The sequence below is a fragment of the Triturus cristatus genome, chromosome 11 (assembly GCF_964204655.1).
Source record: "Triturus cristatus chromosome 11, aTriCri1.1, whole genome shotgun sequence".
NCBI classification, from domain to species: Eukaryota; Metazoa; Chordata; class Amphibia; order Caudata; family Salamandridae; genus Triturus; species Triturus cristatus.
Window position 1 is genome coordinate 474,985,544 of NC_140594.1, and position 72,089 is coordinate 475,057,632.

Below are 72,089 nucleotides of genomic sequence, written 5' to 3' on the forward strand. Positions count from 1 at the left end.
GTTAGAAACTCCCCTTTGTCGTTGGCGTTTAGCCAGCAATCTGCTGGTGTTTTTCCCAAAGTCATATATATCAGCCCGACGTTGAGTAAATTTAATAGCAAGTTTCTCTCCATAATGTTGGTGTATCTTAGTTCTTACAGCTGCAATCTGCCGTTGGCATTCCTCTCTTTTCTGCAGATCTCCATTTACCCGGATAAGCTCTTCCTCAGCTTCCTGAAGCTGACCCACCCAACCATTGATCTTCTCTTTTATTGTCCTCTGTCGATGAAGGGAGAAACTAAGGGTCTCACCCCTCACTGCCACTTTAAAGGCATCCCAAACTATTAATTCAGATGCAGTGCCCATATTCCTGCCAAAAAACTCTACAATCCAACTAGCCATAAATAGACAATATTCCTGATCTAGTAATAACTTTCTATCAAATGTCCAGGTTGTCATGGCTTGTACCGAGCTACTAGATGGAAGTTGAATTACTAGCGGATTGTGGTCCAATATTAATCTGGGGAAGAGCTCACAGTTAATCCTTTCTGCAATTAAATTAGATTCAAAGAAGTAATCTAATCTCACAAATTTGAAGTGAGGGGCTGAGAAGTACGTATACCCGGGCTCTGCCTGTCGCTGTCTTTGCCAGATATCAACCAGGCCATGTTCCTGACAGAGCTCCTGTAGAGCCTTAAAATTCTTACCCTTCCTGTCCAAATACGGAATATTACTGTGAAGATTAAAATTGCCATTCAGGTGAATATTAAAATCCCTGTAAAAACAATCGGAGAGGGCCATAAAGCAAGTTCAATATTCAGAAAACCTAGGCTCATAGGATCGTCCAAATTTGAACCATACAAGGAGCAGATGGTGTATGATGTACCCCTAATGATTGCTTCTAAAATTGTCCATTGACCTAAATTGTCTTCCTTAACACGCTTGCTCATTAATATGTTGTGCCTTCCGATTATAGCTACCCCACGGGTGGTCGTAGTTTGTCGAGTGCATGCAAGGTGATCAAGACCCAAATCTTTTAGCCAGCCTCGATTGTTCCAGGAGATATGAGTTTCCTGAAGACATAATACGTCAATCCGCAAATACCTAAAAGGTTTGGCTAGTATACCTCTCTTTTTCCTGTCGTTAAGGCCACAGCAATTTAAAGAGCAAATTTGGACATAGCTGCTTCAATCCGTCATCCCTAAAAGTTTCCGCTAACAGCGCATAGTAGAACAGACAGAAGATACTTCAAAAAAAAGAAAGCTTATCTAGGTACTGATTATTGCCAAAATTGCAATGATTGCCATAACTGCACATGTGAGAAAATACCTGTGTACTCCCCCGCCCTTTGCCCCCTCACCCTGGAGCCCCCCTAGTGCAGCCCTCCCCCTCCAGCCCCAGCCCACGCCCCTCCTACCCCCCACCACATCAGGCATGGGGACCAACAGTCCCTGGTGATGCTAAACTTGCCCACCCACCCCTCCACAATGCTAGACCTTTATCTATATTCAAGCATATATTTTAGAGCAATTAAGAAGACCAACAAAAAGTGAAAAAAGCACAAAAAAGGGGGAGGGGAAACTGGCATTCTCCGGGATAAAAAGACCAGCGGAGACTCACTAACAGTCAGAGAAATCCTTAAAGTCCTTGAAGTTCAAAGCTCAAAGAAAGCAGTTTACACCTGACCGGCAAAAAAGGAGACAGCGTTCTGACAACAGGACTTAAGATGGCTTCAGTGACAATAACAATTCTTTGGCCTGAGCCCCCATTGCCTGAAATTCCGGGATTGATTGGCAGAGAAGCCAGCGCTTTTCAACTGTCCTTTGACAGAAGTCAGGGCGCACAAAGAAATCGCACCCCTACCCAGCCCTTTTCCGATCTGGCCTGGCAAGATCATATGAGGATTCACTGGCCAAAAAATTATTAGGAGAAATCAAAATAGCATGTGGGCGATTATCAAATTGCCCCCCGCTCTGCGCTGATTGAAAGCGAAGCGATTGGCCCTTTGGATTTGAGTCTTCCAGTCCCATTGTTGAAGATCTAGGAAGGCCTCTTCAAAGAGCTCAATCACGAACTGACGAGCATCCGACCCTTCTTTACCCTCAGGAATACCCAAAATTCGCAAATTACTTCACCTAGCCCGATTTTCAAGATCAGCCAGTTTCAACAAGTTATCATCTCTTATAGAATGCATTAGTTCAGTCTTATTCTTCTGCTTGGCCAGATCATCTTCCAGCTGGGAGATCCTGGCATCTGCCTCTCCAATTCTTGCTGCGAAGTCCGAGCATGTCTTAGCTATCCTACAGATGGAGTTCTGCAACTTCCTACAGGCACCTTGTGTCCGAGAGCTCTCGGCCCTTCTTTCCTCCCGGTGGGCCATAATCACTTGATATATTGTGGAGAGTGTAATTTCTTCAGAACCATTAGGCTTAATGCCAGGTTCTACGGGTATTTCTCCATTTCCTTTATTCACTTTTCCTCCCAGATCTGGCGAGTAGGAGTAGTCCCAAGTCATGATGCCAGTGGCCCCCTTGACCGATGCAGGGAAGGTGGGTAGATCTCTCAGTTTCCTTACTGTCCCCGGATTATGCAAGGATCTATCATTCTCTTCTTCCCAATGTAGGCTGCTTGTGTAGCTCCCTTCACAAGCCCAATCTTTATCATGACTGTCGTCTTCAGAGGAATTAGAATGATCTGATAAAGAAAAATATTTGTCAACAACATCTCCCTCCCTGCCGGTAAGTACGTTGCCTTCTCTCTGGTTGGCCATACTAGCTTGGTAAATTATGTCCGAACCCCCTGTTTCCTGACCATTGCATAAATAGACTCCATATCCCATAATGCATTGGGGTTGCTGTGTAAGAATTGTGCAGTCTATTGCCACCAAGGTGAGAGCTTCCGTAATGCCACCAAACTCACCACTTGCATGAGGAAGACTGACCGCCTCCAACTGCTCCCCCCCTGAATCGGCACCCCCCCAGCAGCGACATCACCACCAACGCTGTCATCCTGGGTCAGAGCTACCAGCACCGCCGTTTCCTCTCGCGCCACGGGAGCCGACTCAGCTATTCTTTCGGATGGAGATAAGCCGGCACCACCAGCAGCATGGCCAGCTATTTTACTTCTAACGGTCTGAGCCTTGAACAGCACCGGCACAGTTTGCTTACCGCAAGTAGTGGTTCCATTCCTGCCCGCCTTTGACTGCTCACCGGAGCCTGGCATCTCCACCACAGACTGGGGATTCGCGGCTTCAGAGCTTCCCCCGTCACCAGCACCGACATAAGCTGTCTTCCCAGAGTTATCCGAGCCAGCCGGCATGCTGCACCCCCTGAGACTCCTGCTGCTCGTCTTCGGCGGCATTGCCACAGTATCCTCTGTCAGTGTAGCTGGAGGAGGCAAAACAGTTGCAGGGCTGTACAGACTCTGGGATGCCAGACGACAAGGGAACAGGACTCCCCACAGCCAGAGCCACGATCTCCAGATCATCCACACAGACACAGGGCTGGTAAGAGATATAAGATATATAAGCGGTATCTATTTCCTCATAAAGCCAGTTTTTCCCCTCACGAAGCGATGTTCAGAATCGCAGTAGGGATAGGTCTAGCAGGAGAGAGTAAGAGGTCAGCTCACTCGGCCGCCCAAATGGCCGTCATCTTGCCTTTGCCTCTGTGGAGGAGATCGGATCTGCCATAACCTCATTGGCGGCTGGTAAGGCTGCAGGCCCCGATTCATCACCTTTGGAATTCTTTCGTACATTTAAGCAAACTCTTTATGGCGCGATTGAATCTCTGTTTCTACGAGCTCAGAAGGGTCAGACTCCCTACTCATGGCACACAACTACTATTGTAGACTTCAAAAAAAAGGATAAGCCAGAACTTAGTCCCTCATCCTACCGACCTATTCTTTAATATGTGCTGACAGCAAGATCTATTCGAAAATAATTGCGTTAAGGCTCGGAAAGGTTATTACTCCCCTGGTGTCCATCCGCCAACACGGCTTTGTCCCAGGTCGTGATACATCAGACCACGTTAGGCGGGCAATAGCCTTGTTTGATTGGGCCCAGGCCTCCAAGTTACCCTTGGGGATGATCCTGTTGGACGCAGAGAAGGCGTTCGACAGGGGGTTTCTCTGGTTGATGCTAAAGACAAAAGGGCTCCCGCAGGAATTTATCGCAGCTATACAGGCTTTGTATGTTTCTCCTGAAGCCTGCGTTCGGATCTCTGGACAAGATTCCAATTCATTCTCTATTAGCAGAGGAACCCGCCAAGGGTGCCCCTGCTCCCCGTTATTATTTTCAATATATATTGATCCTTTTCTTAGCAAACTGGTCACTGACTTGAAGATTCAAGCGGCTATGGTCAATGATGTTGCTTATAAAGCACTAGTCTATGCTGACGATATCGCCATATTTACGATCGACATAAGATCTGCTCTTCCTGTAGTGTATGAGCTGGCGAAACAGTTTGGTTCTGTTTCCGGTTATAAGTTAAATGCCGACAAAACCCAGGTCATACACTTGGACACCTTAATGCCGGAAGATATTCCAACTGTATCGGCAGCAACTTACTTGGGTGTGAAGATCACGGCTGTGGTCGAGCAGATACCAGAGATGAATTTACTGCTGATTATAAAAAATACTGATCAGATATTTGCAAGATTAGATCATCTGCATCTTTCGTTGCACTGATGGTGCAACGTCATTAAAATGCTGATTTTCCCCAAATTGTTATATTTGTTTTGGACCATACCCCTAGAATTTCCGGCTTCGTGTATTTCTAGAGCAGAAAGAGTATGTACTAGATTTTTATGGGGATATGGTAAAGCTAGAAGGGCAATTAAATGGCTAATTCTTTCAAGACTCAGGGGGGTCTGGGGACTACCTTCTTTAATGCTATACCACTGGGCAGCACTATTACAACAAATAGGGATATTGCTGGTTGGGTCTAAGGCAGCAGTCCCTGAATCAGCCAGACCTACTATCTATGAAGTATTACTTGGTGAGGATGCTCGACATTGTTTAACTAAAGTTATCGAACCAAGCTATTATAAGAAAACAAAATTCAAAATTATTCAATCTGCTTACGCTATCTGGAAAAAAATGCGGCATCGGCTTGGTATCTCATATATAAATGCCCATACCCCTTTGTTGTCATATGGGCTTTTACCGCCAATCATTCAGGACCAAATAACTATTAGCTGGGGGGCTCTTGGAAATAATGTTTTGGGGATTTTTTTTTTGTGATGGTCAAATCACCTCGTTCTCTAAACTACAAGAAAAATGTGGGCTCCCCATGAGACACTTTTTTAAGTTTATACAGATTAGAAGTTTCTTGGTTAAAACCTTGACACAGGGGAGGGTCAAGTTTGGGAAAATACCCCTGGTGGGTATTATTGAGGCCAGGCCTCGGATTGGGAAAATTTATCAAATGCTAGTATCCGGTCTTCCCGACGACTTGGCTATCCAGAACGATAGATGGGACAAGAAGTTTGGACAGGAGGGCACTGATTTGGAAGCATCTGTGGAATTGGCTAATCAGATTTTAATAACTGGCAGCTTGAGGGCTCAACATTATATGTCGGCCTTCGATTTATAATACATCCCGGGAAAAATCTCTAAGTGGTCTGGGTCACGTGGAAATTCATGTAGCATATGTGGGGCACTGGCTGCTGATACGATCCACATGTTCTTTGCCAGTCCTAAGCTTGCTAAATATCTACAAGACATTGAATTATTCTTGAGCCAGACCCTCGTCAAGGCAATTTCAATAACATCTGACCTAGTGATCCTGGGATAGATCGGACTCAGAACACGGTGGGGTGGACTAGATCGGAAATAGGCTTAGTTTTTATTGCAATGGCCATTTTGAGAGCAGGTATTACATCTCAATGGATTAGTACCGATCCCCCCACGTTTATAAACTGGAGGGCTAGGTTACTTGCTATATATAGCATGGAATCAGCGGTATACAGATTAAAAGGTCGCAGGAGATGCGAAATGGGGAAAAAAATATGGGCACCAGTAACTAGCTGGGTAGGTTGAACAATGTTGGCACTCGACATATCTGCTATTATGTATTTCGATCTTGTTTAGTTAATAGGTAATGCATCTTTTATGGTTTCTGTTTTTTTCTAGCATTGATTTGGCAATTAATACTATGATGTATGTTTTGCCATAACAATTGTGACTGAAAATGAATAAATAAAAACTTTAAAAAATGAAAATAAAAAAAAAGGACTCTCCACACCACTTTACTCCACTCTATGCCACTCCAGGCTATGCCACTCTATTCCACTTCGCTCTAGACCACTCCACTCTACTCTACTCCACTCCACTCTATGCCACCCCACGCCACTGTACCCTACTCTACGCTATGCCACTGTATGCCATTCCACTCTACAACTCTACTTCATGTTACGCTGCTCCACAACACTCCACTCCATGGCAATCTGTGCTACTCCACGCCACTTGATACCACGCTATGACACTTTGCCCCACTCTGCGCCACATCATTCATCTCCACTCTATACCACGCCACTCCACTCTATGCTACTCCACTGTACTCTATGACACTCTAAGACACTCCACTCTACTCTACACTATTCTACACTACTCCACACCACTCTATGCCACTCTATGACACTTTACTGCACTCTACATCACCCCACTCTACTTCACTGTACACCACTCTAATCTAGGACACATTACTCTGCTCTACATCCCTTCACTCTACGCTCATTCCCTCTAAGCCCCTTCCCTCTACGCCACTTCACTTTATGACCCTTCACTCCACTCTACTACACTTCACTCTATGACCCTCCACTCTATGGCACGCTACTGTACGACACTCTACTCCAATCTATGCCACTCTACGACACTCTACTCCACTCCATGTCACTCTACTCTATGACACTCTACTTCACTCAATACAATTCCCTCTATGCCAATTTACTCCACTCTAATCCACTCTATGACACTCCGCTCTATGCCACTTCACTCTAAGACACTCTACTCCACTACCCCACTCTCCACCACTCCACTCTGTGCCTCTCCACTCTAAGACACTCTATGCCACTCCACCCTATGACACTCTACTCCATTCTTTGCCCCTCCACTATACGCCCCCCACTCAACACCACTCCACTCAACACGACTCCACTCTGCACCACTCCAGTCTATCACACACCACTCTATGAGGCTCCACTCTAACAGTCCACTCCACTCTACAACACTCTACACCACTTTATGCCACTAAACTCCACTGCTGCACTCTTTGCCACTCCAGTCTATGCCACTCCACTCTACGGCACTCTATGTCATTTGATTCTGAAATGCTCTGCTCCACTCTATGCCACTCTATGATACTCTACTCCACCCTAAGCAACTCCAGTTACTCCACTCTACAGCATTCTACTCCACTCTATGTAATTCCTCTACACCTCTCCATGCACCATACTCCACTTTATGCCACTCCACTCTACAAAACTCCACTCTATGACACTCCACTCTACGACCCTCCGCTCCACTCCACTGTATAACACTCTACTCCATGCCTCTCTATACCACTTAACTTTATGCCACTCTTTGCCACACCGCTCTGTGACCTTCTGTTGTTCTATGACACTCTACTCCACTTTATGTACCTTCACTCTACACCTGCACTCTACTCCCCTATACTCTACAACACCTGACTCCATTCTACCACTTCACCTTACGCCGTTCCCATTTGCTCTACAACACTTTAGTCCTCTCCACTCTACACCACTCCACTCTACGCCACTTCACTCTATGCCACTTTATTCCATGACACTCCAGTCTATAACACTGCATCATTCTACAACACTCTACTCCACTCTATGCCATTCCATTCCACTCTACGACACTATACTTCACTTCATGCCATTCTACAACACTCTACGCCACTCCATGCCACTCCACTCTGCGACACTTTATGCCACTCAACTCTATGACACTTTGCTCCACTCCACGCCACTCTCCTTTACGCCACTAACTTTTAGCCATGCTGAACAGCAGCCACGCTGGTGTACAATATGGCTAAACCACATTTTTGTTTTGTGCATCAGCAAAACCTATTGGCTTTGCCAATGGTTGTTGCCCTCTATTCTTGTCTGCTCTTTATACAGCCCAAATTCAACATTAATACAGAGGTAAACTTTCATGGGTGCAGTAGGTGCAATGACACCGGTAGCCCAGAGACCTCAGGGGCTCACTGAACTCCTGTTTGTTGATGTATTTTGCAATTCAGCGGGAGGTTTTCTTCTTTACAGTGGGGCCCATGACATTAGCTACGCCGCTGCATTATGTCAAAGTACACGTTATATGTGTGATGAATTAAACCATTCCGGACCGTCACCACACGGAGCGGTGGAAGAAAGGAGGTGCTGAGGCCAGAAGGTGGGGGCTAACATCTCCTGTAGTGAAGAAATACAGAGCCAGTGTTTTTCTGTGTTGCTTTTCGAAGTAGAAATGCATATGTTATATACGGTGTGTAATATTTAATGTTTCTTCCTATTTTATTTTGTCGCTTTTTTAGCAAGAGGTTTTAGCTTGTCTAGGCCTAACAAAAGAACTCGAATGCTGCTTCAGGGAACTAGAATACGCTACACATAAATAATGGAAGCGAGGGACGGATGTAGGTAATACGACGAGTGAATATATGAGGCCCAGAATAGCGGCCTGGCTTGATTTATTACACACCTCCCTGCCCCTGTAGGCCTTTGAGGGCTGAACTTTGGGGTTTATGGACATCTGAGGACTGCATTACACCACAATCTGAAATGCACACAGCGTCTGAAAAGGCAGGCCTCGCTTCTAACTTTTTATTTCGTCGTACTGGGGGTATATATAAATCAGGGTGCATGTCCCCTGTCCAGACATGAGCCTCGGCAAAGCTGTTTTCCAGACCTCCAGCCCCAGATAGTTTTCATTAAGGACAAACCGACCCCGTATATCACAGGCAGAGCTGTTCTCAGGGCGTCAGCTGCACTTTCATAAATACAAACAAATATATAACATATATGGGGAAGGGCACCAGGACCCACTTGAGGCTTCCTCTCTGGTAATCTCATAAATCATGATATATATATTATATATCTATATATATATATATATATAATATATAAACATACATATATGTGTGTGCATATATATATGTATATATGTGTGTGTGTGTGTGTGTGTGTATATATATATATTCACTGAAAAAACCATAGGTTTCAGGCCTGATATAGTTAGGAATTAGCATTTAAAAAACCTTACAAATTCACAGAAAAAAACATAGGTTTTAGGGGTGTTATAGTTAGCTGGACATTTCACTCGTACAAAACCATTGAAATTCCTCCGATATAGTTATGTTATGTTATGTTATTTTAATTTATTCAGCGCACAGCTACTCGGAATTGTCCCGGCGCTAACAACAGAAAGGCGGCCCAAAACCACAAATGACCATTAAAACAGCAGAGTCTTCAAGGAGGTGCTGAACAGACGAGGATCAGAGATGGCCCTCAACGTCAGGGAAAGCAAATTCCACGCAAGGCAGGCCCTACGGGCAAAAGAGTTGCCCCCCAGCCGTTGACGCTTAAATTTGGGCACCTGCATCAGCAGCAGGGAGGACGACCTCAGCTGTCTCCTAGGAATGTAGAAAGTAAATCTGTCCCGCAGATAAGAGGGAACCAAGCCGTAAAGGGCCTGTTGCACAATGGACAGCATTTTAAATTTCAGTCGTGTTTCAACGGGAAGCCAATGAAGTGACCGAAGCAGTGCCTGAGCACTATGCCTGGGGGACAACCCCCCTAGGAGTCCGGCAGCCGAGTTTTGGACCACTTGCAATGTTTTTACAAGGTAGCCCGGGCAGCCCGCCAGGAGGGCATTCGCGTAATCCAGGCGGGAGAGAACCAGTGCATGCACCACCGTCTCTCTGGCCTTAAATGGCACCAAGGGGAGAAATTTCTTCAGACTCCTCATCAGCCCAAAGCATGTGCCTGCCAGTTTTTTTACATGCAAAGCAAAGTTCAGGTTCTCATCGAACCATACGCCGAGATTTTTTACGGCCCCATTAATCACGGGGGGACAAGGAAAGCCCGAGGGCCAGAGTCTTGTTCTAAATTCCGGAGGGAAAGAGCCAAACAACAGGACCTCCGACTTTGCCTCGTTGCATTTCAGCTGTGCATTAGACAACCATTGAAAGACAGCAGACAGACACTGATGCAGACAAGCTACCGAGTCGTCTTCCTTGTTCCAGGTGAACAGCAGCTGGGTGTCATCAGCATAGGCCATCACTTTAGCCCCCAAAGACTCCGCCAGGAAAATCAGCGGAGTCACATAGATGTTGAATAATAGAGGGCTAAGTGACGACCCCTGTAGAACCCCCGTGGTAGCCCTCAAGGGAACCGAGGCACACGGAGGGAGCCAAACCTGCTGCACCCTTCCCTCCAAAAAGGAACTGATCCAAAGCAGCGCCCTCCCAGATACTCCAATATCCAAGAGGCGGTCAAGGAGCATGGCATGGGGCACCGTGTCGAACGCAGCCGAGAGATCTAGCAATATCAGTGCAGCTCTCCCGCCGGCATCCAGACAATCCCGGATCGACTCCGAGACCTCCAACAGAGCATATTCGGTACTGTAAGAGGCCCGGAAACCAGATTGCGCCGGGTGAAGCACACCAGCTCCTTCCACAAAGTTAGTCAGTTGGGACGTGACCGTCTTCTCGCATACTTTGGCCAGACTAGGCAAAAGCGAGATAGGACGATAGTTTTCTGGGAGCAAAGGATCAAGGGATGGCTTTTTAAGGAGCGGCAGAATTAGAGCGTGTTTCCAAGCCATAGGCACATGCGCTTCCCGTAAAGATTGATTGACCAGGAGATTCACCTCTAAGTTGATGGTGTCAGCCACATCGGAGAGAAGTCTAGCCACGCACGGATCGTTAGGCGAGCCAGACTTGAGGGCTTTAAGAATTCTGAAGGAATCTGCCAGTTCAATGGGACTAAACTCAGAGAAACTGGAGATCGGCGGAGCCCTAGGTGGAAACGCCCGCACAGGGCAACCAGAACTCACCGTGGACCGAAAAGTCTCCTGGATGCTGATTATCTTGTCCCTAAAAAAAGATGCCAAGGTGTTACACCAGGCTTCCGAGGGAGGGGCTAATGCCACCTGAGCGCTAGGGGCTAGGAAACTCTGCACGATGGCAAAGATCTCTTTAGAGTTGTTATTAGCGCGTTCAATGCGGGCAGCATAGTACCGGCCCTTAGCCTCTCTAATAGCTCCATAGTAAAGTTTTTGTTTGGATCTAAGAATCTCTTTATCACTGTGCTGATATCCACCGGAACGCCAGGTCCTCTCCGCAACTTTGCAGACATGCTTCAGACTCCGCAAGGTGGGGGTAAACCATGGCTTAGAAGGGGCATCTCTTCTCAGCCGTGGTGGACCTGCTGCTGACATCGAAATGACGGAACCAGTAATCCAATCAGCGAAATGGGTGATATTCTCCTCCAAGCCTGACCCAAAAGTAGGCCGTGAGGCATCAAGCACAAGGCCGAGCTGAATAGGATCTACCTTCCTGGAGATGGGCAGGCGCCTGCCGATGGACTGTCTCAAAGATTTATGTCGAGCCCAAGAGAAAAAAATGGGAAAGTGATCAGACCACGCCATTGGACGCGGCTTCATAACTAATGTTGGAAAATTAGTGCAAATTATGTCTAGAGTGTGACCACCCTGATGTGTTGGAAACATGACCACTTGGGAAAGATTCACCAGATGAAGGGAATCTAAAAAAGCTACGGAGTCCGCCTCCTCGCTACAATCAAGGTGGATATTAACATCCCCCAGGAGTACGAACTTCGAAAACCTCAGGGCCCGCTCCTCTAAGGCCTCTCCGCAGGACGCTAAAAAATTTGCAGCTGAGCCAGGGGGCCGATAAATCAAAGAGCCACCCAGAGTGAATTGGGCCGATAGTTGGAGACTAAAATGCAGAGCTTCACAATCACCCCAAAGAGTTGAAATTTCACTCCTAAAGGTCCAATTGTCCCTATACCAAATGGCCAGGCCTCCACCTCTGCCAGAGCAACGATCAACCCGGTGAATTTTAAATCTGACGGGTGTAGCCATGGCCACTGTTAGATTAGAGAAGGCATCTAGCCAAGTCTCGGTCACGAACAAGATGTCCAGTTTATTGTCCGTAATCAGGTCGAACACATCAACGCAGTGCTTTTTCACAGATCTCGCATTAATAAGGCAGGCGCTGATGGTTCCAGAGCTCGAAGAGACGTCATCTAGACCAATTGGACTAAGCTCTGGGGAAAAGTGAAACGCACAATCACCACAGGAAAAGTCTCTGGAAGGAACATTGGGATAGACCAGATGAGTAGGACACAAAGGGGGTTGCAGGGATTTCAGACACTCTGCCGAGAAGGTAACGGGGGAGAAGGAGTTTAAAGTAAGAGGAACATAGTGATGTGCCCTGGGCCCTGACTGCGCGCTGACGAGCGCAGACGAGCTTGCCTTAAGCACGCCTTCGGCTCGCTGTCGGCGCGCCCGCTGCGCTCGTCCGCTGCGCTTCCTGTCGGGCCTACTACTTAAAGGGCATGGCTGGGTCCGGAACTCAGCGTGCAACATCTAGAGCGCTGACCGCGAAAACTCGCATCGCCCTCAAGATGGCCGCTGCGATACTAATAATCCCCCAAGGAGTAGCCAGAACACAAGGCTCAAGGAACACCCTAATAGCGAAACGCCCGGAGAGTGGCCGTAGACTGCTAGGCAACCAAATTCAAAGCTCACACATAAAAATACAGAGGGTCAAGATTCCCACAGTTAAAATACACCCCCCACAATTCCCTCAATAACACACACAATGAAGAAAATACAATTTTAAAATGGAGATTGGGCTAAACGCAGCCTTTCAGAAGCACCGCGCCGCCGGACTGACCAGCTAAAATAGGATTTACCTGGGTCCGGAACTCAGCGTGCAACATCTAGAGCGCTGACCGCGAAAACGCGCGTCGCCCTCAAGATGGCCGCTGCGATACTAATAATCCCCCAAGGAGTAGCCTAGTACTAACTACATCTCGCGCACACGCAATCCATTGCTGATGATGTCACATAATTCAGGACATGGTCAGTGACATCACTGATGACATCTCAAATGACATCACTGATGACATCACTGATGACATCATCCAGTGAATGTGGTTTGGTCGTTATTTAAATATGTATTATATATATATAGCAATTTGCATTGAAGAATGAGTGGATATATAAATATAAATATCTGGATGGAGGATTTAGTAGCAGTGTGATTGACTGTTTACTTGACTAATTTATAGTGTCTCACTAAATATATTGGATAGTGACTAAACTGTGTGGATATCTGTATCACTTTGTCAGTTGTGTAAACTGCTCCACCAGTTGGTTACTAGCTACGTGAAAGTCTTTATTAGTTATTGATTAGTTAACTGAGTATTTGTATGGGAGAGTGAATGTGTGTGTGGTTCGGTGGGGGGTGTGTGACAGCCCAAAGATGTGTGAATAGTTGATTCAGTAGGTATATGAAGTTAAAACTACATGTTATAACAGTTGTATGGGTGAGTGAATATCTTTATAGGTGTGGTGATGAGCAAATATGAGCAAATATATGTCTCAATGGTACATATCCAGCAAACTAGAAAAATAAAAGCCAGTGTATGTGTCAGTTGTATATAAATAAGTATACATAAGACTCAGTGATTGTATGAGTGACTGTATGGATAACTGTATACTTGTAATAGTGATTTTATAACACACTAAGTATGAGTTACTATCTATGGGCCCGATTCACAGAACAAACTTAAGACAAAATCCTAAACTTACTACCATTTTGGTATTCACAGAAGGCACTTACTCATTTCGGTATTCACAGAAGTTAGGAGTCCTAACTTTAGGACTCCTAAATGCCTTCTGTGAATACCGAAAGTCTTAAAATTGGGATTTTTCTCAGTTTAGTAGTAGTATAGTGAGGACTCCTAACTTTAGGACTCCTAAATGCCTTCTGTGAATACCGAAATTCTTAAAATTAGGATTTTTCTCAATTTAGTAGTCCTAAGTTTAGGACTCCTAACTTTAGGACTCCTAAATGCCTTCTGTGACTACCGAAAGTCTTAAAATTAGGATTTTTCTCAGTTTAGTAGTTGTATAGTTAGGACTCCTAACTTTAGGACTCCTAAATGCCTTCTGTGAATACCGAAATTCTTAAAATTAGGATTTTTCTCAATTTAGTAGTCCTAAATCTAAACTTAGGACTACTAAATTGAGAAAAATCCTAATTTTAAGAATTTCTGTATTCACAGAAGGCATTTAGGAGTCCTAAAGTTAGGAGTCCTAACTATACTACTACTAAACTGCGAAAAATCCTAATTTTAAGACTTTCGGTATTCACAGAAGGCATTTAGGAGTCCTAAAGTTAGGACTCCTAACTTCTGTGAATACCGAAATGAGTAAGTGCCTTCTGTGAATACCAAAATGAGTAAGTTCCTTCTGTGAATACCAAAATGGTAGTAAGTTTAGGATTTTGTCTTAAGTTAGTTCTGTGAATCGGGCCCTATATGAATAGATGAAGTGGTGTTTGTATAAGTGTTTAGCTAAGTAAAAGTAAGTATGATCCATTGTTTGCATAAGTGAGTAGGATGACTTCATAAGTGATTAGGATGTGTGCTGGTGTGTAATGTCGATATAGGTGTATAAGTATATTTGATAGTGTTCTATTGATCATTGACAGCATGTATGAGTGAATCTATAGGTAAGTGATTAGATGTGTGTATAGATCTAGGAATCCCTGAGTGGGTGTTTAAAACTTGTATAGGTGTGTCAATGGTTTCAAATATGCCACTATATACAATATATTACCTACTAGCAGTCGCCAGTAGGTAGTTATAGTTAGGACCTATTTTCCATAGGAAATCTGCAACATTCTATTTGGAATAACGTTGGCGTCGATTGACGAATCTTCGCAAAATTTTCCAAACTTTTGGCCAGCTCGTGTCCGCTCCTATCCCGAAAATTTCCCTGTGATTCGTCAAGCGGGGGCCGAGAAAAAAGGGGGTCCCAAAAAGCGTTTTCCCCATGCATTTTCCCATAGGACCTGTTGACGCAGCTACAGCCCGAAGTGCTGAACGGAATTACACCAAATTTGGCAAAGAGGTAGTCCTCAGTTCAGACTCGTGCCTTTTGATTATATGGTGTAAATCCGTTCAGTAGTTCCTGAGAAAATTAGAGTTAAAGAAATAGATATATCTGGGCGGAGCCTAACCACACATCTCATCGTGAGATCTGATTGGCTGTCAGCACTTCATCCAAGAAGTGTTGGCAGCCATCTTGGGACCAATATACATAATAGCACCTCATTAAAAAGCATTGCAGTTAATAGAAGGTTTTAAGACTTTAGTTACATTATAAATCATTTGTTGATGGTATCATACTCATTTTAGGAATTGTGGTGTGTTCTAAGGTGATTTTACCATGTGAAAAAGCCTTCTGCTGTGATATCATGAATCATGTTTGAGAGAAAACTATTTTCTCAGGCTTTTCCCACAGAGGTTTGGAAGGTGATCTATAAGCTAAACTGAGAGCATTTTTTCTGTAAATTCACATTATCTTTCTCAGTCATGTGAGAATGAAGTCTGACATTCTCAGTAAAACATGTACATCCAACAAGGGCAGAGACTGTCAGTTGATTCCTTTGTGTTCTACTGCAGCTTCCCAGAGTATTCCAAAGAACAACTAGAACGCTAACAGTCCTACTTATGACAAACGTATTGCACACCTGAAGCCATCTGGATTGGAATAAAGTGGTAACTCTTAAAACCTTTAATTTACAAAGGAACAAAATGAGGGGGTTCATTTTGCCATAGAAATTATGATTAGTGCTGCAGAAAGAAAAATTAGGGCACATTTTGACTTCTCAAATCCTCTTCTATTTCATAAAAACATTCTGGCATGCAGACTGAAACATGCACTTTGAATACCAGCAGCAGACTTCCCTGGTGAGCAGTAGCTTTAATACAGTGCTATAATGAGCAACTAGAGTGCTAACATTCTGAATTTATGGCAAATGTGTGACACATCTGAATGCCTTCTTGATGGAACCAAAGTAAAAAACTGAAAGTATTTCCTACTGAGGAGACTGCAGTAAATGAGGAAATTAGGAAACTTCATAACAAATAAATCTCCCAAGATGGCCACCAGAGACAAAAGAGCCCAAATGTAGCCCAAATATCACCCAGATGTAGCCCAAGTATAGCCCAATGACAGAATGTCCCAGAGTGTTCTAACGAACAACTAGAGCGCTAACAGTCTTACTTATGACAAAAGTATGGCACACCTGAAGCCATCTTGATTGGAATAAAGTGGTAACACTTAAAACATTTAATTTACAAAGGAACAAAATGAGCGGGTTCATTTTGCCATAGAAATTATGATTAGTGCTGCAGAAAGAAAAAGTAGGTCACATTTTGACTTCTCAAATCCTCTTCTATTTCATAAAACAATTCTGACATGAAGACTGAAACATGCACTTTGAATACCAGCAGCAGACTTCCCTGGTGAGCAGTAGCTTTACTACAGTGATCTAATGAGCAACTAGAGTGCTATCATTCAGAATTTATGGCAAATGTGTGACACATCTGAATGCCTCCTTGATGGAACCAAAATAACAAACTGAAAGTATTTCCTACTGAGGAGCCTGCAGTAAATGAGGAAATTAGGAAACTTCATAATAAAGAAATCTCCCAAGATGGCCACCAGAGACAAAAGAGCCCAAATGTAGCCCAAATATCACCCAGATGTAGCCCAAGTATAGCCCAATGACAGAATTGTCCCAGAGTGTTCTTAAGAACAACTAGAGTGTTTACTGTCTTACTTATGACAAAAGTATGGCACACCTGAAGCCATCTTGATTGGAGTAAACTGGTAACACTTAAAACATTTAATTTAAAAAGGAACACAATGAGGGGGTTCATTTTGCCATAGAAATTATGATTAGTGCTGAAGAAAGAAAAATTAGGGCACATTTTGAGTGACGTCTCAAATCCTCTTCTATTTCATTAAAAAATTCTGATATGCAGACTAAAACATGCACTTTTAATACCAGCAGCAGACTTCCGTGGTGAGCAGTAGCTTTACTACAGTGATCTAATGAGCAACTAGAGTGCTAACATTCAGAATTTATGGCAAATGTGTGACATATCTGAATACCTTCTTGATGGAATCAAAGTAAAAAACTGAAAGCATTTCCTACTGAGGAGACTGCAATAAATGAGGAAATTAGGAAACTTCATAACAAATAAATCTTCCAAGATGGCCACCAGAGACAAAAGAGCCCAAATGCAGCACAAATATCACCCAGATGTAGCCCACAGGTAGCCCAATGACAAAAGTGTGCAAAACACTTATTTTTTGTGTATTTGCAGTCTTATATAGTGCAGACTTGTCAGGTATTGGAGTGCTTTACATGAGCATTGGTTACATCACACAAGATCAAATTCATTTTGGTTGTAGACATGGGGAGATTAAGTGATTTGACCAGAATCACAGAATGTTGAGCTGAAGCAGAAACTCCAACCTGGTTCCCCAGTTGCAAAGTCTGCAGCTCTGGAAGTAACACCACATCCTCTCCCCTAGGTGCAACATTTAATCAAGTGGTCAACTGGATAAAAAAACATAAAGGTTACAAATAATTTAAAAGTTCTTTGTCGCTATTTGAAAACTCAAAAACTATGTCCTCATTTTAGTTTTTTAGAGCACTAACCATGATTTTGATGCATACAAGACCCTCTCATATATGTAATTTCTAAAGGAAATGCTCTAGGTATTACAGTTTTGATTACATCAAGATGACGTCAGGCGTTCCACACTTTTGTAATAAATATAAAATGTTAGCAATCTAGTTGTTCATTGGGATACTGTTGAGAGGCAGGGGCCAGGGGCACGGACTCTGAAAATTGAAGGCAGGTAGGAGAGTGCAGAAGCAACAATATGACCACACTGGGCAGGCAGGAAGGGCAGTGGCAGCACAACAGACTATGGAGGACAGTGAAAAGGGGGGCAGGGGCAACAAGCCAACAATACAGGACTGTCAAGAGAGGCTGTGGCAATATAATAGACCATTGTGGGCAGAAGGAAGAGGCAGTGGTAGTACAACCATACATGCCCACAGATCCGTTTCAGCCAGAAAAAGTCTAATGTTTTTAAGCTCAAATGGGCTTTATTTGATCCGTCTCCTGTCTACAATCTCCTCTTTTTCAATGTAACTCAAAGGGGAAAATCAATACCCCAGTTTTTTTTCAAAATCTCTCTCGTACCAAGTTCAAAATGTTCGCAAGTATGGTACATTGGATCATGGTAGGCAGGAGGAATTGGGGCAGGGACATGGACTCAGATAACAGAGGACAGGAGGGACATGGAGAGGTGCACCAAACTGACCCTACAGGGCAGGCATCAGGGTTTGCAGCAGCACAATACACCACACAGGGCATGCGGGACGGGAGTGCAGCACAACAATCCATATAAAGCAATAGGGGGGACAGGACCATGCACATGGACAACAGAGAACAGAGGGGAAAGAGGCAATGGTAGCTAGCTGACCATAATGGACAGACAGAAGAGAAAGCTGCAGCATAACAGACCATAAAGGGCAGGAGGGACGGATCAGGGGCATTACAATGGAAAAGACAAGCCAGGAGGGAGGGAATAGGGGTCTGCACATGGAAACAGAGGGCAGGGGGCAATGGGGCAGGTCAGGAGCAGCTAGATGACCATGGAGGTCAGGCAGGATGGGCACTAGAAACAAGACACTCCATGGAGAGCAACAATGAGACTATGATGGCATACACACAGACCATGGAGTGAAGATGGGAGGGGGTCAGGGGCAGTTAGCTGACCACACAGGGATGGTGGGAGGGGCCATGGCAGCACAGAAGACCATGCACAATGGCTATGATGGGCAAGAAGGAGGGTGCAGGGGCATGCACAAAGGACCATGGAGGATAGAAGGGAGGGTCAGGACCTGGGCACAGACAAGAGAGTTCAGGGGAAGGGGCCTCACAACAGACCGCGCGAGGCAGGCAGGAGTAGCAGTTGCAGCACAACAGACCAGGGAGGGCAGAAGGGTGTGGCAGTAAAATGGACCATGGAGGACAGGAGGAAGGGGATAGGGGCATGGCATGTGGACAGGCAGGTTAGAGGTGGCAGGGACAGGTTACAGTCATCTGACAATGCTAGGCAGGTGGGAGGGGAGTGGCAGCTCAACAGAACACTCAGAGTAGATAGGAGTGGCAGGTCCATGGAACATGGTGGGCAAAAAGGATGGAGCAGGGGCATGCACAAAGACATCGGAGGGCAGGGGGAAGGAGAATAGAGGCTGTAAGCTAAGCACAGAGGCTAAGCAGGAGGTCAATGATGGGTTATAGAATTGGGCAATGGAGGGCAGGAGGAGTGGACTGGTACATCATGCTAAATGGAGGGCAATGGCAGCACATCAGACCATGCATGGCAGGAGGGAGGAGGCTAGTCCATGGATTCAGACAACAGAGAATAGGGAGGAGGTGGATGGGGCAGCAAGCTAACTGTTCAGAGAAGGTGGGTATTAGAACTCTATTGTTTTTAAAATGTGTGTCTGTGCGAACTACTTAAAATATGAACAAGTATGCAGCATAATCTCACTTTTATTCAGGAAGAAGAGGACGTTTGTGACTGTGACTCTGGGCTCACTTGGCAGAAACACCCCCTGACCCTCCACCCCCATCGCAAAATGTAATGCCCGTGAAAAGGGTAGGTGAACGCAGTGTTATATAGAACACAGTCAGTCCTGAGAGCACGATTGAAAATGAAAACTAGATATAGTATATGGTATAAACTATGCACAAAAAAGTGTGATATAAGATGAACCGGGCGTGAAATATAATATGCAATACATTGTGCGCAATGACAGATTCATTGGAGAGCGCGAGATAGCACAGGCACTAGCGCGTGCTATGCGATATGCGCTTTGGAGTGTAATATGCACAGGGCAGTGTTGTGTAACCTAACTAGTCTCTAAAGTTGTAATATAAAATATGTGCTGGGGAGTGTAACGTTGCATATGCACTGTGACAAAGATATGGATCCCAGATTGTAATATGTATGGCATAGCGCTGTGCGTTATAACATAGGCATCGAGGAAGGCACGTTAGATGGGGCAATATAACCCGTGCGAAGGCAAGTGTGGCATGACATATTCACGGGGTGGTGTTACAGTGCACATGGGCTAGAGAGTGTCATAGCATACGCACTAGCTGGTGGAATACAACACAGAGGTGTGTGGCACTCGGCGGGCACTGGTCGGTGTAACACAGCCAGGAGCACGCTGTGACTCTCAAGTGAGGTTCGTCTCCTTTCCAGAGAGTAAAATACAAAGTATTACACATCCGGCGGTGGATGTGTGTTTTATTAACTGTGAGGGGGGTTTCTTGCATAGTTTGGTTGAATTTGTGTCGAATCCCCTTTGAATGGCTTGGTGTGCGTGTGTATTAAATGTGCCTATCAATAGCTACCCATGTTTGTATAAATAAACCACAAGGGTGTCTACTTGGAGAGTACCCACTGGCGGGGGCACCGGGATTAGGCACGGTAGGGCGTCAGACACGTCAGAGCTTCACTAGCGGTGTAAATACATTCCACGTGGGTTCATTGTATGCATAGTCGCCTTTTAATGAATATCACGCAAATCGTCATGGTGATAGGTACATACGGTTTGTCCAGCATGTCCTAGGTGTTTCTATAAATATAAATATTTTTTTAAAATAATAAAAAACAAAGGACGGCCCCGGGGGATCGGGTCCCCGGGGCCATTAGTGACCTGAGGAGGGGGGCAACGCAGCCCCCCTCCTAAAGAATAAAAAAAAAAAGGCCATGACCCGGGGGTTGGGGTCCCCGGGCCGATTAAAGCCTTGGGAGGGCCAAATTTATTTTTTTCCACAAAAAAAATTAGGGTGCAGGCCCTGGGGGATGGGGTCCCCAGGGCCAATAAATTAGAAAAAGAAGGGGGGCCACACAGCCCTCCTTCTTAAAAAAACAAAATAAATAAAAGACAGGCATCGCGCCGGAGGCCACGCCCCCTCCTTGCAGCACTCTGCAAATGCGCCCCCTGGCCAGTTGAAAGTTGGGGAATTAATTCCCCTTCAATAGTCCCTGAGGGACAACTAGCCCAACAGGTATCTCCAGTATGCGCCAGGGAGCTGCGTTGCAGACAGGTGTTCTGAGGCCTCGCCCCTTTTTACACCTCTATGCAACGCAGCTCTGTGGCGCTTACTGGAGGTACCTAGCGGGCTAGTTTGACCCTAGGGACACTTAGGATTCAAGGGGACTTAATCTCTCAACTTAGAACAGCCACAGGGCGCGTTTACACAGTGGTGAAGGGAGGGGACGGGGGCCTGAGGTGACGTTTTAAGTTGGGGAAATAATTCCCTTTCAATCCTGAGGGACCCTGGGGGCCAACTAGCCCACCAGGAGCTTCCTGTAAGCGCCACTGCTCTGCGTTGCAGAGAGGTGGTGCAGGCCGTGCCCCTTTTTACACCTCTCTGCAATGGCGCTTACTGGACGTACCTAGTGGGCTATTTTGCCCCTAGGGACCCTCAGGATTCAAGGGGACTTAATCTCCCAACTATAAACGGCCACAGGGCGTGTTTACACAGTGGGAAAGAGAGGGGACGGGGCCTGAGTTAACGTGTGCAAATAAGCCCCGTGGCGCGTTTTAAGTTGGGTAAATAATTCCCCTTCAATCCTGAGGGAACTTGGGGGCCAGCTAGCCCACCAGATGCTTCCAGTAAGCACCACTACGCCGCGTTGCAGAGAGGTGGTCCAGGCTGTGCCCCTTTTCACATCTCTCTGCAATGCAGCTCTGTGGCGCTTACTGGAGGTACCTAGTGGTCTAGTTGAACCCTAGGGACCCTCAGGATTCAAGGGGACTTAATCTCCCAACTTAAAACGGCCACAGGGCGTGTTTACACAGTGGGGAAGGGAGGGGACGGGGCCTGAGGTGACGTCTGCAAACACGCCCTGTGGCGCGTTTTAAGAGGTAGTTTTAATCCCCTGCCCTATTATATACTAGGGGCTTACAGAGGAGGTCATGCTAATCACAGGGGGACCCCAACGCATAGTGTTCCCTAGTGTATGTAGGTGTTTTCACTGTATTCTGAGTGTCTTTTAACATAGCACTGGCTCTAGGACTGGTTAGTCAGACTCAGTTACCACCAGTATCCGTCTGAAAAAGTTGAGGGTACAGGATGATTTTGCAACAAGGCTTGTTTCTGCTCTTCTGTTTGTTCTTTCTGCACGTTACCCTTCTTTCTGCACTTTTCTTCGTCTTTGAGGACTTCTGTTGCTTCTTTCTGCATTTCTTTTTTTTCTTTCTGTGCGTTTTTTCTTCTTTCTTCACATGTCCTATCTCTGTAGGCATAGTTAGAAATTAGCATTTAAAAAACCTTTGAAATTCACTGAAAAAACCATAGGTTTCAGACACGTTATAGTTAGGAATTAGCATTTAAAAAACCTTAGAAATTCACTGAAAAAATCATAGGTTTCAGGGGCGCTATAGTTAGCTGGACTTTTCACTCGTACAAAACTATTGAAATTCTCCCGTTATAGTTAGTTCAGCTAACTATAACTCACGCGCCCGCAATGCACTGCTGATGACGTCACATATTGGTCAGTGACATCACTCATGACATCACTGATGACATCTCAAATGACATCACTGATGACATCTCAAATGACATCACTGATGACATCACTGATGACATCATCCTTGTGATAGAGTGGCAGACCTCCTCTCCCCCTAATACAACCTTTGATACACACATTCAAAAATAGAATCTAAAATTTTCAAAACAATGGACATACCAATACCAGTTACAACAACCTATTCAGTAATTCTAAGATTCACATACACATCCACTCATTCACCAACAGTCCTATACAGTCACTCATACATGTACTCACTCATCATATGTACTCATACACCTATATATCCTGTTACACAACACCACTGATCCATAGAGTTACTCACACACATAGTCACTCATGCTAGTAAAGAATCAAACATCCATTTACTTGCATATACAGTTATACACACACACCACCACACTTACTTCTACAGAAACTTACACATACTTAGTCTTTTAAACAATCACTTATAGAAATACATACTTATTCATACAGTGAAGTACTGGGTATTTTAGACCCAGCGGTGCAGGGGCACACACCCTATGACTTCTGGGTTCACCCTGTTCCAGACCTACAGAAACACAGAGTCTTCTGGGTGAAGTCAAAGATTCGTTTATTGGCTGCAGACCAATTACAGGTATCCTAGAAGTACAACAGCGTGTATGTTCTCAGGAGACTGCTGAAAATCATAGGAATGGACTTCATCTTAAATACCCTTTTTCTTGCCTCAAGCATACATTCCTAGGTTTATGATATGGCCATTACATGTATACATTTCAAACGAAAAAAGCAGAGTCATGATGACCATCCCACATTCCAGTTCGGCCAGCCCACAATGATTTACACAGTAAGGTTCAGATCCCACATTTGATATCAATAGGCCCCCCAATAAACATGAGCATCTCCTGTTTTGGGAAACAAGTCATAAAGCCGGAACAAGCAGGTGTGAAAGAGATTAGCCGGAGGATTGTGTAGAATGAAAGGGTTTTATGATGGGTCAAGCCCTGATGCTAATCACAGGTGGACGGAGGAAGGGGAGCTCGTGAGACCGGTTTGACCCGGGGCAGCAGGGCCAGCTGCCCAGGTCACAGAGAAGTCAGAGGAGAAGCCCATGTACTGTGGGGTCCGTATTTACTCCATTATAGCCTATGTGAGGGCAATGACAAGATGGCCACTGCTTCCAAAATGGAACCCGCGTAGTGAAGCAGAATAGAGTGTACACAGTGCATTCATAGCTAGAACGATATATAAAGCACTCGTACATACCGCATTAACCATTTGCGGTTTGCTAATACCAAGATAGACAGGGGTAGGGCCCTGTTCCCTACGCGGTCCCAGAGATTAAAGTACGACAGACCCTCCTTTTGCCCTTACATAGGCAATCACTATACTCATCTTAATCCGAGTCTAGGTCAATGTTCGCAAAGTCATGGAGATGTTGCTGTAGCATCATCCTATTACTTAGTTCGTCCCTCGATACAGGTTTCCTTATACATAAGGTAGCACAGAGACCACATATCGCAGGAGCACACTGTATACACAGACAGAACAGGAAAAGAATGGCTAAGATCATTCCAATGACCATCAGAACTTTCCAACCCCAGGCAGATATCAATTCCCAGAACCACCCCACCAGTGACCAATCTCCTTTATCCACGTGTATGGATTCAGATATTTTATGGAGTTTGGAGATGGCTTGATATACTGTTGGAGCGTTATCTGGTATGAAAATGCAACAACTAGATTGAATAACCTTACATACCTCACCGCGGTCTGCGAGAATAACGTCTAGAACCATGCAGTTCTGCAAAGTCATAAGGCGATCCGCTTGGAGCTCAGCTGTCAGATTACCAAGGGCACCAGCCGTTACATTGACAGTGGATTCAACCACACGTGTCAGCTGTCTCAGGTTCCTACTATTGACCATAGGTCCCCAAAACGGCAGGAAACCCAAGAAGAAGTCTCCCGCTTCCTGACCGGCAGTATCCTCCTTACTAATCACACCTCTCACAACTCTGGTCTTGTGATAATCAGAGGCAGCAGTAAATGTCGGCGGTAACAAGTTCGCAATATAACATGTGCCCGAGAAATCAGGGGGCAGCCATGTATATGCTCGGTCATTACAGATGAAATATGTGCCTTCGGCAGCCAAAAACGCAGGGGAAAACTGTGACGGGAAGGTGTACGTTTCAGTACAGTCACTTCTTCCCAGTTGAGCTCTAGGATTCTGACCATTACCCTGTAAGCAGAACCGACCCATGTGGGGTACGACCCAGATTGGAGATGAGATTTTTCGCTGTCTTTCACCCAGACTAATACTATACCCCGTCGCGTTCCATCCTACATAAGGTCTCAGCTCTTCTTTGGGAATGGATGAGTATGCATCGATATCCCTACTCATATCGGCAACTCCTTTTATCAAAGCCTTATTATTGGTGATAGGTCTAATGGAACGCGGTTGGCGAGGGGAGTACGTATCTAGAGCATAGAGAAACATGGTTTGGAATGCCCATGACGATCCATTGTAACTATACGGCAGCACCAAATAAGGAATACCCTTGTTAATGGTATGTGGCATTAACCCGCACACTCAGCAATTAGTCGTATTCATTACCAGTTGGTGCTGGTGCAAGAGCTGGATAAACGAGTTATTTACAAACTCTGATCGTCTGGTCTGTTCGTGCTCAGGCAAAGGGTGAAAAGAGTGAGAGGAGGCAGTAGAAAGAGGTATAGGCTGTTCAGTAGGTTCAAGGGGCTTTTGAGCGGAGAAGAACACAAATCCTACAATAAACATCATGATACTACACAGTGTAAAAAGGCACAAAAATACAAAACATTTAGTTTTTACAATTCTACACATCCTTGCTTTGAAGTTCATTTCCTCAACGGGTCTCTCCATCTTAAAAAACTCCATCCTCTAATCGGGCCGCTCGCGGCGGATGAGTTTCTTCTGCTAAGGAGTATGCCTGTCAGTCCAGGGAAACGCCCTAGACCAACCAGAACCGTTGACCTAACGTCTTCGGCCTGTACCCCAAAGTCTTGGCACCGCGACCCTGCGGCAGAACCCGGATGGTGGTTCGAAAAACAAAAATCAAGAAAGTCCTTCAGATGGGAGAGCAAAAAATGTCAAAAAGGAAATAGTAAGGAAATCTTTATTTGTCCATGGGTCTTGGTCTCAAATTATAGCGGAGACGGCCAGGTGCTGTTTGGTCTTGAAACAAAAGTTCAGGCTCAGTGGTGTCCAGTCGATTTAATGGTGGCACAGCTTCTTGCAGAATATTGTCACTCTCTTGGTTTGAAACTGTGTCTTTTAGGCGTGCGTCACTGAATGGTACAAAACGAGGTACAGTGTCTGTCTCAGAGTCGGCGATACCCTCCTTGACCCACTGGTCATATGGCAGAGGCAAGGGGACTACTTTGCAGTGGGTACCATGGATCCAGTGCTTCTTCCCTTTTACTCGCACCGCTGACCTTGTCGACAGAAGTACAAGGTGAGGGCCGATCCAGCGAGGCTCGTCGTTGCTCTTACGCTGGAACTTTTGGACCAGGACCCACGAGCCAGGGTTGATAGGGTGTCCGGGAGGTTCAGAAGCTTGGGGAAGAGTATCATGTACCTGTTGGTGCAAAACACGCAGTTTAACAGTCAAATCATACAGGTAATCGAGTAGTACTGGATGCTCAATCTCACTAAACTTCGTAGGCCTCGGTACACCCCATACGTTGGCCGGGCGGCCAAAGACGACCTCGTAAGGGCTAAGTCCCACTCGTGAGTGTATGGTCATTCTGGTGGACAGGAGTGCTAAAGGCAGAGCGTCAGGCCATTTAAGACCGGTGCTCGCCTGGATTTTGGCCAGCTTGAGCTTTAAGGCTCCATTGTAGCGTTCTACTAATCCAGCTGATTGGGGGTGATTTGCAGCATGGAACTTCTGCTTTATCCCTAGCCCTTCACATACATTCTTCATCACTTTACCCACAAACTCACTTCCATTATCACACCACACCATTATTGGCATCCCAAACCTAGGGAAAAATTCCTTCACAAGGGCTTTGGCTGTGGATAGGGCAGTGTTATCTTTCAGAGGATAAGCCTCTATCCATTTTGAGAAAGCACAAACAACCACCAGTACATATTTCAGGTTGTTGCATCTTTCCATGTGAATAAAGTCCAGCTGCAAAACTTCGAATGGACATGATGGGGGTGCAAAGTGACCAGCTGGAGTTGGGGTTCCCCTACCAGGGTTGTACTTCAAGCATACCATGCAATTCTTGACCACATTCTCTGCACACTTGGGAATCCCAGCATTCTGCCATACTGGAGCCAACAACTTACAAATTCCTTTCGTACTGATATGTGCCATTCCATGTGCCATAGTAACCACTGGAAGCACATATGCATCAGGCAATAACCATCGCTTATGTTCTGTCAGATCAATCCAACAACCATTCTCATCCAACTTACCCATACTTTCTCTCCACTTGCTTAACTCTTCCTCTGTGGCTTCAGCTTGAAGCGACTTCACGCTCTCTATTGTGTTCTCACACATCCCAACATCGTCAACCCATCTTGCGGGGCCTGCAACATACATTCTAGTCTTCACATTCTGTGCTGTTTCTTTCGCGGTCTCATCAGCAAACGCATTCCCACGTCCAACATCATCTGTGACTTTCCTGTGCGCACTGCATTTCATGATCGCAACTTGCAACGGTAGGGTCAGTGACTCAAGGAGATCATTCACCAACTTGCCATTCTGAATTTTAGCTCCATGCGAAGTCAGGAACCCACGCTCTTTCCACAAACGCCCAAAATTATGAGCCACGCCAAAGGCGTACTGGCTATCTGTGTATATATTCACTCTCATTCCTTCAGATAACACACACGCTCTCGTGAGGGCGATTAATTCCGCTGCTTGGGCCGAATTATGTGGCACTCGTGCAGTTTCCACGACCGTGTGTAAAGTCGTGATAGCATATGCAGCAGTCGTGTCACCATTAGGGAGTTTGAAACACGAACCATCCACCCATAAAGTACCATCACACTCAGTCAGGGGAGTATCTTTTAGATCTACTCTCCCTTTCGTCTCTTCTTCTGTTCTGAACAGACAGTCATGTTGCTCAATCTCATCTGAGTCTGCTGGAATTGGCAACAATGTAGCTGGATTCAGCGTATTGCATCTCTTTATGTGTATGTGATTTGCTAACAGTGTAAGCTCATAGCCTGATAATCGCGCACTAGTCAAGTGTTGTGTCTTGGTTCTATTTAATAATGTGTCTACTGCGTGTGGAACCATAACAATCAATGTATTGTCCATTACCAAACCAGCAGATTGTCGGATAGACATTGCTGCAGCAGCTGTCGCTCTCAGACAGCTTGGCAATGCCCTCGCTACAGGGTCCAAGGTTGATGAAAAATATGCGCATGGGCGCGGTCTGTCGCCAAAAGGCTGTGTTAACACTGACAACGCACATCCATCTTTCTCGTGAACATACAATGTAAAAGGCTTACTGTAGTCAGGGGTACCCAACACAGGAGCCGAACACAATGCATTACGCAATTCCACAAAACTTCTCTGGCACTCTTCAGACCATGGGATAGGATTCGGTGTGTCTTTGCATGTTAAGGCTACTAAAGGTTTTGCCAACAAAGAAAAACTAGGGATCCAATGCCTACAGTATGAAGTGATGCCCAAGAAAGCACGCACTTCTCTCTGTGTTTTCGGCACACTCAACTGTGCAATGGCTTGAATTCTTTCTGGGGTCAGTTTCCTTCCCTCCTTCGATAAGAGATGACCTAAGTAGGTCACTTCTTGTCGACAATATTGCAGCTTAGAGAGAGACACTTTGTGATGGAAAGCAGATAAATGGCGCAACAATGATAATGTGGCTTCTTTACAAATCTTTTCAGTATCCGCAGCAATTAGTAAATCGTCCACGTACTGAATCAGGATAGCGCCACTAGGTAAAACAAGTGCATCAAGCTGCGCTTTCAAAGCTTGACTGTATATTGATGGACTTTCACAGTAGCCCTGGGGAGCGCGTTTGAAGCGGAAGCTTCGGCCTCCCAGACTAAAGCCAAAAATGTCTCTGCTCTCTTCTGCAATTGGGATACTAAAGAAAGCATTCTTTAAATCAATCACTGAAAACCATGCAGCAGAGGCTGGAATCATCGTTAACAAGGCAGTTATATCAGGGACAACCGGAAACTGTGGCACAACAATCTTATTAACCTCTCTAAGATCAATCACAAATCTGTAAACAGGTGGCTGTGAAGGGTCCGTTCGTTTTAAGACAGGTAAAATCGGACTATTGCAAACGTTGCCTCTTGTCTCCTCAATCACTCCTTTATTAATCAAGTCGCTGACAATGTCTAACAATGCTTCCTGGCCTTCATTAGAGATTTTGTACTGGGGAATACGTGGCAGTCTGACATTAGCCTTTAAAGTCACCACGTATGGCGGTATCTTCAAGAGGCCCACATCATTGGGACCAGTAGCCCAAAGGGCATCCGGAAGGGATGACAATTCAGGCGGCATTGTGTTTTTAGACAAGTACATTGGGGAAATTACTTTCTTACCTAATGTAAGTTGTACTCCTGAAGGAGAACAATACAGTGTAGCGTGCAATCTTTTCAACAAATCTAATCCCAATAAATTCTCACCACAACCTGTTGTCAGAATCAGGGGTGCTTTCAGCTCGCAAGGTCCAACAGAAAGTGACATGGGACTAGAAATCGGGTTCCTAACTGGGGCGCCAGAAAAACCTACTGAAACATTTATATCGCCAGACAAAGGTGCGCCAGGGAGTTTTGAATGCATGATTGAACTCTTTGCAGCACCAGTGTCTAGCAGAAAATGCTCCGTTACATTTGCTGTAGTCACCTCAACATACGGTCCACTCTGATCCACTGGCACTGAAACAACTCCCTCTCTCTGTCTATGGCTGTCCTAATAATCATTACTTTCTGCATCACCGTCTTCTGCATAATAATCATTATTATAATGCTGCGCTGTATTACTAGTCGCGTTAACTTGCTGATCAAAGCTATTAATGGCGCTTTGGGGCGGAAGAGGACGCGCGTTCTGGGGAACACTTCCACGCCCTCTGCCTCTAGGAGCTTGCTGACCACCCCTACCTCTTGCGCCATACGCATTACCGTTCCGCTGCATTAATTTAGGGCAACTATATTTATAATGACCTTCCTCTTTGCAGTATGAACATTGGTTGGGACCTACAGGGACACGTGGTTGATAATACCCATTCATTTGCTGGTTGTTCTGAAACTGTTGGGGTTGGTGATAGACACCTTGGGGTTGTCTATAATTGTTCTGACCTCCTCGTGGTGGGTAAGCCTGCTGTAAAAGGACTTTTGTCTTTAATTCCTTCGTTTTCTTCTCTGTTCTATCTTTCTCGTCTTTATCTCTGTTTTCATAATACTGTGCAGTAGCCAGTATTTGCGCTGAAGAAGAAACAGCCCAAGAACTCTCTGAGTCTTTCAACTTTTTACACAGGTCAGCAAGTAAATTCTGCACAAACTTATCCACAAATAACCGTTGGCCACCCTCAGTACTCATATCCTGCCCACTGTGGTCAATAAATGTTTCTTCAAACCTAGTAAAGAAGTCTGACACTGTCTCATCTTTCTTCTGCTTGCATGTAGATAACTTGTCCCAATTTACGCGCATCGCGGGCATTATTGTCTTCATATACGTGATGATTCTACCAGGCAGTTCAGCTACTAAAGGTTCTGGTTTCGCGCCACCAGTTTGTCTAGCATCAGCAGCAATAATGTTAGCCCATGTATCCCCTAGTTCTGCATCGTGATCTACATTACGAATTGACCCCCATAGAGGCTGTGGAACAACATTACCAAACAACATGTCTATGTCGGCCAGATTCATAACGCATGACCCTGCCGTCTGTGACAACTCTTTATAATAACCTGCTGGGTTTTTACGGGGATCAGGTAAGGACTGCTTAAGTGCCAACACCTCTGAGCGCTTCCATGGAACATGCACCCAAACACGCTGGAAATGCGCTGGCACAGCGGCGATACCGGCATTGGCATCAGCTGCAACTGCTTCCTTCCATACCGGGGGAACTTCTCTCATGGGGTATTGTCGCGCTTTTACCTTTTTCCCCACAAGGACATCTTGTTCAAACAATGACTGTTGACAATCATCATTCCTGAAGGACAATACAACCGCAACTGCTTTATCTACTTCGCGGTCCACAATTATACCAGTTCCAAAATCAAACCTCACTCTACACAATTCCTGCGGGCTCGGATTTTTACCACTATCCTCCAATTCTTCACAGAGAATTTCGCACATTTTCTCAAACACATATCTCTGTTTTGGGGCATCCCATTGATGGAAAACGTTGACAACTGATTCCACATCATACAGTGAAGGGAAAACAATCCATCTACGCGCCATGCTATCTATTACCTTTTTCTCATCGGGGTTAGGCAATTGACTGCGTAGTTGCTTACGCTGTAAACCAGGAGTCGCACCAGATGACTCAAAGAGAGGCGACATTAATGTAGTAACCACATTAGCTAAGCGCTGTCGCGCTGAAGGAGAAGTTGAGGCGGAAACAGGGGGAAAAACAGAGGGAAGAAAAGAGGATGTAGAAACAGGTACTGGAGTGGTGCAAGGAAAAGTGTCAGAAGAGGCAGCTGCTGTATTAGGCAAAGTCGCAGGAAGTGCGGGGGCAGTTGGAAGCACAACTGGCGGCCCTTGAGAGGGCTGCGCTACATGGATAAGAACCGGCTGCAAAGCAGCTGGCGGTTGCGGCAAGGCTTGCAGTATATTCACTGGAGGTGGCATATTCACAAGCTGGGGAGGTGCCGTGGCATTTTGAGCATACGGGGGTGGCGAACTCAACAAATGTGACATCAGGGGATCTTTCTCCTTTTCTTCTAACTCATTCTGCTTAGAATGTGGTAAAGCTGGGTAACATTTGTCAATCCCTAACTTGCGCTGCCTGTGCAATTGCTCACTCATCTGCTCCTCCTCATTGTCTTTAAATTGTACAGCTGCTTGCATTACTGTCATACCTCTCTCTCTTTTATTCTTTTTCGCTAGCTTAATTTCCTTCTGTTTGGCTTCCTTTCGCCATAAGCGGAAAGAGTCAAACATCGCCGGCCGGGCTTTCTTCTTAAACAATTTAATTTCCAAATTATCTAAAATATCGGTATCGAAACTACCATTTTGGGGCCATTTTAAAACACCGTCTTTCCTGGTGTAGTGGATCCATACTTCGTTATATGCAATGGGGCCTACGCCATGTTTTACATAGAGCTCATAAGTTGGAGTTCCAACCGGAGGAACCGGACATGATTCCTCCAGCTGGAAATCTTTTCCACAACCCAAACAGAATAATCTACCAAATAGTCCAGAACCAGGCATCTTTGCTCACTAGTCTAGATCCAAACGTCAAAGGATTATCGATTACGATATTCTCGTGAATACACGAGTCCTCTGGCTTTGGCGTTTGCAAACTCCAAATTACCAAATTACCAAATCAAACGATCCCGAAGGATACCAAAAACAAATGGGAGACGCTCCACTTATACTTAACTGAATATTGCCGATCGATGACGTCACCAGAAGACTCTCTCGATTGTTTTGCTCTCTCAAACTCGTCAAGGGTCCAAAACAGGTCGATTAATCAGGGCAGCAGTCCTTCGTAGCCGTCGGGACGCGGAGAACCTCACAGAAAAGACTTTCGGACCACGTCGACATGCAGGGGTCGATGAAGTGGCGGCCTTCCTCCGGAATTTCCACACGAAGCTCCTCACGAACCTCTGGCTTGGACTGGTACCGCTGAAATCGCCCCACGTTGGGCGCCAAACTGAAGTACTGGGTATTTTAGACCCAGCGGTGCAGGGGCACACACCCTATGACTTCTGGGTTCACCCTGTTCCAGACCTACAGAAACACAGAGTCTTCTGGGTGAAGTCAAAGATTCGTTTATTGGCTGCAGACCAATTACAGGTATCCTAGAAGTACAACAGCGTGTATGTTCTCAGGAGACTGCTGAAAATCATAGGAATGGACTTCATCTTAAATACCCTTTTTCTTGCCTCAAGCATACATTCCTAGGTTTATGATATGGCCATTACATGTATACATTTCAAACGAAAAAGCAGAGTCATGATGACCATCCCACATTCCAGTTCGGCCAGCCCACAATGATTTACACAGTAAGGTTCAGATCCCACATTTGATATCAATAGGCCCCCCAATAAACATGAGCATCTCCTGTTTTGGGAAACAAGTCATAAAGCCGGAACAAGCAGGTGTGAAAGAGATTAGCCGGAGGATTGTGTAGAATGAAAGGGTTTTATGATGGGTCAAGCCCTGATGCTAATCACAGGTGGACGGAGGAAGGGGAGCTCGTGAGACCGGTTTGACCCGGGGCAGCAGGGCCAGCAGCCCAGGTCACAGAGAAGTCAGAGGAGAAGCCCATGTACTGTGGGGCCCGTATTTACTCCATTATAGCCTATGTGAGGGCAATGACAAGATGGCCACTGCTTCCAAAATGGAACCCGCGTAGTGAAGCAGAATAGAGTGTACACAGTGCATTCATAGCTAGAACGATATATAAAGCACTCGTACATACCGCATTAACCATTTGCGGTTTGCTAATACCAAGATAGACAGGGGTAGGGCCCTGTTCCCTACGCGGTCCCAGAGATTAAAGTACGACAACAGGAACTCTTTCAATCTCTCACTCTCACATATACTCACTTATACACACCAATAGTCACATATACTAGTTTAAAACATATGTACTTACTCATAAAGACACTATTGAGACAGTCATTCACTCACTAACACACCCATGCACACACTCATCCACCCATACAGTCCTGCACACATGCTGTCTTCAACACATACAAACAGTGAGTCACTCATTCATGCACCTATGCACTATGTAATACCCCCCACCGAACCATACAGACACTCAGACACTCATACTGATACTCAAAAAACCAACTAATAACCTATATAGACACTCATGTAGCTACTCACCAACCCATGCAGCCACTTATACACAAAGTGAGAGACTGATACAGATATTTACATATTTAAACATTACTCACTAAGCCATGTGTTCACTAAGATACACTTAATCAGTCAGTTATACAATCAATTTTTCAAAAACAAATCATCCATTTAGACACTTATACACCCATTTATTCTTCCATCGTCCTTGAGATATACATATATAAAACATATGTAATTTTCAGAAAAACACACATTCACTGGATGATGTCATCAGTGATGTCATCAGTGATGTCATTTGAGATGTCATCAGTGATGTCATGAGTGATGTCACTGACCATGTCATGAGTGATGTAATATGTGATGTCATCAGCAGTGCATTGCGGGTGCGCGAGTTATAGTTATCTGAACTAACTATAACGGGGGAATTTCAATGGTTTGGACGAGTGAAAAGTCCAGCTACCTATAGCGCCCCTGAAACCTATGGTTTTTTCAGTAAATTTCTAAGGTTTTTTAAATGCTAATTCCTAACTATAACATGCCTGAAACCTATGTTTTTTTCAGTGAATATATATATATGTGTATATATATATATATATATTATCTACTGGCGGTCGCCAGTAGATAGTTATAGTTAGGACTGTGTTTCCATAGGAAATCCGCAACATTCTATTTGGAATAACTTTGGCGCCGGTTGACGAATCCTCGCAAAATTTTCAAACTAGGTGGGGCACTCCGCTCCACTCCTACCCTGAAAGTCTCGGGGGGATTCGTCAAGCGGGGGCTGAGAAAAAAGGGGGGTCCCAAAACGCGTTTTCCCCATGCAATTTTCCATAGGGACCTTTAGTCCAAGGTACAGCCCGAACGGCTGAACAGAATTACTTGAAATTTGGCAGAGAGGTACTCCTCAGGTCAGGGATGTGCCTTTTGCAGGTCTGGTGTCAATCTGTTCAGTAGTTCCTGAGAAAATCAAAAGTAAAATCATATATATATGTGGGCGGAGCCTAACCACACATCTCATCCTGAGATCTGATTGGCTGTCAGCACTTCATCCAAGAAGTGTTGGCAGCCATCTTGGGACCAATATACATGATAGCACCTCATTAAAAAGCATTGCAGTTAATAGAAGGTTTTAAGACTTTAGTTACATTATAAATCATTTGTTGATGGTACCATACTCATTTTAGGAATTGTGGTATGTTCTAAGGTGATTTCACCATGTGAAAAAGCCTTCTGCTGGGATATCATGATTGAGAGAAAAATATTTTCTCATGCTTTTCCCACAGAGGTTTGGAAGGTGATCTATAAGCTAAACTGAGAGCTTATTTTCTGTAAATTCACATTATCTTTCTCAGTCATATGAGAATGAAGTCTGACATTCTCAGTAAAACATGTACATCCAACAAGGGCAGAGACTGTCAGTTGATTCCTTTGTGTTCTACTGCAGCTTCCCAGAGTGTTCCAAAGAACAACTAGAGCGCTAACAGTCCTACTTATGATAAACGTATGGCACACCTGAAGCCATCTTGCTTGGATTAAAGTGGTAACTCTTAAAACATTTAATTTAAAAAGGAACAAAATGAGGGGGTTCATTTTTCCATAAAAAGTATGATTAGTGCTGCAGAAAGAAAAATTAGGGCACATTTTGAGTGACTTCGCAAATCCTCTTCTATTTCATTAAAAAATTCTGACATGCAGACTGAAACATGCACTTTCCATACCAGCAGCAGTTTTCCCTGGTGAGCAGTAGCTTTACTACAGTGATCTAATGAGCAAAAAGAGTGCTAACATTCTGAATTTATGGCAAATGTGTGACACATCTGAATGCCTTTGGAATCAAAGTAAAAAACTGAAAGTATTTCCTACTGAGGAGACTGCAGTAAATGAGGAAATTAGGAAACTTCATAACAAATAAGTCTGCCAAGATGGCCACCAGAGACAAAAGAGCCCAAATGTAGCCCAAATATCACCCAGATGTAGCCCAAGTATAGCCCAATGACAGAATGTCCCAAAGTGTTCTTAAAAACAACTAGAGCGCTTACTGTCTTCATTATGACAAAAGTATGGCACACCTGAAGCCATCTTGATTGGAATAAACTGGTAACACTTAAAACATTTAATTTAAAAAGGAACACAATGAGGGGGTTCATTTTGCCATAGAAATTATGATTAATGCTGAAGAAAGAAAATGAGGGCACATTTTGAGTGACTTCTCAAATCCTCTTCTATTTCATTAAAAAATTCTGACATGCAGACTGAAACATGCACTTTTAATACCAGGAGCAGACTTCCATGGTGAACAGTAGTTTTACTACAGCGATCTAATGAGCAACTAGAGTGCTAACATTCAGAATTTATGTCAAATGTGTGACATATCTGAATACCTTCAAAGTAAAAAACTGAAAGCATTTCCTACTGAGGAGACTGCAGTACATGAGGAAATTAGGAAACTTCATAACAAATAAATCTCCCAAGATGGCCACCGGAGACAAAAGAGCCCAAATGTAGCCCAAAATCACCCAGATGTAACCCAAATATAGCCCAATGACAGAAGTGTGCAAAACACTTATTATTTTGTGTTTTTGCAGTGTTATATAGTGCAGACTTGTCAGGTATTGGAGTGCTTTACATGAGCATTGGTTACATCACACAAGAACAAATTCATTTTGGTTGTAGACATGGGGAGACTAAGTGATTTGACCAGAATCACAGAATGTCGAGCTGAAGCAGAAACTCCAACCTGGTTCCCCAGTTGCAAAGTCTGCAGTTCTGGAAGTAACACCACATCCTCTCCCCTAAGTGCGACATTTAATCAAGTGGTCAACTGGATAAAAAAACATAAAGGTAACAAATAATTTAAAAGTGCTTTCTCGCTATTTGAAAACTCAGAAAATATGTCCTTATTTTAGTCTTTTAGAGCACTAACCATACTTTTGATGCCAATAAGACCCTCTCATATATGTAATTTCTAAAGGAAATGCTCTAGGTATTACAGTTTTGATTACATCAAGATGACGTCTGGCGTTCCACACTTTTGTAATAAATATAGAATGTTAGCAATCTAGTTGTTCATTAGGATACTGTTGAGAGGCAGAGGCCAGGGGCACGGACTCTGAAAATTGAAGGCAGGTAGGAGGGTGCAAAGGCAACAATTTAACCACACTGAGCAGGCAGGAAGGGCCGTGGCAGCACAACAGACTATGGAGGGCAGTGGAAAGGGGGGCAGGGGCAACAAACCAACAATACAGGACTTGCAAGAGAGGCTGTGGCAATGTAATAGACCATTGTGGGCAGAAGGAAGAGGCAATGGTAGTACAACCATACATGCCAACAGACCCGATTCAGCCAGGAAATGTCCAATGTTTTTAAGCTCAAATGGGCTTTATTTTTTCTGTCTCCTGTCTACAATCTCCTCTTTTTCAATGTAACTCAAAGGGGAAAATCAATACCCCAGTTTTTTTTCAAAATCTCCCTCTTACCAAGTTCAAAATGTTCGCAAGTATGGTACATTGGATCATGGAAGGAAATGGGGTAGGGACATGGACTTGGATAACAGAGGACAGGAGGGACATGGAGAGGTGCACCAAACTGACCCTGCAGGGCAGGCATCAGGGTTTGCAGCAGCACAATACACCACACAGGGCATGCGGGACGGGAGTGCAGCACAACAATCCATAGAAAGCAAGAGGGAGGGGACAGGACCATGCACATGGACAACAGAGAACAGAGGGGCAAGAGGCAGGACCATAATGGACAGACAGGAGAGAAAGCTGCAGCATAACAGACCATAAAGGGCAGGAGGGATGGATCAGGGGCATTACAATGGAAGAGACAAGCCAGGAGGGAGGGAGTAGGGGTCTGCACATGTAAACAGAGGGCTGGGGGCAAGGGGGCAGGGCAGGAGCAGCAAGATAGCCATGGAGGTCAGGAAGGATGGGCACTAGAAGCAAGACACACCATGAAGAGCAACAGTGAGACTGTGATAGCATACACACAGACCATGGAGGGAAGGTGGGAGGGGTTCAGGGGCAGCTAACTGACCACACAGGGAAGGTGGGAGGGCCATGGCAGCACAGAAGACCATGCATGGCAAGTGGGAGGGTTAGTGGTAGCACAATGGCTATGATGGGCAAGAAGGAGGGTGCAGGGGCATGCACAAAGGACGATGGAGGATAGAAGGGAGGGTCAGGACCTGTGCACAGACAAGAAAGTTCAGGGGAAGGGGCCTCACAACAGACCGCACGGGGCAGGCAGGAGGAGCAGTTGCAGCACAACAGACCAGGGAGGGCAGAAGGGTGTGGCAGTACAATAGACCATGTAGGACAGGAGGAAGAGGATAGGGGCATGGCATGTGGACAGGCAGGGTGGAGGTGGCAGGGACAGGTTACAGTCATCTGACAATGCTAGGCAGGTGGGAGGGGAGTGGCAGCTCAACAGAACACTCAGAGTAGATAGGAGTGGCAGGTCCATGGAACATGGTGGGCAAAAAGGATGGAGCAGAGGCATACACAAAGACATCGGAGGGCAGGGGGAAGGAGAATAGGGGCAGCAAGCTAAGCACAGAGTTTAAGCAGGAGGTCAATGATGGGGCATAGAATTGGGCAATGGAGGGCAGGAGGAGTGGACTGGTACATCATACTAAATTGAGGGCAGTGGCAGCACATCAGACCATGCATGGCAGGAGGGAGGAGGCTAGTCCATGGATTCACACAACAGAGGATAGGGAGGAGGGGGATGGGGCAGCAAGCTAACTGTTCAGAGAAGGCGGGTATTAGGAACTTTATTGTTTTTAAAACGTGTGTCTGTGCGAACTACTTAAAATATGAACTGGCATGCAGAATAATCTCACTTTTATTCAGGAAGAAGAGGACGTTTGTGACTGTGACTCCGGGCTCACTTGGCAGAAACACCCCCTGACCCTCCACCCCTATCGCAAAATGTAATGCCCGTGAAAAGGGTAGGTGAACACAGTGTTATATAGAACATAGTCCTGAGAGCACGATTGAAAATGAAAACTAGATATAGTGTATGGTATAAACTATGCACCAAAAAGTGTGATATAAGATGAACCGGGCGTGAAATATAATATGCAATACATTGTGCGCAATGACAGATTCATTGGAGAGCGCGAGATAGCACAGGCACTAGCGCGTGCTATGCGATATGCGCCTTGGAGTGTAATATGCACAGGGCAGTGTTGTGTAACCTAACTAGTCTCTAAAGTTGTAATATAAAATATGTGCTGGGGAGTGTAACGTTGCATATGCACTGTGACAAAGATATGGATCCCAGATTGTAATATGTATGGCATAGCGCTGTGCGTTATAACATAGGCATCGAGGAAGGCACGTTAGATGGGGCAATATAACCCGTGCGAAGGCAAGTGTGGCATGACATATTCACGGGGTGGTGTTACAGTGCACATGGGCTAGAGAGTGTCATAGCATACGCACTAGCTGGTGGAATACAACACAGAGGTGTGTGGCGCTCGGCGGGCACTGGTGGGTGTAACACAGCATTGGGCTCAGCCAGGAGCCCGCTGTGACTCTCAAGTGAGGTTCGTCTCCTTTCCAGAGAGTAAAATACAAAGTATTACACATCCGGCGGTGGATGTGTGTTTTATTAACTGTGAGGGGGGTTTATTGCATAGTTTTGGTCGAATTTTTGTCGAATCCCCTTTGAATGGCTTGGTGTGCATGTGTATTAAATGTGCCCGTCAATAGCTACCCATGTTTGTATAAATAAACAACAAGGGTGTCTACCGGGATTAGGCACGGTAGGGCATCAGACATGTCAGAGCTTCACTAGTGGTGTAAATACATTCCACGTTGATTCATTGTATGCATAGACGCCTTTTAATGAATATCACGCAAATCGTCATGGTGATAGGTACGTACGGTTTGTCCAGCATGTCCTAGGTGTGTCTATAAATATATATTTTTTAAAAATAATAAAAAACAGTGGCTGGCCCTCGGGATTGGGGTCAAAAAAATATAATTAGGAGACAGGCCCTGGGGGATGGGGTCATCAGGGTCAATAAATTAGAATACGAAGGGGAACCACACAGCCCCCCTTCTTAAAAAATTTAAATAAATAAAAGACTGGCATCGTGCCGGAGGCCACGCCCCCTCCTTGCAGCACTCTGCAAACGCGCCCCCTGGCGAGTTGTAAGTTGGGGAATTAATTCCTCTTCAATACTGAGGGTCCCTGAGGGCCAAGTAGCCCAACAGGCATCTCCAGTATGCACCAGGGAGCTGCGCTGCAGACAGGTGTTCTGAGGCCAAGCCCCTTTTTACACCTCTCTGCAACGCAGCTCTGTGGCGCTTACTGGAGGTACCTAGTGGTCTAGTTTGACCCTAGGGACCCTTAGGATTCAAGGGGACTTAATCTCTCAACTTAGAACAGCCAGAGGGCGCAGCCTACATCCTGGACATGTGATGAATGGCTAAGTCACACCTCTGCTCAAATAAAAGGGAGCTGATCAGGAGGAACTAAACAGCTTCAGACCTGTATCCAATCTCCTGTTCTTAGTCATAATGCTTGAGAGCTGGTCCGGTAAGTATCATGCATACCTATTGCTCCATTGCAGGGGCCCATATTTGATTGTTGGTTCACCCTATTCTCCCCAGTACAGACCAATATTTTCCAATATATGATGCTAGGCTGTGATTGATAATACTGAGGGATAAGAGTAATGGGATGAAAAATGCATAAGTCGGATATAGAAGAGCTTTGTCTGGTCTATCTCAGCTAACTTGCCTGGGGTTTTGAAGTGCTGCTCTTTTGTGAAAGATCTTGTCAGGAGAGAACACATCAAGTGTGACATACACACCAGATACCATGTACAATCAAAACAGTCAGCAGATAATTATGGCCCATTGATGGAACACCCTCTTTCTAGGCCTTATTTCTAGTGTTTACTAAACCTTGAACTCATCATCTTGGTGCTCACTTATTTGAGCCCCGACTGAGTGTTCTATCTACAGATTATATTCTAGGTTATGACCCTGCAACAACAAGACATGTAAGTATCAATACTAAGGTCTCACATTGTGCTCTGATGTTTCTTCTCTCTATCCACTACTTCCCTACTTGGTTTGCCAAAGTTGAGGTGATGCTTTTTAGTCAGGATCAAGACGGTACTAACAACTGCTTCGGTGCATTTTTTTGTTACAGCACAGGACTCACCCTGCAAGTTGTCTTTTCTTTGACATAATTGACTGTGAAGGTCTTCCCTATTTCTGCACAGAACTCTGCTCCTGCATAACAGTCACTGACAAACTAATATAAAAAGAATGTATGGCTGAAGGTAGCTTTGCAGTAGTTGCATCAACAAGTTCTAAAGTCTATAGTATGCACAAAAGTAGTTGTGAGATATTCACACCAACAGGTTCTGAAGGCTACCATCTGCACAAAAGTAGTGTAGGTGCACCAATAGTTGTGCAAAAAACCATGTCGTACTGCAACAAAAGGATATGATACTTCACACATTGCTGGTCTAATATGATGTTCTGACAAAATTGAGTAGAAAAAAATATTGCAAGGCACAAAGATTCTATCTTAAATGGTGTGATATCAAAACATTTTGTGCCTCAGAAATCGCAGGTAAGATTATTGTTTTTTTTAAATATCTTTTTTAATATTCTATGTGATATCAGAATTAATTTCATTTTAAGTGTATTTTGTGTTTTTTGTTTTTATATATTATATTTGTTTTTTAATTGTATTTTTTTTTGGTATTATCATCTTACGATCAGTTTGTTATGTTTATAGGGGAATAGAGTGGGGAGTAATTTAATACTTTTAATTTTAAAAGTTTGTTATATTTAAAATTGTTGTGGTCATTTTTTTTAAAAACGTAATATTTTTATCATAAATTATTTCAATTAACTTATATATATTTGTGTTTTAATTATATACAATTCAGGTTATTTATATGTAACATTTAAACAAATGGTTTTGATAGTGTGAGTTTATTTTAATTTTCAATGTTTTTAATTGTGGCTTATACATTTATGAAAAAATGCTTGCCCATTGATAATTTTATCACATGTTTATATTGATTTAAGTAATTCAATTTAAATTAGTTCTAATACATTTAATAGTTTTAAATTAGGGTGTCTTCATAATTATGTTTTACATTGGAAGTTTTAAATTTGTGTTATTTAATTTTATATTTAAAAAATTGTTTACTTTAAAAAAAAAAATTGAATATTATAAATATTCATTTTATACTTATAGTAAATCATTGATATTTATGTCATTGCTTGATTGGTATCTCAATTTATTAATATATTCTGTGTGTGTTTTTTGGGATGAGAAAAACATGTCTTTATTTAATGTATTTTTTTAAGTGTAATTATTATGTTTTAATTTAAAAGTATTTTATTTTCCTTAATGTCTTTAAGTTTGAATCCTCCAAAGACCAATACTTTCCTCAATGTGAGTACGTTTGAGTGGGCAGGAGAAGCCCAGTGAGGAGGGTGGGCAAGGTTCGACAAGGCACCTGCTGAGTTAAAAACTCAGGTGATGTATCCCAGTATACAATCCTAAACATAAGGACAATCCTATAGAGACAATGTGTTCTGGACAGCACACAGTCTCTATGAATGCTGGTTAATGGCATTCTGCATATTTGATGGCGCTCCACGCGGAGAGACCAGAGGACATTTGGGCAGCTCCTGCTAGCGCTACGATCAAGGTAATGGATAGAGGTCTTGTGACAATGTGCAGTGCCCAGTAACTGGGGAATTTCGTCTCTGGCATGAGTCAGTTGGCTCTGGAAGAAGAGGGTGTAGTGTTTGGGGCCATGGCAGCTCAACTTGCTCATGAAAGCGCCATGTCAATGTCTTGGATTCCAGACCTGGGTGTCGGAGTGGCGGTGCTGGCTATATAGACTTTGACATCATGAAGGAAGATTGTATGCTAATGTTAGACTGTTACAGATATGGAGTCATTGAATAAAGACTTACCCATGGCATCCTGGTTAATTTGGAAAGAGAAGTAGAAATATCACCAAAAACATTGCAAATAGAATTTAGACTGTGCTGTTCGGGGATATATTATGCCCTGAATTCACTGGAAGTCAAAACATCACCTGCCTGTTATTTGTACAACTGCAAAGTTAAAAGATGACATTCAGTTATTTATCAGTGAGTTTACTTAGTATTCATAGAGTTTGCATTATTATATGTCTTCTATTAAGAGATATTCCTTGTTTTCCACTAATTGTGCGGGTTTTTAGTTTGGGAACATTTTGGTTTGTAATTCTTGAGTATTGACATGCACAGTATACATCTTTTGTAATACATGTGTCGAGCCAGTAAGATTCTTAGTAAGTTGACTTCTTTTGTTTGGGAATTGCAGTTTATGATCATGCTTGTGGCATGCTGAATGCTTAGTTCTACAAGATAGGTTGGGAAATTTAAACTATCCACCTTTAGGTTGTTTTGGGAATACAGTGAGAACATTAATTTTATCCCATGTGAAGACTAGATAGCAGTTTGGGGACCAAGGTGAGTCAGAACCCTGTTCAGAGGGCCACGGGTGAAGCAGAAGCTATTGGGCCCAACTGTGGGGGGTGAGACCTTTTACTCCTGTCCCAAGGTCCGACCTACTACGGATCCTGAGCAACTTGGCCGGGTACCCCTTCAGACTCTCATTGGTAGCCTGGGTCGAGCAGTCCAAGGCTTCTCGGGGGTGGGGAAGTAGACACTAAGGGACAGATTCCGATCCGGGTCGGAAGGGCACCGAACGTGATCTGGCCGGAAAAAACTAAGAGCCGTACGCGTGTTTTCTGCCCGACTCGTACAGCTGTATGAGCGAGCAAGTACGATACGAGCTACGTGACATTCACTGACTGAGTCGTTTCTGGGTCCGAACCGCTCCGTATGTCTCGGCCGTAAGTTAACCGTGGCGTGCAATGGATGCGATTTACGACCAAGCCAGTACGATGCAGGCGTCGTACAGCCTGTGCGAGCCGGAGTGTCCGGCTCGCAAAACGTCCAGGTGGTTGCCTATGGAGGTCCGCGTCGGACCCCCTATCACCCGCAGCCCTCCGACTCGGACACAGGGGGATACCCAAAGGTCCCCCCAACACAGACATGTACGGTGCAGATGGCACTGATGCATACCCACTGTAGGGGGCGCCCTTGTGCGAGACGTACCCATTCAGTCAATGCGAGCCCATGTACGCGTCGTATGACCGCCTCCCATTTACTTCTATGGGAGTCTGACCGAACCGAGTCCGGCAGCATACGGCTGCATCATACTTGCTCGGTCGGACTGCAGGACTCCGGCTCGGTCCGAAAACACTCCGGATCTGGCACAGTCGGAGAGCTTTCCGACCCGGATCGTAATCGGCCCCAGAGAGTGAACAAAGGCACACAACTCAAAATATGTGCAATAGCAGCAATAAATGATTGTCGGGTCAAATACTTTCTTTTATGACAAAAGGAATGTTTATATATGATCACAAAGTGAAGTATGGCACACACAAACAATACAGAGAGTCCCCTGTAAAGTCAGGGCTCTAGTATTTTATGGCAGTTCTCTGAGTTCCACTTCCCTTCCACTAGTGGCAGTGGTTATTCCTCATTCACTTTAAGTACATTCAGGTTAGGGCCCACTAGCAGTCTGAGTCTGAGTAATTCCCCTCCATTTCTTGTTAGAAAAGTCAAAAGTGTTCAGGGGCTTTTCTGGCAGGCAAGGTCCCCCACGGCTTTCTGGCCCTTTGCTCAGCCTTTTCTGCATCAGCAGGGATTGTTTGAACAGACTCTCTGTCGGGCTGCCAAACAACAAGGTGCCACTAACCTTTGAGTGCCATCCAGCGGGGACGATGGTTTGAAGCAAGCGCCCCTACTCCCCTGAGCGCAACCTCCCACAGAGCGCTTATACACTTCTCTGAAAGGGAGCCCCCTGGGGAAAAGGGAAGTGGATAAAACAACAAACGAGGCTGCTCAAGCTGGTGCCTTCTTGTATCTAGTCCTGGCCAAATAACTCGGTACGTCTTCAGAAGCCAACCCTCATGAAAGCACTGTGTGCAGAAAAAGAAGAGAGGTATATGAGTGCAGTAGGGGGTACAGTATGCATTGCAATTAACTAGAGGGTACCATACAAATACACATACTCACAAACATGTATGCAGCCATGCACTCTGGATAAATGAAATATTAATCCTTGGACCAGAGAGAAACACTTGTGGAATCCTGTAAGTAGGTAAGTCTATGATAACGTGATGGAACAAGAGCAGAAAGTCATGTGTCAGCTCACATACTGTTAGCGGCCAAAACATACGAATTCCAGTACATATATGCTGCTAACCTCACAGCGACCTGCTGTATGCACCAGTGAAAGCACGCTGTTAACCTCACAACAACCTGCTGTATGACACATTGAAAGCAAGCTGTTAACCTCACAGTGACCTGCTGAATGCTTCCGCCGTCACACTGGCAAGCTCAGCGTAACAAATACAGCCTTACGCCCACACACTTCGCTGAAACTTACAATGGTGTAGGGCATCAAGAATGAGTCACGATTCAGGAGGAGCGCGAACTCCAAACCAAACACAACCTTAGTAACAAAAAGTCTCGGCTGCGGGAGGAGCGCTCCAGCGCGTTGCTCCCGGCTTCAACAAAACAATACCTCTGGTCTTCGTGAGAGAGCGGCTCTCCGGTGCGGCTGGTTCACCCAACAGGAATCTGAGCGGGGAAACACAAAGCAGAAATTACGGAAGCCTCAACGGTAATAAGGGAGCAACCCTGCCACGGACGAAGTCTTCAACCAGGAAACGTTTAGATTGTCAAGCCCCGACCCCAGGAAGGGGAGGGGCTTCCCAGTACAGCAAAAACCCTGGCCGTGCCGGGTCTTCCTTTACTCCATTAGCCCCAGGGCATCCTGGGACCTGTAGTACTTGGAAGCGCCAAGTGCCTAACGAGGGCAGCATACCCTCGTACCAGTCACTGCATCATACACAAATGGGAAGGAAACCCTCCCAGGAGACGTACCTAACCCCTTCGGCCCCAGACTCCGGTGGATGACCATGACAGTACCCCCTCTCAAGGACCGACAACTCGGCGGACTCCCAGGTTTCCCAGGATATGGTGTGTGGAAACGTTCCAACAGCAGGGGACAGTGGATTGTGCACAGGCTCCCAGGTTCTATCCTCGACACCAAACCCCTTCCAGTCCACCAAATACTGCACCCTCCGTCGCACTAGCCTGGAGTCCAGAATATCCTGGACTTCATACTCGTCATGACCATCTAACTCAACAGGAAGAGGCCTCACCTGCAGTCTTGTTTCAACGGGACAAGGACGGAGTAGGGATACATGAAATGCCAGGAATGGGGCAATGACAATTTCATGGCTACGGGATTAACCACCCTCTCTATACTGTAGGGGCCTACATATATTGGCTTCAACTTATCCACCCCTTTGAGGTGGAGGTTCTTGGTAGCCAACCACACCATGTCACCCACCTGATAAGCGGGTTCCTGAGCTCGCTTCCTATCGGCGAAGTGCTTGTGAGCCTCCTGTGCTGTAACCAATTGATTTCTAGCATCTAGTAACACTGCTCTAAGATGTGCATGGTGTTCATGTATAGAAGGGTGACTAGAAACAATAGGCCATTCAAAAGGAAGCATGTTGGGATGATACCCATAGAGCCAGAAGAAAGAAGAGCAACCCAAGGTGGTATGTTCTGCGTTATTGTAAGCAAATTCAGCCATTCAGAGTAAGGTATACAAATCCATGGCATTTTGTACAGTAAAGCAGCGTAAGTACTGTTCCAATGTTTGGTTGAGGCGTTCAGTCTTTCCATCCATTTGAGGATGGTAACTGGTGGACAATCTTGCCTCCACCTTCATGGTGTCGCAAAGCTCTCTCCAAAAGTGTGAGGTAAACTGAGTCCCTCTGTCTATGATGAGAACATAGGCTATTCAATGAGCACGCACTACGTGCTGGAGGAAGATGACTGCCAGTTCTGAGGAGGTTGGCAGGCGTTTCAAGGGAATAAAGTGTCCCATCTTTGTAAGGTGATCTATCACAACCAGGATGGTGGTATATCCTTCGCTGGGTGGCATTTCCACAATGAAATCAACTGATACAGTATGTCACAGATGAGGAGGAACAGGCAACGGACGTAACAGCCCGGCCGGTTTCGAATGGCTGGACTTTCCTTGTGCGCAGTTGGCGCATTTCTTGTGGTACTCCCTAACATCCTTCCATAGCGTGGGCCACCAGAAGGAGCGTTCTATACATGCAATGGTTTTGTATTCTCCAAAGTGTCCACCTAACACAGAGTCATGGGCCCAGGCCAATACTTGCAGTTGCAAGGCATCTTCTGGTATATACAATGCATGATAATGATACAACAGTTCATCTTTCTCCACTCGATGTTCGGGGTCTTCTTGTATCCAGCTCTGTCTGTCAACATCGGCCAAAGACACCTTCAGATCCTCTAAGAAGTTTTGAGACGTGACCAACGCTATGTCTTTGCGTGAGAGCGCAGTCATGGGGAGTATAGATGGTGGCTCAGGAGTATCTGTATCTTCCTGAGGCCTTCCTTGGGTTCCTCGGTACGGGAGTGAGCATCCGCCTTTCCATTTTGTGGACCATGGCGATACTTGATCGGAGAGAAAAAGAGTGACCATCTTAGTTGACGTGGTGTCAGTGCTTGGGCAGTCCTCAAAAACAACAAATTGCGGTGATCCTTATATATCTCCACGGTGTGATGTGCACCCAACAGGTAATGCCTCCACTCTTCTCATGCTCTCCTGATGGCTAACAGTTCCTTGTCTGTGATGGTGTAGTTCTCCTCACAGGGAGTGAGATTTTTGGAGAAGTAGGCCACGGGATGCAGTTGACCAGTGTTTGGATTCCGCTGTGACAAAACGCCCCCTAAAGCATATTGTGAGGCGTCTGTTTCCATCACAAATGGTAGCTGTACATCAGGGTGTCGTAGGATGGGTGCATGGGTGAAACGTTCTTTCAGGGTACGGAAGGCCTGGTCTGCTTCTTCGGTCCACATGAAAGGAGTGTTTTTTCTTAACAAGCGGGTTATGGGATGTAGGTTTTTGGAAAAGTCCTTGATAAAACAGTGGTAGAAGTTAGCAAATCACAGGAAGCTCTGTACTGACTTAACATTGTTTGGGGCCTTCCAATGAGTGATTGCTTCGACCTTTCCACCGTCCATCTGGAACCCTTTTGCGTTTATCACATAGCCCAGGAAGTTGACCTCTTCAGAATGGAATAGACACTTCTCCAACTTGGCATACAAGGCATGTTGTTGAAGCCTATCCAATACTGCTTTAACGTGTGTAGCATGTTCTTGTGGGTTTGATGAATAGATGAGGATATCATCGATATAGACGATGCAGATCTTCTCCAGATATCCACGTAACACCTTATCCATGAAATACTGGAAAGCAGCAGGCACGTTGCACAGTCTGAAGGGCATGACTTGATATTCATATGAGCCAAACTTTGTCTAAAAAGCCGTTTTCCATTTGTCGCCTGTCTTTACTCTCTAGATGATATGCCCCCCTCAGGTCCAATTTGGTGAAGAGTCTAGCCCCCTTGAGTTGGTCCAATAGCACTGGTATAAGGGGCAAGGGGTAGCGGTTCTTTATGGTGACCCTATTGATGGATCTGTAGTCAATACAGGTCCTCAGATCCCCCTCCTTCTTGGCGATGAAGAAGAGAGGGGAAGAGGCTGGTGACGAGGAATGCCTGATGAAGCCAGATGCCAGATTTTCTTCTAAGTACTCCTTCAAATGCTGTGTCTCTGGTTCGGTGAGGGCATAAACCGGCAATAAGGGACCAACCCAGCCACAGATGAAGTCTTCAACCAGGAAACGTTTAGATTGTCAAGCCCGACTCCAGGAAGGGGAGGGGCTTTATAGTACAGCAAAACCCTGACTGTGCCTGGACTTCCTTCACTCCATATGCCCCAGTGCTTCCTGGGACCTGTAGTACTTGGAAGCTCCAGGTGCCTAATGAGGGCAGCGTACCCTCGTACCAGTCACTGCATCATACACACATGGGAAGGAAACCCTCCCAGGAGATGTACCTAACCTCTACGGCCCTAGACTCCGGTGGATGACCATGACACTCTCCGAGAGCGGCTCTCTCGCAGGCATGTTGGCCACAGAAGCTGCCTCGGGTGAGTATCACATAAATGACTCTGCAGGGACCATGTTGCAGAGTGTCCATGGCACTCTTCAGATGCAACTGTAAGTTTCCTTTGGTGTGCCCCAGGAAGGGGTGGGGGATTTCACCAGCTTCTGGGTCAGATCCTCAGTCAGGTTTGGGCCCATATGGGTCACCACAGCAGCCTCTCCTCATGACGATTGCATCCCCCAGGCTGATAACCTTATCTTCTTCTTGTAGCCTTCTCTGGCATATAGGGTCACCACACCTGCTCTTCATTTGGGCGATGGCCTGATTGGCACAGCAGCAGAGCCCTGTTCACCGCATTCTCCTCTAGCATATGAGGACTTACACATCACACACAGGCAACAGCCCTTCAGCACAGCAATCTTCACGGTGGCCCCCTCTGGCATACAGGTTTGTCAGCTTACACACCACACAGGGGCGATGGCCTGATTGACGCAGCAAACTTCTTGGCTAACTTCACGGTCCTCTCTGGCATACATGGTCACCGACTTAAACTTGCACATGAGCAACAGCCCGATTGGTACAGAAGCCGTCTCCTCACACCTCCCTGCAGGGATCCACTTGACAGGATCCCCCACTAGACCTCACTCTCACCAGTGCTCTGCCCTTCCTCACAGGGATCACTTGGCAGGCACTGGTACTCCAGGGGCAGGTAGTAGTGGTCGGCAGAGTTTGTGGAGTTGCACTACGCCGAATTCCGCTGAGTTTCGCTCCACCCTAACGTAGACACTAAAGAGTTATGGGATGGGGCGTGTGCAAGAAGAACTCAGGCTGAGGAAATGACTGCAGAGGGAGCAAGGGGCTGGTGGTGAGGTTGCATTTCACAGGCAGTATGGGCGATGACGGGTGATCCATTGCTCTCCTTTCAGACTCCTGCTTTAAATCTTTGATGGCAGGTGCCACTACAGACAGCTTCAGAAGCCTGAATGTAGGTAGCGAATGTCTCCCAATACAGCGACCAATGTTCCCGTTTCAGGGCTAAACGAGTACCTAGTGCACCTGTGTAGTACACAGGATCTTCACGACATTAGCTGATTTGGCTGCTGACGGAATCACTGTGTTGCGCATGTGCGTGAGCACCAGAAAGAAAAGCAGTGGACCATCGTATTTACGGTAGAGAAGAGAACCACAGCTTGTGGGACACCAGGGTACTCAAAACCAATATGTTGTGTTATGTCAAAGGACTTTTATATAGCGCAGATTCACCAACTGGTCTCTTCACGCTTTGGAGAGGAAGATAGCGACCTAGTACCGTGCAATAACATAAGAAAAAGTGAGGTGTTATTCTAATGACTCTCTAAACAGGGTAGTTTTAAGACGTTTCCTGAATTTCAAAAGAACGGGCTCCTTGCACAGGTGTTCCGGCAGGTTATTCCAGAGATGTGGAAGAAGAGTCGAACAATCCCTGCCCCCCTTGGAGGTGAGTTTAAACCGAGGGGGGACTAAAAGACCCGCCTCCGAGGACCGCAGAATACGTCTCGGGGTATATATTTGAAAGCGCTCCTTAATGTATGCAGGTGCCTGGCCGTATAGGGCTTTATGAGTGATGCAGAGGCCTTTGAAGATGGCTCTTTGCTTCATCGGCAGCCAGTGCAGTTTGGTAAGGAGGTCAGAGGCATGCACCCTTCTGGGCAGGCCAAAAATCAGACGGGCTGCATCATTCTGCACCTCCTGCAATTTCCTGATCAAGTTTAATGGCAGGCCAATGTACAAGGCGTTGCCATAATCCAGCCTTGAAATAATGGTAGCAGACACAATCATCTGCAATGAGGTCGTAGACAGGAGGGGCACAAGTTTACGTAATTGCCTCAGGAGGCCAATGCATGTCCCCACAACTGATGTAACTTGCCTAGCCATGGTGAGATCAGAGTCTATTTTAATACCTAAACTATACTATAAGAAGAAACATATTGGATTGCGTGCGTACCTTGTATTGGTTGAGGAACGCCTTATCATATGATCGGAGAAGGAGTTCTTGTTGGTCATTCATTGGACACAAGGCCTCTGAGACTCACCAGTAGCACTTCGCGAAGCTACGCAAAGTGCAGTTCGCCCTACGCGAGCTACATGTAGCACTCCGCGAACTGCGTAGTACCTTGTTCGCACTGTGCCAGATGTCGTTTTCATTGATTGCACAGTGCGGACAAGCAACCGGCACTGTGCAATCATTGAAAATGGCATCTTGCACAGTGCGAGCTGTAGTTTTCTGCTGCTCGAGTAGATTTTTACTCGAGCGGCAGCTTTCTCAATGCGAACTGGTAGTTTCTCATCGCGAGCGGTCGCGAGCCTACGTAACCACTCGCAATGAGAAACCTGACCTCCTCGCGTTGGGAATCTCGCCGGGAGGTTTATTTTCCATGCTCGCGATCGCCAACTTGATGTTGCTGATCGCGAACAAGGAAAAAGTCTCGCCAGGATGTCATTTTGCTTGCTCGCGGTCGCCAACTTGACGTTGAGGACCGCGAGCAAGCAGCAAAAAATTACCGCAGCACTACGCAAAACTACACTACGCGTGTTCGCACTGTGCTACGTGCAGTTCGCATAGTGCGAAGTAGCGCGAACTTCGCAAGCTACGCGAGCGTAGCGTAGTGCTTTGCCCAGGCTTACTCACCACAGGCCTAATAAACGCATGTCAGTTGCTCATTGGCTGAGGTTTGTGAATGTCTATGTACCCTGCTGCAGAAATGTCCTCTCACTTTGCCCTTTCTCACTCAGTGATACTGTTCCACTCACTTCCAAGCATTTGGCACACCTTACACATGTATATTCTAATGCTACCCTAAATGCTTCTCATGGAAAGTGCCAGCCTCTAACCTGTTACGATGTTGTCATTTCACTTCTTTACTGTCGCATTACTGCCACTGTCCCATTTTAGACGAAATGCCCCCTCATATATGAATCACTGACAGAATATCGACGACAAGAATATCGACGACTAAAATATCGAAGTCCTCTCTACATAAAGGTAAGTACAAAAATATTGGAAAAAAATATTGTTAACAAAAATATCGTTAAAAATATATATTTTTTTATGTTTTAAAAATAATGTAAAATATTTAAAATATTTAAAACTATAATAAATACATTTAGGGGTCGATTCCGATCTGGGTCAGAAGGGCACCGAACGCGATCCGGCCGGAAAAACTATGAGCCGTACGCGTGTTTTACACCCGACTCGTACAGCTGTACGAGCGAGCAAGTACAATGCGAGCTACGTAAAATTCACCGACCGAGTCGTTTCCGGGTCCAAACCGCTCCGTACGTCTCGGTCGGAAGCTACCCGTGGCGTGCAATGGATGCAATTTACGACCGAGCCAGTACAATGCAGCCTTCGTACAGCCTGTGCGAGCAGGAGTGTCCGACTCGCAAAATGTCTGGGTGGTTGCCTTTGGGGGTCCGCATCGGACCCCCTATCACCTGCAGCCCTCCGACTCGGATACAGGGGGAGTCCCAAGGGTCCCCCAACACAGGCATGTACGGTGCGGATGGCACCAATGCGTACCCACTGTAGGGGGCGCCCTAGCATGAGATGTACCCATTCAGTCAATGGGAGCCCATGTATGCGTCGTACGACCGGCTCCCTTTGACTTCTATGGGAGTCCGACCGAACCGAGTCTGGCAGCATACGGCCGCATCGTACTCGCTCGGTCGGACTGCAGGACTCCGGATCGGTCGGAGTGCTTTAATAATAAAAGAATGTTAATATCATAAAAGATCAACCTTAGAACAACGTCTAAGAGTAGTACTGCCCAAGTGGGCTTGTACTCCGCTTCAAAAAATTGTAAGGTGCATAATTGGGTGCAAAGTGCTAAAATGTGTTGAAAGTGTTTGATTTGCATATTCCTATGCTTCTAAGAGCATTTTGCTGTAAATAAAGGGGCCTATTACGATGGCGGGCGGACTATGTCCGCCCGCCACCGTATCGGGAAACGGGACTGCGGCGGTCCCACAAGTGGCATTATGATGCGCCCGCCAGACTGACGGGCGCATCCCGCATTTTAAACAGTGCGGCGGGCGGTGCTGCAAGCAGCACCTGCCACAATGTGTAAAATGCATGTTGTGCATTGAAATGCACAACGTGACAGGCACCGCGCGGTGCCTGCCACCTTGTGCATGCAAATGCAGGGGGGTACCATAGGTGCCCCCCATGTGAAACCTCCACCCCCGAACACCCTGGGGGCCCGCAATGGGCCCCCAAAGAAAAAAACGCATGCCTTTCCATGGCGCAGTCTCCGCCATGGAAAGGCCATTCTCCGCCATGATGATAATATGGATGGCCGTGCCTGCAAGGCACCGCCATCATATTCCTGGGCTTTTCCACCCGGTAGGCAATCGGGTGGATTGCCTACTGGCGGAAAACCGGGGGCGGTCTTCCTGTCCGCCGTGATCCCCCCCGCCATCGTAATGTGGTGGGGAAAAGTAATGTGGGCAGTAGATTTTGGCAAGCGGATCGCCACCGCCATATGGGCGGTGGCGATCCGCCCGCTATAATGATGACCCCCAAAGTGTCTAGTGCAGAAAACAATGCTAAATAACTTTTATAGAATCTATTTTTTTATAAATCGGAAGGTTTTATATAGGGATTGATAAGGTAGAGCATGTTATAACTTTATATGCCTTAATGCATGTAAGTTAAATCAGATTTGTTACTGGTCATCATAATCAAATCTTAGAGCTGGGATTTTACTAGAGCCAAGTGTACAGGTCCTCGGTGGTATTGAGTCCCTTTGGGTTTTTACAATCAAATTCCAGGATATACCTGGTTTCAAGCTTCCTTAGAATTGCCTCCCTATCGCCACCTCATCTTAATGGAGGAACTGAGTTCACGACATAGAATTTTAGATGTTCCAAAATATTGCCGTGGACTTCTTTGAAGTGGCGGGCAACTGGGTAAGTTGAGTCCGAATTTGTTATGGCCCTTAGGTTCTGAAGAATCCTCTTGTGGACCTGCAGTTTTGTGCTTCCCACGTACCACAGTCCACACGAGCACTACAGCACATAGATATCAAATTCCTTTTTACACATAAGTAGCTTGTTGATTTTGGTGGGCTTATCAGAAAATGGCGTCCAGTATGATGTTTTACTAGTTCCAAACTTTTGCGCCCTACAGGAGGAGCATCTAACAAAACCTTTCCGGCCTGTCAACCAGCCGGCACCTGATCTTACCTCACGGCTTCTGCTAACCAGAAAGTCACTAGTAGATGGTGCCTTTCTGAATGTTATTGTCGTGTCTGAAGAAGTTTATCCCCCACTACTAGATCACTTAGCACTAACCTATATATATATATATTTCAACAAATAGTCCCACAAGTAACCAGTTGGAGCACTCACAGACTGTAATCTTGAATTATTTGTTGAAAAATATGTGTGTGTCCATGAGTGCTCCGTCTGGTTCCTTGGGGGACTATTTGTTGAAAAGTATTTGCGTGTGTCCACATCTCATGATGGAGGCCCCCGTTGAAGAGTTCGGCAGTGTTTATGTGGCTTTGGTGTAAAGATTGTATTGAAGCTTCCAGAACCACCGCAAGCACTGGTACGTGATCCGCCTGCACAGATTTGGGACATTACTATAATGGATAGGTGTCTGTCACCAGACTGGCACCTACAGACACCATACAGAGAGGCTATGAATTGCGGCAAAGCGCGGATGAAATACTTGAATTGATACTTTGAAAATGTTGCACTTACCAGAGGACAATAATGACTTATCTGATATGGCTTCACAATCAGTGAGAGCTGACATGCCTACTAGGGTGCAAAGAAAGATGCGGGCACTATTATGTTGAAAGGTACCTGCTGTATTGGCGGAAAAACAAGCACTTTTAAGGGAGAGCTGTGAGTCCTTTGTTGTTGTTTATGAAATATCATCATGTGAGATCAATTAACTGATATCTAATAGGGTGCTTTTTGACATTTTTCAAAGGATCTGACATGAATAAGGCTGATTGCCGAAACGTGTCGTCAGAGTAATAAATTCAAGATTACAGTCCTAGAGTGCTCCAACTGGTTCCTTGGGGGACTATTTGTTGAAAATTATTTGTGTGAGTCCACATGTCATGACGGAGGCACCCGTTGAAGATTTCATATATATATATGTAGCGCCATCCCCCGCTGAGGAACTGAATTTTTTAGTGGAGGAGCGGAGATTAACTCCAAGATCCCAAAAGAAACCAACAGGCAGAGGAGAAACTACCGGCTGAGGCAGAGGCGAAATGTCAGAAAACAGGCCAGCCTCACTGTCAAGAATTCCTGTCATACAAGGGAAACACGCCCTTATGTAAACAGGAGAGCTGTTACATAACTCAAGGGAAACACGCCCTTATGTAAACAGGAGAGCTGTTACATGACTCAAAGGAAACACGCCCTTATGTAAACAGGAGAGCTGTTACATAACTCAAGGGAAACATGCCCTTATGTAAACAGGAGAGCTGTTACATAACTCAAGGAAAACACGCCCTATAAAGGGAGGAACCGGGAGGTACAAGGCTGTCGGATATTGTGTTTACACCGACGTACCTGCTTCGTGAAGAGCAGTGTTCCGGAGTGGTGCTCCAGTAAGGCAAGAACGGAGGTAGGTCGAGTCGTTACTCCCTGGGCCGTGTCTTGCCCCATCGTCACCTGTGAAGGACCCGGAAGCTCTACCGGTCAACCATTGAGCTTCGCTTTTTGACTCGGCTGAGTCCAAGCGCAGTGGCGCTTTTGCTGGTTGGAGTCGTAACTCCCAGCCCGACCAGAGACACAGGGACTGCCAGCTGTAACGCACACCAGGAGGTGTTTGCCGCGTTACAGACTCGGAAGTCCACAGGATCGATCGAGCGGCTGCTCTCGGTTCAGTCTTCTTTGCTTGTGATTGGGGTATCGGTGACGCATCACCAGGAGGTGACTCCGCGTCCCGGTGCAGTCTGAGGAAGAGGTTGAGCGGCTGCTCCCTTCAGGTAGAGACCCCGGCTGGGTGTTTCCCTGACTCCTCGATTCTCCCCAACACTCTTCGTGCCCCTCACAGCCTACCGATTGGCATTGTCGGCCATTTCATTTCTGCCCTCTGTTGGCATACGCCGGGATCGGCGTATATGCAGAGGACGGTTAGGACCATCCGTGCTGTGGGCTGGTAACGTACTTAGCCTGGAGGATTCCAGTGACTATAACTTTTGTTTGTTCTTTGTATTTTATTTGCCTTCATTAAAAGAACTAACCCTTCACAAGTGGTTGCGTCCTCATTGTCGTATCTGTTAAACGATCCTGAGACGTTCAGGGCGTTACACTCACACAGCAACAACAAAAAACGTGGGAGGGGCTGGTGGAACAGCAGATAAATCTAAATGAAGAAATTGAAAGGATTGTAATTAACCTGTCAGATGTAGTCCTCAACAGAGCGGAAAAACAAATCTTGGCTCTTGGACAATCTTACTATCCTGAATCAAATTTTGACTATGCCAACACCAGAATAGATATCTATAAATTTGTGCGCAAACTAAAGCTCCAGAAATATCATGCTTTACAGAAAACAAAATTGAAAGCAAATACCAGTACACAGAATGATTCATAGATAGAGGGACCCTCAGAACCTACCTCCACGGCTAGACAATCTCTCTTGGAAACTCTGGGGGAGTTTCAACAGGAAAACCAAGACACAGATAGCCAGGAATTGTCGCCCACACTTATTCCGGATATATGGCCTACATTAGAAACATCTATGAAAAGTACTTCATTCAAAAAGAAATCTAAATTTACCCCCAAATCGGCGAGAGATGGCCTTGATATTTTTAGTGACAATGTGATTAATGAAATTAAAAAATTGAATCGCAAAACTTTAAACATCAAGAGGAAATCAAACAACAAAAATAAGCAATACCACTCGCTCATTAATAAACCACAAAAAGACAAAAATGTAATTGTCAGAAACTCAGACAAAGGAGGGAATGTGGTATTGTGGGCGCGAAAAGACTACATGGAGGAAGCCATGTCCCAGTTGAACGATAGAACTTGTTACAGGATCAGCAATGCAGTGGCATTAAGGGAGACATCAAATGACTTTTATGGAAAACTGGTGGCTTGGAAAAGTGTGGGACTTTTAACCATGGACGAATATCAGTTCATTAGAAAAGATCATCCAACTGTCCCCAATGGTAAACAACGTTTACCGCGAAACTTTTTGGCCGCAGGGAATCACAACGCGGTCGTTGCAACGACCGTGTTGCGATTCCGCATACCATTACTCCGCAATTCGGGACAACGACTTGCGGAGGGGGTGATGAAGGTCTTGGATTTAAAATCCAACACCTTCCCTAGTGTCCACACAGACTGGAGTTGGAATAGTAAATTATACTATTCCAACATCCAGCGCCCCCCTCCGCAAGTCGTTGTTATGACTTGCGGAGTAATGGTATGCAGAATCACAATGCGATCATTATAACGACCGCATTGTGATTCATTGCGGACAAAAAGACTGCGGGATTACGGCACATATTCGTCCCCAATATATATTTCATTCCAAAAAATTCATAAAAACTCTTCGAAGCCTCCAGGAAGGCCAATAATATCGGCACGTTCAAGCTTACTAGAAAATGCATCCAAATATATCGATTTTTTCCTTCAGGAATGGGTCCAAGGATTACCCTCATATATAAGGGATACAAGCGATTTTATCTCCAAATTGAAGGATTTTAGATGGAACAGTAATTGCTTTCTTTTACCTTTGGACGTTGTCTCCCTATATACTTGTATTAATCACAAAGACGAATGCATGCTGTTGAGTACTTTCTGGGCAAAAATAAGGCAACCTTGCCTCAACACAATGTTATGTTATTGAACATGATAAGTTTTTGTTTAAATCATAACATTTTTTTGTTTGATAAAACATACTATCAACAAATGCGAGGAGTCACTATGGGAGCTAGCTTCTCCCCCAGCTATGCCTGTTTATTTATGGGCTGGTGGGAGGAGCTGGTTCTTATGGACACACACAGACGATATATGAATGATCATTTTAAAATGTTTTATAGATATATCGATGACTTATTCATTGTGTGGGAAAGTACACAAGGGGAGGCCATGAATTTTGTTTCAGAAATCCAAAACAAAGTGTTAATCTTAGCTTTACAGATACAATCAGCAATTCCAACATCAACTTTTTAGATGTGGAGATATACCCTAATAGGAACAAATTAGAAACCAGGGTATACAGAAAAGAAACTGCTGCTAGTTTGGTTCTTCGTTTTTCTAGCTTCCATCCTAGACACTTAATTCAAAGCATTCCCTATGGGGAAATGCTGCACCTTAAAAGAATTTGCAGCAACCCCAGTGACTTGATGAAAGCTCAACAAGATAGTAAGAGGAGATTTTTATCCAGAAGGTACTCGAACAAAACTATACAAGAGGCAATCAGCAAAAATCAAAATCTAGTTAGAGAACAACTGTTGATTCCTAAAAGAAATAGAATTATGATTGACAGTACTAAACAAAACTCCAATGAATTGAGACTTATCATTGCGTACAGTGCTCAAGAAAGGTCCATAAAAAAATCATACAGAGAAATTGGCCAATTGTTAAAAATGACCCTATAATCGGTATGGACCTATCGTCCAAATCTAATATAACGTATAAAAGAGCTCCTTCTATGAATAACAGCCTAGTCACCAGCAGCCCAGAATCATCCAACACAACTAATTGGTTGGCTCAACCCAATGGATTTACCTAATGCAGGGCATGCAAAGCATGCCAGTATGGCATAAATAAAAAAAACATATGTCACTACATTCTGCAATAAGGAAGTTAAAATCAATAAATCACTCCATTGCAAACAGAATGTGCGATCTATGAGTTGGAATGTGCGTGCAAACTCAAATACGTGGGCAGTACTAAGTTGCCAGTTAATAAGAGGATCTTGCAGCATATCAGGGCGATTAACAATTGTGACCCTACTTACCATGTTGCCAGGCATTTTCACGAAGTTCATGACATAATCTGAAAGATTTTTCATACTACGTCATTGATGCCATAACTAAAATTAAAAGAGGAGGCAACAGGGACGGTCAACTTAGAAAACTGGAGACACGCTACATTATCAATATGGACAGTAATTCCCCAGGGGGGTTGAACAATACAGAACATTTATATACATGCTTATGATGATGTCCTACCCATCCTGATTCACCTTGCATTCTTTCCTAGTTTACATCGTCTTTTTAACCTCATAATTTTACAACAACTTATTTAATCTAATATTTATTCTAGTTATCGTCCTAGCCTATTTGCATTTTATAGATAGAATTAGAATATGCAGAAACATAGCTTATTGTTTAACGATTTATCCGTTAGTGAGGCTGCCAACTCACCCTAACCAGTAAACATCATGGTTTTTTAGCTACATACACATGCACTTTATGTTTAGCACTGAAGCTTCAGCACTGTACACACTGGAGAGAGAGGAGTGATCAGGTAGTTTATATCCTGTAATTAGGAAGCACATAGCACTTTAATGTCACACAAAACAAGTTTCATAGAATTCAAGGAGAACATATTTAGCTACAGGCAACTGATTATAAGGAAGCATTAATGTCATAATAATTAATGAAATACAAACAAGGGATTAATCCCAATGATACTTCAAAGGAATATAATAATGTGATGTATTTTAAATGCCTTTTAAATTCATATATATTTATATATTTTATGCTTTTCAAAAAAATCATTATTTAAAAAAAAAAATGAGATGTATTTATGAGCCTAAAATAATATTATTAACAAATGGAGAATTTTATTGTTAACTGCATTTTATTCCTAAAAGAAATTAATATTATTTGTTTGTTTCTGGATTTCAAACACAAAGTTTGTCAAGCTGACTTATGCATCAAATGTTTCTTCTATGTCTATGCTTCATCACCAATCACTTGTCAGCATGTAGCACTTTAAATAGTCTGTTACCGCATAGCAGCGTTGTCATGTGATCAAGGTCCGTCAGGACTGAAATGCGTTATGGCCGACATTAAACCAGCACTTTAAGCAGGCATTTGATGGTCTGCGTCTGCTCTGCTTTGCTTGAGAAATACTGTGGGAAGCGAGGAGCAGTATTTTAGATATATATATATTCACTGTAAAAACCAAAGGTTTCAGAGGCGTTATAGTTAGGAATTGGCATTTAAAAAACCTTAGAAATTCACTGAACAAACCATAGGTTTCAGGGGTGTTATAGTTAGCTGGACATTTCCCTCGTACAAAACCCTAGAAATTCCCCTGTTATAGTTAGTTCAGCTAACTATAGCTCGCGTCCCCGCAATGCACTGCTGATGACGTCACATATTACATCACTCATGACATGGTCAGTGACATCACTGATGACATCACTGACGACATCTCAAATGACATCACTGATGACATCACTGATGACATCATCCATTGAGTATGTGTTTCTGAACAGTTTTATTATGTTTCATATATATAGGGAAAGGCCTGTTGAAAAATAAGTGGGTGAACAAGTGTGTGAATGGATGATTTTCTAGGTGCGTACTGAGTCTATAAGTGAGTCATTAAATGTATCTTACTGCAGACTAGTGACTAAACTGTGTGAATTTCTGTATGTGTCTGTGTGTTGGTGTATAAGTGGCTGCATTGTTTTGTGAATAGCTATATGAGTGTCTATATGGGTTATTGATTGGTTGTCTGAGTATCTGTATGGGTGCCTGAGTGTTTGTGTGGGTAGGGTGTGTGTGACTAGATGTGTGAGTGGGTGATTCAGTGGGTGCATGTTTTTAAGAGTGCATCTGTGATGGACTGTATGGTTGTGTTAATGATTGAATGTATATCTCAGTTGTACATGTGTCAGTAACTACATATGTGAAACACAGCGTATATGTGTGTAAGAGTATATAACTATCTATATGTGAGAGTGTGTGATTTTGGGAGTGGCTGTATGCGCCATAGTGCAAGGATATCTGTGTCATGTGCTGTTTGTTTTTCTGCAGGAAGACACAGAATTTGTTAATATTTTTATGAGTAAGTGAACTTGAGTGTTTTTAACTGTATAGGTGAGTAACTTTTACTGTGATTAATTATTTGCATGACTGACTAGATGTGTCAGTACCTCAATGGATGATTGGCGGTGTGTGAGTGTCTATATAGGTGTATAAATGCAGAGAGTGACTGTAAGTATGAGTGACTGTACAGGTGAGTGAGTGGAGATGTATGTAGACCTCAAAGTCAATGAGTGGGTGAGTAGTTATTGGTATTGGAGTATCTATGGTTGTCAAAACCGCCAATATATATATATATATATATATATATATATATATATATATATATATATATATATATATATATATATATATATGTATATTCTCACTTAAAAAACCATAGGTTTCACACAAGTTATAGTTAGCTGTACATTTCACTCGTAAAAAACCAATGAAATTCCACGTTATAGTTAGATCAGGTAACTATAACTTGCGCGCCCACAATAAACTGCTGATGACGTCACATATTACATCACTTATGACATGGTCAGTGACATCACTCATGACATCAATGACGACATCTGAAATGACACATTGTGCATTGCGGTCGCGCAAGTTATAGTTACCTGATCTAACTATAACGTGGAATTTCATTGGTTTTTTACGAGTGAAATGTACAGCTAACTATAACTTGTGTGAAACCTATGGTTTTTTAAGTGAATTTGCAAGGTTTTTTAAATGCTAATTCCTAACTATAACGTGTGTGAAACCTATGGTTTTTTCAGTGAATTTGTACGGTTTTTTAAATGCTAAGTTATGTATTTATTTTTAATTTTTGCGCGCACGGTACGCTTCGCGCACCGTGCGCGCGCTGTGGGCACTAGGTGCGCTTCGCGCACCGAGTGCCCACGTTGCGCATTTCGTACCGTGCACGCCTCGCCATTTTTTACAAAATATCAATTGTTTTTTTCTCCCTTGGGGGTCCTTAGATTTAGATATTAAATGTGATTGTTAATTCTTTTATTTTTTAAATTTTTTTTTACCGTACGCGTACGGTAAGCTTACCGTACGCGCACTCCGCGATTTTTTTTTAAAATTATTACATTTATTTTTCATACTTTTTGGTCCTTCGTGAACCCCCTGACGAACGCTAGGGGGTCTGCAACTCTCTTCGTTGCCCCCTTTTCATGTTATCAACCTTTGTTTTTCAGTGCGAGAGACAGAAAATGGCGGCCGATACTTTCTGATTTCGACCGATTCGAATGTTTACAGTCATGTAACCACCAATCAGAATTGAGCTCGCGCACGGCACCGTACGCGTACGGTAAGCTTACCGTAAGCGCACAGAGTGCGCTTACAGATATATATATTGATTTAAATGCTATTTTCTCAGGACCTACTGAACAGATTTACACCAGACCTGCAAAAGGCACATCCCTGACCTGAGGACTACCTCTCTGCCCAATTTCAAGTAATTCTGTTCAGCTGTTCGGGCTGTAGCTCGGACTAAAGGTCCTATGGGAAAATGCATGGGGAAAACGCGTTTTGGGACTCCCCTTTTTTCTCAGCCCCCGCTTGACGAATCCCCCCGAGACTTTCAGGGTAGGAGCGGAGCGTAGCGCCCCATTAGTTTTGAAAAATTCGCGAGGATTCGTCAACCGGCGCCAAAGTTATTCCAAATAGAATGTTGCGGATTTCCTATGGAAACACGGTCCTAACTATAACTATCTACTGGCGACCGCCAGTAGATAATATATACATATATATATATATATATATATATATATATATATATTACCTACTGGCGGTCGCCAGTAGGTAGTTATAGTTAGGACCACGTTTCCATAGGAAAACCTCAACATTCTATTTTGAATAACTTTGGCGCCGGTCGACGAATCCTCGCGAACTTCTCAAAATAGGTGGGGCGCTACGCTCCGCTCCTACCCTGAAAGTCTCGGGGGGATCCGTCAAGCGGGGGCTGAGATAAAAGGGGGGTCCCAAAACGCGTTTTTCCCATGCATTTTTCCATAGGACCTTTAGAACGAGCTACAGCCCGAACGGCTGAACAGAATTACTCAAAATTTGGCAGAGAGGTAGTCCCTAGGTCAAGGAAGTGCCTTTTGTAGGTTTGGTGTAAATCTGTTCAGTAGATTCTGAGAAAATAGCCTTTAAATCAATATATATATCTGAGCCCGCTTACGGTACGCTTACCGTACGCTTACGGTAAGCGTACGGTGGCGTGCGCGAGCGCGATTCTGATTGGCTCTTAGATCTTAGTAAACATTCGAATCGGCCGAAACCAGGAAGCGGCGGACGCCATTTTCTGTGTTTCACTCTGAAAAAAAAAGAGTGAAAACAAGAAAAGGGGGCAATGAGGAGAGTTACAGACCCCCTTACATTTGTGAGGGGGTCAAAGAAGGACTGTAAAGTACAAAACAAACATTTATTGATTTTAAAAAAAATCACGGGGTACGCGTACGGTAAGCTTACGGTAAGCGTACGGAAGAAACATGGCGTGCGCGAAGGAGATTCTGATTGGCCCATAGATCTTAGTAAACATTCGAATCGGCCGAAACCAGGAAGCGGCGGCCGCCATTTTGTGTGTTTCACTCAGAAAAAAAACAGAGAAAACAAGGAAAGGGGGCAATGAGGAGAGTTACAGACCCCCTAACATTTGTAAGGGGGTCAAAGAAGGACAGAAAAGTACAAAAAAAACATTTATTGATTTAAAAAAAAATCACGGGGTACGCGTACCGTAAGCTTACGGTAAGCGTACGGTAAAAAAAATAAAAATCAATAAATGAAAAGCAGATTTAAGAGTTTGCTCATCATATGTCCTCCATGTGCGCACGGTGCGCGAAGCGCATCGTGCGTTCATGGCCCATCTAGCGTAATGTGGGCACGCGGTGCGCGAAGCGCACCGTTTGCGCATGGAACGAACTGCGTTAAGTGGGCGCGCACGCCACAAATGGCGTAAAGTAACTTAGCATTTAAAAAACCGTACAAATTCACTGAAAAAACCATAGGTTTCACACATGTTATAGTTAGCTGGACATTTTACTGATAAAAAACCAATGAAATTCCCCCGTTATAGTTACTGTAGGCAACTATAACTCACGCGACCGTAATCCTCTGCTGATGACATATGTGTCTTTATGAAAAAAAAATATTTGTAATATATGTATAGCTAAAATTTAATGGAAGAAGACATGGGCAAATAAGTGTCTAAATACAGTATTAGCATCAGCAGAGGATTACGGTCGCGTGAGTTATAGTTGCCTACAGTAACTATAACGGGGGAATTTCATTGGTTTTTTATCAGTAAAATGTCCAGCTAACTATAACATGTGTGAAACCTATGGTTTTTTCAGTGAATATATATATATATATATATATATATATATATATATATATATATATATATATATATATATATATATATATATATATATATATATATATATATATATATATATATATATATATATATATATCCACAAAAAAGCACACCACAGTTGAGGCGCCACACACGGTATGTTTATTCACCTTTTTATTGGCAGGGTGGCGGGGAAACAACAGCACCATCTTTGCAGTGAAAGTTCATGGCCAAACGCGTTTCGGGATAGTCACCCTTGTTCACTGGCATCCGGTAGGGAGAGAGAGCAGCAAAGGTCTTTCCGCCGCACTTGCAGCGATTTGAAGTAAGTCCAGCCTCAGTGGGCGTGTCTCACAGTTGAATTCTGGTCTTTGTATTTTCAATCCGTAGTGGTTTGCTGCTGTACCCACAAGTGGCTTAAAACCTATAGTAGGTCACTGGTCCAGCTGGGGCTGGGTCCCCGCTTATGTTGGCCCCACCAACATGGTCATACCGTTCCTCTGTAGCTCGTCATCATCGACGCGCTGGAGCCGCACATCCGCAGCGGGGCGTCTCGCGATCTGAAGCCGACCACTATAAATCCACAAAAAAGCACACCACAGTTGAGGCGCCACACACGGTATGTTTATTCACCTTTTTATTGGCAGGGTGGCGGGGAAACAACAGCACCATCTTTGCAGTGAAAGTTCATGGCCAAACGCGTTTTGGGATAGTCACCCTTGTTCACTGGCATCCGGTAGGGTGAGGAAATATGAATTTTGTGATCAGTTATGTCCCCTATCGTAGACCCCAACGGCTCCATGTACATGCTATAAGTACATGTATGTTCCCTCCTGCTCCAGTTCTGAAGACGCAAATATATGTGCGTCCACCGTCAACATGTCCTCTTTCAGATCCGCCATGAATGAGTCAGATATTCCATTCCTAAGTATGAAAGGCCACCGACTTTATGTGGTTCACTTTCCACATTTTACAGATTCAGGCGAGTAGGCCCGAATTCTGTCATCAAGCCTTTTCTGCCTTCTGCCTCTGAAAGCTCCAGTCTGAACCTGCATCTGTGACCATGAACTTTGTCTTACTCCCTGCGCGGCTAACGGTGCCTGATCCAGCCCGTCGCCTGCCAAAAAACTGTATTTCACCTTCAAGATTATCTCCCTCGTTCCTCATCCGATGCATTCCTGTCTAGTAGTTTAGGTAAACATTCCTCCAGCTACCGTGCACAGGGCCAGGCCTCGCTGCCCTCATGCAAGTAATTCATAGCCCCGTTACCATGGAATATTCCTACCCCCTCGCATCTAGTGTAGACACTTAGACGCTTGTACACGCACTAACAGTCAGTATAGTCAGTATAGAATAAGATTCTATCCTAAGAGACCTCTCTTTTTTTGGATAACACTGTTCTTTAAACATAGGATATTTAGATATGATTTGGGATTAGGTTGACATAACCCCAGACTTCTGTCTCCACATATAGAGCTAAATGTCAAGTCCCCTTCACCCTCTAGTTGCACGTCAATCACACGTCATGCGGCTGCGCGCGCATCTCTGCCAACTATTTCTGCTGACATTGCAGGATTCTTTTATGGATCCACCCACTTGTGACATCATGCTTAATGACGTATTTCAGTTACACCCATGTTTACGCCTCTATTAGTTACGTATATACAGTTTTTCTGTATTATCAGCTGTCACGCCTCTTGCATCTGTTTCACTGTAATGTATTTTCTATAAAACTGCCTATCTGTCAATAATATATGTCCCTTCCTTCCTGAACTTTCGTGGTGATGGAATAGAAGGCCCACAATTCGAATTGTATTCCTTTGTATAGGAATAAAGCCTTTTTAAACCCTCTAATACCACGGATTCTGCCTCTCATTTTACTGAGTTATTCTTAATAGACTTTACCGCATAAAAAATAGTACCGGTAACGAAATATTTACCACATAAATTGCCGCCCGAACAGGGACACTTTCTCATCTCACGCGCCGGCGGTGCGTTGCAGGCCCGGTCTCCTGCCACAGCTGAACGGACAAAAACGCGTACCTGCAGGATTTCCTGTATCTCCCTCCGGCCAAGCGGGGACGACTGAGGCTGCGATCAACACCCAGACGAGGCGGTGAGAAGTGCGAAGTATCCCGACCAGAGCCTAGCTGAGAGAGCAAGATCCGAGGTATACAGAGACCCGCCAGGTTCCGAAGTTCCGAGTCCAGTCGAGTCGAATCCAGTCCGGTCCAGTTTCAGTTCCGTTCCGAGGCCTTCCGTTCCGAGCTACCCGGTGAGTACCATTACCGGGGAGGCATTTAACGTGCACATAGTCTGTGCCGGTCAAGACGGGTTTGGGTACACAAATCCGGTCTGCACTGTTTTAGCAGTGTATCTGTACTGTTTAGCAGTATATATAGTATGTTTTGCATATAAATAAGTATTATCTAGTGTCAGTATGATGTCAGTAACTAGTTTTCTATTGGTTATCATTGTTCGTAAAACTGTTAAGTGTTAAATGTTTTGAAATACGTTCTATATACTGTGGTGTGAATGACTGTTCATTATTGTGTTTTTATAAAGTGTGTCCCAGTAATAAGGTCTAAAAATGCCGCTCTTTTCGAAACTAAGACAGATCAAAACTAGAAAAGGGGTACTCGAAGAAGCTGTTCCCATCCCACCGAGGGACACTCCAGGGTACTTTATGTATCATAAGCATGGCCTAGATGCCGTATTATTTCTTGATTTATGGGTGGACTACACCAAAGAATTACCAGAGAGTCAGAGATGGCCCACAGCGGGGACCTGGGATGCAGATTGCATCATGCGAGTAGAAGAAGAATTATGGAAAAAGAAGGCCAGACAGTCATAGAAAGATGCCATTGAATTATGGCGTAAAGAATCGTATAGACGTACGGAAAAAGCACTTAGACAGGAAGATAAGGGTAAGGAGAATTCAAATAAAATCCGAGAAAATCTGTTAATTGAGGAAGGTACCCGAGTAAAATCAGAACAAATAGATAGACAAAGAAACGCCCTTATGAATGGTATGTATCCACTTTTGGCCGAAGGGTTACCTAAGGCTACTCCGGAAATACCAAAAGACTTGCCACCCCCATTGTTTCCGATAAAAGCACATCCCAAGGGGCATCCCAGAACCGCAGAAGATGTTTTCCTTTCCTCTTATTTAGATGACGCAGCTCCCGAGTATGCTAATACCGCACCACATAGACCGCTTGCCGATGATGCTCATCGCCAAGATCTTCCGTCTGTACCTCCGCAACAACAAGCTCTGACACACATTCCGACAAGCACATCTGTTTCTACAGTTTTTCCCGCAAAGACGGTTGCTGTCTCACCTTCAACAAATCCTTTCACGTCCAGCACCCCAGACGGTGCTACAGGAGGTACGACAGACATTTTTTCTACGCCACCCAGAGGAAATACATTTTCCCTTAGAGAATTAGCACACCAACGTACGCCCAAACTAGCAACCCCCGACATGCTTAAGGAACTTCTAGTAGATTGTAGATATGATCCTGTGCCCGGTAAACGGGACGAAATGCTGCTGTCATCATTACGTATTAGACGAGCTGCAATATATTTAACGAAGCTACCAGGAATGGCTACACATTTAGAAAATATATATCACTTTGTCCAGTCAGGACGAGGTCCTGAAAGTATTAGCAGAGCCATGGAGTACCAGAAAGCGGAGGTACAGGGACAACTGTTACGTTTCCTCATAAACTGTGTAATCAGAAATCAAGACCGGCCTGGGGTAAATACGGAAGAAATGCAAAAACTTGTCACTTGGGGCCAGAATATATCAGACGGAAGACATGATAAACAGTTATGTATAGTAGCTATGTACCGAAAGATCCGCAAAGAAGTAGAAAGAATACACGAAGAAAGATTAGAGGTAGACGCCACTGACTTAAACAGAGAGGAGGGGGAGCAAGAATCAGACCAAGTAGATACAATAGCTTATGTAGGTAGAGGAAGATCCCATAATAATACCAGAGGTTTTAACGACCCAATACGTCCAATACGTCCAGAATATAATAGACATTTTCCAAACCCTATGCTAAATACAAAATCCCCTGAACACTTATTCCAAGCCGCTGATAAATTACTCCGAGATCGAAGGGGGTACCACGTGCTCGATTCCATGGACGAACAAGAATTAGCCAGGTCAGCAGTACAATGGGCTGACAGTCCCGGCGAATACAATGACGATGTACTTGCACACACGTTTCTGAATCTAGACCCATATGAACAGCGTTTAGCTAGTATATACATGATTCAACACCTCCTTATATTATATAAAAGCCAACACTCCGATCCAGGACCCTTACCTGACATATTGACAGAACTACTCACGAATATATGGAGAGGGTCAGGTACTGATTTGATTAAGGAAATTCTAGAATCCCGAAACCAATATTTAAATTTCATATGCCCGGAACACGTTCCAGTTCCCATCATGGGAAGAAAAATGTATCACATAGATAGACAGAATCCGTTACGCGAAGTACACCCAATTAGAGGTGCCGGTGATAACTTTACACGCGTGTTTGTGTACACGCCTATAACTAAACTGGAATTATTAGAAATGAAGAAAGTAGTACCCAGCCATGACAAGGACCCAGCAGGTTTCCACCGTGAGATAAAAGACATGTTACTCATGGGAGAGTATACTTACCCCGATATTATGAAAATACTAAAAGTCCTGTTACCCGCCGGTGTTTATGAGAAACTCAAAGAAAAAGAATGGGAGGTGGGAGACCAAAAGATAGATTGGACAGCATTAGAAAACGAAGAAAAGGCCCGAGCTGCAGGAGCAGGGCTTGGGGAAAAGACTACAGCACTGGCAGGATTACTAATACAGGTACTGCCACGTTTATTAACTACGAAAAAGGAAGACTGGGGTGCAATCTCAGCCTGTAAACAAAAGCCAGACGAAGACACTAGTGATTTCTATTCCCGATTTGAAAAATGTTTTAGTATAAATAGTGGCATAAAAGCCAGTAGTGAATCATATCCACATCTGTTTGTGACAAAATTAGTTGAAAATTCTCTGCTACAAGTCAAGAATAGAGTATTGAAATTCGAAAGTACCTGGCAAGGTAATACCCCATCACAGATGCTACAGATGTTACAATATCACCACAATAGAATTAGAGAAGAACAAGAACACGAACAAAGACGTATGAAAGATACGAAAATGAAAATGCTTGTTGCACAGTCAGTTCCAGCCGATAGTCATCAAAAGGGTGATTCCGCAGGTCCTGCAAAAGGGACATGCAATTATTGTAAACAACCAGGTCATTATATACACGATTGTCCAGTCCTGAAACATAATATAGCCACAGGTAGAACACATGAGAGACCACGTCCACCCAGACAGGATCAGAATCAACAACAAACGCCTCAGCAGGCACAACCTAGGTTAGCTCCGCAACAATTAGCTCCGCAACAGGCAGCTCCACAACAGATCGTAGTATCACCACAAGCGCAGCCTGCTGCTGCAACTCAAGCAACAACACAACAAATGTATCAGTATGCACAAACAGATTATCCCGATTATCAGCGATACTCATGAGATAGCCTAGAGAGGGAAGTTGGCTTACCCCTTATAGAGGTTCCTGTAGACCAAGAGGGACCTTATGTACATAGTGAACTATTAGGGGAAGACAGAAAGTTTTTACTTGATACAGGGGCAAGCAGAACAACTATAAGACGCAGTGAAGTTCCAGGGGCACCCCTCTCAGGCTCACAAAATATTTCCCTTGGATTCTCAGGAAAACCGATAATAAATGACGTAACACAACCTCTTCCACTTACAGTCGGTCCATTGACACGTACTACAGATTTATTGCTTACTAAATCATGTCCAGAAAACTTGTTAGGTATAAAAACATTGAAAGCTCTAGGAGCCATAATATGTTGTTCTCCGGAAGGAGTACGACTATTTTTACGTGACTTTAAAGGTCACTACGTATCCAGAGACATGGATCACCGACTGCAGAATTTACCTACACATCTGTGGGCACAAGGCCCAACTGATGTTGGTTGCATGAACATTACACCATATCGAGTCACACTGAAAACAGGAGTAGTACTACCACGAATGCGACAATACAAGTTACCACCAGATGTTGTAGTGGCTTTACTGCAAATCATTGACGAGCTTATTGCCCAAGGAGTGGTTGTGGAAACTGACTCCAATGTATGTAATTCCCCGATAATTCCGATCCTTAAAAGAACGGATCCAAAAGCACCACCAGTATATCGATTAGTTATTGATCTGCGCGAATTAAATAAATGTATTGTACCACAATATCCTGTGGTCCCAGATATCTCCTCATTACTCACAGCTATTGACTCAGAAGCAACGTTCTTCACTGTAATCGATCTCAAGAATGCTTTCTTTAGTGTCCCAATAGATCCGGAAAGTCAATATTTGTTCGGTTTTAGTTTAAATGGACGAAGTTTTAAATTCACACGCGCACCTCAAGGATTTACAGAAAGCCCCAGCATCTATAGCCAAGCACTGAAACGAGAACTTGACAGTATCCACATGCCAGTTAACACTGCCTTGCTTCAATATGTCGATGATCTGCTGATCACCGCCCGAAGCGAACCTGAATGTGAAACAGCGTCACTGACGGTTTTGAAATTTCTGGCTGACAAGGGGCACAAGGTGTCCCCTTCTAAGCTGCAATTCTGTGTCCAGCGAGTTGTTTACCTTGGGCACTCGCTGTCCAAGGAGGGAAGGCAGCTTACACCCGATCGCATCCAGTTAATTGCTAACATGCCACCACCCAAGACACAAAAGGAGGTGCGGGCTTTTATAGGCCTCACTTCATACTGTAGGCAGTGGATCCCTCAATATGCATTTCTAGCAAAACCACTCATCCAGTTGACAACACAGGAGGCAGCCACATCGACTGTCCTCCCTTGGACTCCAGAACATACACATGCCTTTGAAAGCTTAAAGAAAGCTTTATGTCAAGCACCTGTCCTAGCAACACCATGTTACAGTAAACAGTTTACACTCTTCGTTACAGAACGCGAAGGTACTGCTTTGTCAGTACTCACTCAGGAACAAGCAGGATCACACAAACCATGTGCTTATTTCTCTAGTACATTAGATCCAGTAGCTCAGGCACTTCCAGCGTGCCTGAAATCAGTGGCAGCAACAGCTTTAGCAATCAGACAAAGCGATGCCATAGTGTTAGGACATCAATTAACAGTACAAGTACCACACGCAGTAGAGGTTCTCTTGAACCGCACACAAACACAACACTTGACTATAGCAAGACTCACCGGTTATGAATTAACCTTGTTTCAGCCACATATAGAAATCAGACGTTGTAATACGTTAAATCCTGCCACACTGTTACCAGTAGGCGGAACAGATCCATTGGCACATGATTGTGTCGAAGTCATTACTATCACGACGAAACCCAGACAAGACTTGACAGATATCCCTTTGACAGATCCAGACTTGACATTATATGTAGATGGGTCATGTATGAGAACGAGTACAGGAGAGTTAGTGGCCGCTTACGCAGTCACAACAGACACTGAAGTCATTGAAACAAATTGTATTAACACTTTGTCAGCTCAAGCAGCAGAGCTCACCGCTCTGACACAAGCCTGTATTCAAGCCACAAATAAAAAAGTCAACATATACACAGATTCACGTTATGCATTTGGAGTCGTCCATGACTTCGGCGTACTGTGGCGAGAGAGAGGTTATTTAACTTCTCACGGTGCCCACATCCAACACGGACCCCTCATTCAAGCCCTATTGGACGCGATTCATCTACCTACTGCAATATCGATTATGAAATGCAAAGCCCACACAAAAGTT